We start from the raw sequence: 60,948 nt of genomic DNA on the forward strand, positions 1-60,948 counted from the left end.
TGAGCTAGCCAGGTACCCCTCAGCTTAGCTTTTTTATTGTCTTTAGTAAGTACCAAATCTGTCAAATCTGTATAAATCTATTAGAAAGCTGTTAGGCCTAAGAGGATGTAATATTATCAACTGCTGTCCACATCCCTGCCACTTGGTGGTCCACTATGCAGCAGGAATTGCATAATCTAGTGGTTAAGGTTACAGACTTAGTGGAGCCTTTTGGCACCTCACTGACCAGGTTCAAATTCTGGCTTTGAGGCTTCCAGCTTAGAAAACAAGAGAAATAGAAGACATGCAAAGCTATCAGGAGCAGTCGTGTAAGTTTCTCATTGCATGAAAGTGCTCAGCCGAGTGAGGAGTGGCTGTAATTCTGCTGGTGCAGCTCTCACCAAGCCCTGTGTCCAAGGCAGGGTTATGTTCACCTGAAGGAAGGCTCTCTACTTGCAGAAGTGTGTGCCCAAGACATGCGTCTTTTCAGAGCGAGTGACTTTTTCTAATTTGCACAAAGACGCCAAATGGCCCCACATCAGCCCTGAAACTGAGTTCTCTAGAGGCAACTCTGAAATTGAGCCTCTGCCTTCAATATAATTTGGTCATGAGATCAGTTAGATGCAGAACCCCAATGCTTAGAACACCACCTGGCACATAGCACTCAATAAGTATTTGTCGAGTAAATGAATATAAAGCAATCTGAGATCAAGATATAAATGCTGCATGTTATGGAATATAGCAGTGTTTCTCAAAATGTGGTCTAGGAAGCCCAGGAGCTTTCCAAGGCACTTTCAGGGGACCAGGAGGTCAAAACTGTTTTCATAATACTACTAAAGCCTTACTTGCCTATTTCACACATTCTTTACAAGTGTACAGAGTTCACTGATATGGTTTCAGATTTCACATTGCAACTAACCTTTAAGAAACTATGACATCCATTTTTAGAGGACTACCAAAGGAAAATATCCACAGTTATCTAAAAAGGCTAGTAAAGTACTTCCCTTTATTCTAACCTCATATATGTGTGAGGCTGAATTTTTTGCATACAATGCATCCAAAGTTACACATTGCAAATTGCACCAGACTGAATGCAGAAGCTGATACGAAATCTAGTCAAGTTAGACATTAGAGCCATTTTCAAAATGGTAAAACAATGGTACTCTCCTCATTACAATTTTTTTTTAGGAAAATATAGTGAGTTTTCATTTAAGAATGTGTCGTTTACAAAGTTAACATTTAATGTATATGTTATTTTTACTTTGAATGAATTAATAAATGTTTTGTCATTTATCCATTATAATTTTAATTTGGTTAATATTAATAGCTACCACTCACATCAACAAAAACTCTTTTGGTTTTTCAATGATTTTTAAGAGTGTAAAATGGTCCCAAGGCCAGAAAGTTTGAGAACTGCAGATATGAAGCAAACTAGATTATCAGAATCACTTGAGGAAATTTGTGAAAATACAGATTCTAGGCTCCAGCCTCCTAGATTCTGATTCAGCTAAGTTGGGAAAGAGCTCTGGGAATCTGTATTTTGTAAGAACTTCCCTGGTAATTGTGATCACTGTCACTGGTGGAAATAATACGCAGAATAGAAGATTGGGGAAATACGGCCCCTTGGCTGGGTCTGTGCAACAGTTGTCAGAAAAGGCTCCAGTTATCCATCAAACATTTATCTAGCACACGTCAGATTCCAGACAACATTGGGAACATTGGCCGGACACAGGTCCTGTCCTGAAGAAACTCACGAACCAGTGGGGGAGACAGACAGGGCAGGGAGGAGTCCCGGCACACAATCACGGAGTTTATGATGGAGCGAATGGGGTACTGTGACAGGAACACGGAGACAAAGCACTCCACTTCAGAGAGCTAACCTTCCATGTTGGAAAGGTTCTGGAAAACTGGTGGGAAAGGGTGAAAAGGATCTAGATTATGAGTGATGATCTGGAGGCAGATGGTGATGATGCCAATGTGGTGGGGCAGGAAGTTGACCAGCATGGCTGGCTTGAGGACTAATTAAAGAACAGAGCAAGATGAGGTCAGAGAGTTTGGTTGGGCCAGACAATGGAGAAGGTTAACCCCAATTTGCTGCTTGGAGTTTGGTGAGAGATGACGCAAGACAGGCTTTAGGATTACAACTCCGGTGACATCATGGAGGGTGAGGGACTGGAGAATGGCATGCCTGCTAGTTGACAATTAGAATAATGTGATTCTGGGGTCATCCAAGCCAGGCAGGAAAATAAGCAACAGTGCTCATGACCATGGTCCCAAAGAAATTAGATAATTCGCTGAAAATCAGACAGTGGAATGAAGTTCAATAAACCCTCCCTGAACGTTCTCTGCCCTTTTTGTTTCATGAATCATTTTATAACAGCAGCTCTTGAAATTTTAGGGTCATGGACTCTTTTTCAAATCTGATGAAAGCGTTAGACATTCTCCAGGTAGAAAAAAAAATGAAATAAAGCAAAAAAATGCGTGTGACTAAGCAGGATTTTCTCCACTCTCATGTTTCTTTACCCTCTCATTTTCTCCTTCTTTCTAAAAATAGGTGTCATTTGGTAAGAGGAAAAAAAGAAAAGAATGCTTTCGGCAGAATAAGGCACCAGAGCTTTCCTCAAAGAGGTAGTGAACAGTAGCAGCAGGAGGCTAGGGGTAGAAATTCCACTCTGAAGTCCAGGAAGCCTCCTCCTGGGGAGCCCAAAGGAAGCAATCCAGGGGGAAACAGGGATAGAGTCCAAGCTTGGTGGAAGAGGAGGGGCTGAACAAGGTCATGCAGTGTTTGACCAATGGCTCAATGGAGAAAGTGAAGAGCCATACTCAATGAGTAGGAGTGGTTGCCTAGAAATAAGGCTTTCTTTCTGGAAATGCACTCTACCTTTACACCCACCAGATATTGTAACCATTACCAAGTGCAGGTTTTGGTTTCACTTATCTCAGTTCCTTGTGAGCCCTCACCTTCCACACCACTGGGACTGGTCTTCCCACCATCAGGGCTGCTCGTCACAGTTGTGAAGCCTGTTCACTGAACAAGGCTCTAGGCAAAGGAGATAGGAGAGACAGAAACCAGCCTGTGCTGAGCTTGCCGGGCTCTGTGGGCTGGCACGGGTCCATGTGCACCCAGAGCAAGAGCTGTTTCTAATTCTCACAAGGGTGCCCTGCAGTCTATCAGCACTTTCTATTCTTCTGCTTCCTCCTCTTCCCTTTACTGTAGAGGCCATGGCAGAGAACTGTTAGTTATTGTCTCCACAATATAATGTGAGCTGGGAGCACAGACTCCCTTCTCCCCTCCTCCTTCTCCTTACTCTGCTCCTCCATCCCTCCCTTACCTGTCTCCCAGAGCCTCTTACACATGGATTTCACTTGCTCAAGAAAGTAGATTGAGGTAGAAGGAGAAAAATGACTCACTACTTGACAAGTGTGTTTACACCAAGCACAGAAAGAAGAAAATCGACCCAGACAGAATACAGCAGCCTCCCTCCTCCCCTTGGCCAAAGCCTTGAGCTAAGAGAAGAGTTGTGAAAAAAAGGCAGCCCATAAATGGTACCTGAGTAACAGCCACAGAATTGAAACCACAGAAGAGCTCTGTGTTCTCCCACTGCTGTAGGGTGAACACACTTGGCTGGGTTCCAGATCACACACCTGCTGTGGCCCAGGCTCTGGGGTAAGTTTCTTGGCTGGAATCAGCCCCAAGCTCAGCATAGCTTAATTCCCTCCCCTCTACCTTGGGGAGGGGGGGAGCTTTGAAAGTGTGGGAAATGCAAATGTTACTCCACATGCAAGCCCAGATGACTTGCCCACTTCAGGCAGCCCTTTCCTCCTCCCAGGGGACTAGGCTCCTGCTGCCACAGATGGTCCCTTTCCTGAGGCCCATAGTGGCTCTGCTCCTCCTCCTCTCATTCCTGTGGGAGCAAGCCAAGACCCGGAGCTTGATTTGGAGCCAAGAAGTAACCTGGTCTTACAAAGCTTTTCACTTCAAGCCTTGACCAAGGTCCATAGTCATCATCATAATAACGGTGAGTATTTATGGTGCACATATTACGTACCAAGCCTTTTCCTTTCCATTCCATACCTCACCTAGTTTACAGGAATTATTCTTTCCATTTCATAGATGAGAAAACTGAGACTCAGAAATATTGTAAAGTTTGCAAGGGTCACTAGCTCCCACACACTCTACCAATCCAACCAAAACGGGACCTCCTCCTTCCTCTTTAGATATAGACATCTGTCAAACTGTATTGCAGCCTTTCTCCAAAGGTCGGGGCCATTTCAAAGATCTACACTTGATAAAATGGCCAGATAACCATTATTAGACTAGACACAAAGAAAAGAATGTCTGGTTAAAAGTCAACTAGACTGTTGTCTGACAGTCAACTGGGGATGGAAGGGGAGGGTATACAAGGGTGACTGGTTTCTCAGAACAAGTCAATTCCATTAGAACTCCATCAGAAAATTGCATAAGTGTTTTATCATGAGTACCTATTTTCTTTCCAGGAGGAGGCTTTGAATTACATCACACACAGAAAGTGTCTTGGACATGGTCTGGGACAATTTTTCTTTCAATGCTCTTATGGTGAACATCACATTATATTGATGTGGTACATGACTGCTGCAATCTAATTATGTAGTAATAACACATAAGCATGATGTCACAGTAATCTCAAAAAAGCATCCACCTGTGTGCCTGGCTTATAACTGGCACTTACTGAATGTTTATTCAGAGAATGAATAAGTGAAAGAATGAACTTTTGCAAACAGAATAAATTAGTGAACTAAATCAACCCTGCTCAAAGTGTAATCCAAAGACCAGGCAGGGTAGGTCTACAAACTATTACCAGACCATGGCCAGATAAGCACAGAAATCCAGATGACATATTCATGGGGTATCTGGGTGGCTCAGTCCATTAAGCCTCTGGCTCTTGGTTTCGGCTCAGGCCATGATCTTAAGGTTTGTGGGATTGAGCCCCACATCAAGCCCCACATTGAGCCACATGCTGACAGCATGTAGCCTGCTTGGGATTCTCTCTCTCTCTCTCTCTCTCTCTGTGTCCCCCCCCCCACTCACTTGTGCCCACATTCTCTCTCTCTCTCTCTCTCTGTCTCTCTCAAAATAGATAAATAAACTTAAAAAAAAAGAAAGAGGATATATTTGAAGTTTTTTTAGCAATTGGATAATGTCTATTGAATCTAATAATAAAAAATGGGACTTACATTTTATATGTCCCTTTATGTTTCATTTTTTCCTATTCATTCTTTGTCTTTTCTTCTAGGAATTCAATGTGCTTTTAAACATTATTGGTCTGCAAAGATTGGAAGTTTAAAAAATAGTAATAGAGATCTTTTACTACAGCAGTTTAATCAGACGATCACAGACAGACCCGTTGGAAAAGCCAGATGACTCTATCACATGATAAGTTCCATTCTGAAAAAAATACCCTGGCAGAGAAAGAGACCATGAGTCTGCCTTACACAAACCTTCAGCCAGTGAGGTCTAACATCAGCCTTAACTAAGATGACTAGTCATTTTTTGGAGGGAGAGAAATAGAAGTGTCCATTCTACCTCCTCAACTACAGCTTCTTAGAGCCATGCCATAGCATGGCGACTCAGCAGCGATCACTGTCTCCTCCCTACCCTACCTCCAAACTTCAGACCCAACCAGGGAGAATCAGAGACATTAGCATCAAAGCAGAGCAAAATCTGAGACTCTGTGTTGTGGCAGGATGGGGGTTTTCTTCCTCCACCCCACCTCCCTCTTTTCCTTCCTCTCTAGTCCCCCTCCAGCCCTTCCTGGGCAGAAGTCTGGTAAAATAGAGGAAAGTGACCATGAAAGCCTGACAATGTATACAGGTTCTGTCTGATGGGTGTCAATACTAACAATAGAAATGTGTGTTTGTTTCATAGCTCTTCTGCTCTGAAGGGGTTAAGCCACCTCCAGAGAGCTTCTACATGGATCTCAGCCCTGTGGGAAGGGCAAAGAAGATATAAAAAATTGAGGGACACTGGGAGGAAAATACAGGAGAAAAGACCAGAGAGAGAAGAACTGGATGGATGCCTGTTAATAACAAGACTGTGATGAACTAGACAGGTGACTCTCTAGGAAAGAAATCTCTGGAATTCACATCTGTCATACCAAGACTTTTCTTTTTGGTTCCAGATGTTCCCATAGGCCTTTCCAGTTATGTGACCTAAGAGCTAGAGTGTGGAACCACTGTTGAAAGTGAGGTGGTCGGGAGATGGGCTAGAGCCAGATGCCTGGACTGAAGCTTAACTCAGTGTCTGACCTTGGGTAAGTTTCCTTATCTGTAAAATGGAGATAATAACAGTGACTTTATCTTGGTTATTTACAAGTAAATAAATTAATATATGTAAAGCACATAGGGCTGGATATATCTGTGGTTGTTACTACGGCATTACCCGCCCCCCCAACACACACACATACTCACACTCTCTTACCTTTCCAGTGTAAAGTTCAAAAGACGACCACAGATGCAATGAACAAGCATGTGGTTGTAGGTTCCTCGGAAAAATCTGGGATAGTTACCACACTGCCTTTATATACAATGTAGGAGTATGTATATTCATTAGTATGCTGACACTGAAAGCTGTTTGCAATATAGTAAGTGCAAAAAAGCAGATTGGAAATCCGATTATACCATACAATCCTTGTATGGTAAAAATACACACATATGTGTGTAAGAAAAATTCTGGAAGGATAAATATAAAAGATGATGTAATGCTGATTATCAGAGTGATTTTTATTATTGTCTTTTTGCTTTGCTGGGTTTTTTAAATCTTTTCAACAGTAGGCATACATTTGTGGGGGAATATATATAATATTCATATAGAATATATATAATAATATTTTTTTACGTTTATTTTTATTTGTTTGGAGAGAGATAGAGAGCAAGCAGGGGAGGGGCAGAGAAAGAGAGAAGGGGAGAGAGAATCCCAAGTAGGCTCCATGCTGTCAGCACAGAGTCCAATGCAGGGCTCCAACTCAGAAACCATGACATCATGACCTGAGCTGAAGTCAAGAGATGCTTAACTGACTGAGCCACCCAGATGCCCCTATAATAATCTTTATATATATTCCATTATATCTAAATAGATAGATAGATAAATAGATGTAAAGAATTTGTTTCCTTTATATTCCTTTAACCTGCCCCAGCCAGCAGGCTGGCTTGCAGATTGCCCTTCTGAGCATTTGCGTAGAGTGTTGGGAGAACACCTTCAGGTTTCCCCTGAACCCTTCAAGCCTCAGCCCTGAATTGTGGGCCTGTATTTCTGGCTGTTGATCTTGTTAATAACAAGCAAGACAGTGCTGCTGGCAGGTTGTTGTGTCCTGCGTCTTCCTGCTTCTATTGTTGCTGGTTTCATGGCGGTGGGGAGGCTCTCTGTCTCTGACCTTTTCTTTTTTTTTTTTAATCACCTGCCAATGCCCCTGACATTTAAAATAAAGGGTAAATCTTTAAATGTCCATAATTGCGACCTGAAACAAATAGACACAGAGTCCATAGTTCAAAGGTAGAGGCTGGAAGGTCGGAGGCCTGACAGAAGAGGCACAAGCTCCCAGGACCAAGTACTCAAGTCCCAACTTTGCCTGAAACAAGCTGTATATCCTTGGACAACTAGGAGAGTCAGTCTCCTCATCTGTAAAGTGATGAAGTTGGGCTCACTCCTCCCTGACATCCCTTTCAACTCCAAAAGTGTGAGTCTGATAATATAACAATAGTAATACTATATAACATAATATATTATAAATATTACATAAATAGTATAATATATACTATATAATAACATATATTATATTATATATTATTATATATTATATTATATATTAATATATTATATATTATATGTATTTTATACACACACACACACACACACACACACATGTAAGGCCCGGACACATCCTCACCTTCCTGGGCCTCATCTCTCTCACGTCTACTTTACAGAGTCACCTTGAGCCCCAGATGAAAGCCTGCTAGAGTGGAAAATGGGAAGTTTGTGCCAAGAGATCTAAGCACAATTCCGATTCTGCCAAGCATCAGTTAAGTGTGTGTAGATGAGGCATTAGCTTTCCCAAACCTTAGCTTCTTTGTAAAATGAGCCCAGCAATAACCCACGGCATTGCTGTGAGGTCGTGCGAGACAATGTCCACAAGGTACTTAATAACCTATAAAGTGCTAGGTAAATACTGGTGATTATTACTGTTAAGATACGGGAAAGCAGCCTGGACGCTTTTTAAGCGCTACGTGAATGAATATGTGAGATAATGGCAGTGAGGACTGACCCACTCAAGGAATGGAATTCAGTCTCCTATGGCCATGGCACCGTTCCAGATGCTGGAGCACTCAGGGATGGGAGGCGGGTACCCGGCTGCAGAGAGAAAATGACGAAGGGGAGGAGGAGGAAGAGAAGAGAAAGGGGATGTATTCTAGAAGTACATCTGAACAGTGATTATTGGGACTCTGTGAAACCTTTTTTGAAAAACATGTTCAGTCAAAACCCTCAGTGAATCTCCAGTTCCCTGAGACCACAGCTCTACCATCTGACAACTGTCGTGGGTTAACTCCGGTGAGTCACTGGTAAATTGTACCCTTGCCTGTTTGCATCAGTGTAATAGCTCCACAGGCAGGTTGGGGCACCTGACTCTGTTCTTTCTAAAAGGGCAATCATGTGCGGCTGTATCAGCAGATGGGCTCCAGTGTGCTGGGACCTTGCTGCTTCTCAGGCCCATGCTGCGTGTACATGCAGATTCTTGGAATCGCTCCAAAGGGCCCCGCAGGAAGGCTCTGGGCTCTACTTTGAGTCCTATCTACACCCTGCGGTCTAGTCATTTCCTTCCTTGTTTTCAGGATCTGTGGGAAACTTCTTGCCTGTGTAAGCCCCAACACTACCCTGCTTCTGTAAATCATGTCATTTTCCGTTCCAGCCTATGTGCCAATCCAGCCCTTGGAACAGTCCTAACCCAACAGGCGATGGTCTGGAATCCCCAGCGAAGTCAGTCACTTCTGAAGAAAGCTGGGTAGTGAACACTGATTATTGTGAAAAGCATGTGCGTCCCTTTCTTGGGGACAGCAGAGAAAAAGTGCAGTCTGCTTCCTTTTTCAGAGGAATCGTTTATCGTTAAATGATGTGGTATGTCTACATCATCCTGGCTTATTCTCGATTAAAAACATAGACTACTGAATATTCTTTCTCCCTTTTCCTAATTTATTTTATTTATAGCACCGATCGCCCATCCAATTTATCTGATTTGTTTACATAATAATTATCCACACATACACACCTATCCCTACCCAGCTAGATTCTAAACTCCACAAAAGCAGGAACTTGGGCTGTTTGCAGTCGTGGTGCTAAGAAGGTCATGGTCCAATGGGAGGTTGGAAACATAAACATGTAATTATGAAACATGGTGACTCCAGTGATGGAGGTGTGCTTGGCCGTTACCTCCTTTAGTGACTGAGTCCACCACTTCCTGTGAATCACCCCCAACAGAGAGCCTAAGGAGTTTAGTAAATGCTGAACGAATAAATAAATGAAGAGAGATCTGTTTCCACTTGGGGAACTGAGCTTCTGTTGATCCCTTCTGTAAGACTCGAAAGGCGCCTGCTTTGTGTTGAAAAATAATACTACCAATTATTAAGTACCGGAAACCCGGATTGAAAAGCAAACTTACAAAAAGTAAACAGGAGAAAAAACAAAACAAAACAAAACAAACTCTCTACTCATGAAGCTTAGAAAAAGAGTACCCAAAAGGGTGGTAGGAAGAGTGAGGTGATCTGGTGGTCTGGGTTTGCCACCAATTTGTGGAGCTTTGGCAAGTCACTTAACCGTCCCAAGATCTTAGTGTCTTCATCCGCGAAACAGCAGCGTCGTCCCAGCTCTAAAGTATATAATGTGACAGTTAAATGATACAGCTGTCCTTCGCTGAGCATTTACTATGTGCCACACATTGTACAGCCTTTACCCATATTTTTTTTAGTAATGTTTTGTTTAAGTGATCTCTAGGCCCCATGTGGGGCTCATACTCACAACCCCAAGATAAAGAGTCGGATGCTCTTCTGACTAAGCCAGCCAGGTGCCCTCAGCATTTACCTATATTAATTCCTTTAATCCTCCCTACCTTAAGATACTATTGTCTCCATTTTACAGATGAGGAAACTGATGTCCAGACAGGTTAGTTAACTTGCAGGTGGCTGGGAAGCTGGTGAGTGGCAGAACTGGAATTCAAGTACAAGCAATTTGTAGAATCTGAACTTTTAAAAAAACTTTTTAAAAATTATTTTTGAAGTTTATTTATTTATTTTGAGAGACAGAGATCACAAGCAGGGAGGGGCAGAAAAAGAGGGGGAGAGAAGATCGTAAGCAGGTTCTACACTGTCAGCATGGAGCCCAACATGGGGCTCGAACCCACAAACCGTGAGATCATGACCTGAGCCAAAACCTAGAGTTGGATATTCAACTGACTGAGCCACCCAGGCACCCCTAAAAAACTTTTTAAATTATGAATAATATCAGGCACACAAAACAGTGTGTAAAACACATAAGAATATTTTTGAAGATTAAATAAAAGAAAAAATTTAATGATCACTCATGTACCAACTTCTCAGACTTAAGAAATGGAACATTACTAATGCCTGTGACACTCCTGGTTGATGCTGCTCAACTGTATTTCCTACCCTGCCCAGAAGAGGTAACCACTTATTTAAATGCTGTGTTAATCATTCCCACGCTTTAATTTTTTTTTCACTTTAAAGATTATACTGTTAAGTTTTGCTTGCATTTGAATTTCACTAAATGGAATCATATTGTATATATTATTTTGCTGCTTGCTTTTTTTCAACATTCATCAATATTGATGAATTGATGAATTTCTATATTCATCAATATTGATATATACACCTACAGTTCATTCATTTTTATTGTTGCATAGTATTCTGTGTGTGATATACCAAAATTTTATTTAGCCACTTTCTGTTGATGACATTGGGTTATTTCTAGTTTTTGTTATTACCTACAGTGATGCTAAGAACATTCTCATACATGCTTCCCAGGAAATCTAAGCATGTGTATTTTTAGGGCATGGAATTTCTGGGTCAAGGATACAGGCTATGCATCACTACTGAGTGTTGCCAAATGTTATACCAATTGACACCCCCACGAACATCATATAAGATTTCCAATAGTTTCATATCCCTGCCAGGCTTAATACTGATACTTTTCAGTTATTTGTCAATGTAGTGGTATGAAAATGATATCTCAATGTGGATTTTGTTTTCATTTCCCTGACTACTCATGAAACTTAACACCTTTTCTATTGTTTATTGGTCATATCATGCATGTTTCCTCTTCTGAGAAATGCCCATTTTTACATTAGGCTGTTTTTCTTATTGATTTGTAGTAGTTTTTTATATATTGTGGATAATAGCAGGGCTTCTTAAATGTAAATATGTCATTAGAAGACACACAATCCTTGAACATTGCTATCTCAAAACTATTCTTTTGCTTATTCAGATTAGCCAACATACTTTTTGTTTCTCTTTCAAGCAAATAGATGTTGAGAGTGATATTTCCTGGGCTTTGAGGCTTACAACAGGGCAGTTAGCCAGCTACCAAATCCATACCCTTCAGTAGAGGTTTCAGTACTCTATGTTAGAACATACAGATGACTTAAAATTTAGTGAGTGTATATTAGAATCCCACAGGAAACCAAATTTATCCCAGGTCATTCAGATGAAGAAACTTGAATAGGCATAACTTGCAGGTCTGAGTTAAGAGAACATAACGGACGATGTTGCTGCATCCTCAAACTAGCACCAGCAGGAAGCCATTACTTCCTTTAGGGCTGAGAGGCAAAGTGAGGAAATGTCTTGGAGCCCACTGAAAGCTGGAAATGTGGAGGAGAGGCTGCCCAGAGCTGTAGCCATGAAAGGACTCACAGCTATTGACAGATAAGCATCACCAAAGCTGGAAAGGAGCAGGGGAAAGAAAACATCCAACCACTTTTTCCTCCTGTCCTCTGAGTTCCAACCAGAGTCTCCCGTTGGCCACATCCAAGTGGAAGCCAGTCAGGAAGAGGTCATGGGTTATACAGTCCAAAGGGTTAGCCTTCAGGCTCAGAGGAGGGCAACAAGAATGGAAAATGGAACTGGGGGGAGTAAAGACAGCCAACAGCGACCACCAGGACAGTGGGATATAAACCACCTGAGACTTTGTCACAGGAAAAATGACAAAAGGAAGCTCACACAGAAAGGCAGCAGAGTCCTAATCATCAGTGTGCCCCTACAGTGCGTAACAGGGATCATTCTCACTGTCTTAGCTAAATTAACAAGTGTAATGGACATTAAATACACTTTATCATAACTGGTTGAGTTTAACACACCAAAATTACATGGTAAAACTGAGACATTTTGAAAAGTAACTGTACAAGGGAAATGTCTCCATATATCTGTCTGAACCTCAGGTTCTTGTCAACAGAAAGAGAATAATACCTAATATGAGCATTGGATGAGGATTAAATGAGATGATGCATGTAAAGTGCCTACCTCAGGGCCTGGAACCAGTAGGCATTCAAATGTAGTTTGTTGCTTTTATCATCGTGTGTCATTTACTCATCTTGCTCTAGTTAACATTGCTACAAATGGCTCCTAATTCTGCATAGCTTTCCCATCATGTGACCCACTATTGACAAGTTCTAGAATATTCTAATCTGATCTAGAATATTCAGCCTATGTATCTGCATAGGAATCCACCAAAAACATAATGACACCACCATGTGAACAATAGTTTACAACATAAAGCACTTCCACAATCACTGTTGTGTTAGTTCTTAAAGTAACCCAGGAATAAATATCTTTTTTAAGACAAGGAAACTGAGACTGAAAGACACATGATGCAGACTTTCTAACTCCAAAATAAGTCTGGCTTCTTACTCCCTCCCAATGGCTCTTTATCTACCATTAAGTATTAAGTTCCACGTTAGGATATATTTTAGAATCAACCAAAAAAGTTAATGTGGACTTTAGGTTGAATCAAGTACTTTTAATGAACTTATATCACAGGTAAATTCTAGCGTTCATTTGATCTTTAATGGTGAAAAGCTACTCAACATCTTGATTATGTTTTACTGTAGTAGCAGGAGAGATACAGCCTGAGCAAAAATAAGGCCCTACCCTTGAGTTGTTCTGATGTGACTCAACCAATAGGGTTGTCTTCTTGGCAGTGAGGATGAATACTCACAGATACCCTGTCCCCTAGGTCCTATCATAACCCTACAGATCTCATGCTGGATAGATGCCCTTCCTTGGTACCAAATCCTTAAAAGGAAAGAACCAGGCTTTCCAAATTAACAATGAAATTATCCTTAAAAACCAAGAATTGGAGCAGGGACCTTTTAGTGAATGACGGTGCTCTGTGACTTTGGGGGATCTCGTTCTCATTAGCAGAAAGAAAGATAAAAAGGGAGGAGTAAGATCAGATTGGAATATTTTATTAAAAAGAATTTTTAAAATATAAGCTGCTAGACTGGTGGGGGTGGGGTCTACAAGGCTGCCTGAGATCGGATGTGGCAAAACCATACATACAACTGGGCTGCTCTGAGAGGAAGTGGAGCACAGTGGTTTTGAGCAGAGCTTTGGAGTCATACAGACCTGCTCAAGACTCCTGGTGTTGGCACTCACCTGCGGTCTGACCTAAGATTTGTCACATCAGCAGGCTGAGCCTGGTTACTCGTGCAAGATGTACTTACTAGCGTGCTTACTAGTGTCGACATCTACACACACCATGTGGTAAGATAATGCACACTCAAGTGCTTAGCGCAGTGCCTGGACATCCGGGCACTCCGTGAACGTTAACCATTAGGATGCTTTGGGCTTTCTCATTGCTCAGCCTCAGTTCATCACACTAGATTCTGCTGCCCCATTCAGATAGTCAGTATTAAGTAAGACTGAATGGGATGAATTACTCAAGCACTCAAATCAATTCTTTAATATAAACAAGAGCATACTTAATGTTGCTACTTAGAATAGCTAAGGATCAACATACAATAGTCTACCAAATGGTACCACGAGTTTTGAAATGCAAGAAACATATGCCTGAATCTAGGCAAGCAAAACAAATATACACACACATAGAACATACACTGCATGGACTCCAACAAAATGACCTATTTTCACTTCTTACCCCCTAGGCTAGCAAGGATCTGCTTCCTTCTCATAACCACCTTTTACCATAGCAACCCAATTCTTGTCTCTCTTTCCAAGTCAGCTCAACACAACCTTGTTTAGCGACGGTTCCTCCCCTGTGCTGGGCCCTGGGGATACTAAGATGCAGAGGAGTTCCCTCTGCCTTCAAGAACTCACAGTCTAGCAGGGAAGACAGACACTAATTGGCCTCAAGTTCTGCCAGGTCTCTGGGGAGGGCTTATACATGGATTCCTGTTCTCAAGTGTGAGCATACCCAGAGGGAGCCTTTGAGCTTGGTTCCTGCCAATAGGCAGAGGGCTTATTATCTGTGCATGTGCCCGGGTGAAGGCAAAGCCATTTGAGTGCCGTCTCTGACTTTCCCTTCTTCCTCCCCTTCCACCGTGGAATCACCTCCTCTTCCCTCACTTAGCATCAGGTACCTGGGCCCTCCCATTTTCAGACAACCCTCCCACCTCCCTTCGACAAGAAAAAAATGAAAAGCCTAGGGACAGCCAATCTTAGGGAGTAGAAATTCATTCCTGCTAACATGTTAAATACCCCTTTACCCTAAAGCCTGTCCCTGAAAAAACACCTGAATGAGTGATTTTAAACTGTTTGTATGTTGGAGGTGCCTGGGTGGCTCAGTTGGTTAAGTATCTGACTCTTGATTTCAGCTTAGGTCATGATCAGCTCAGTCATGATCAGGTTGTGAGACGGAACCAGCATCAGGCTCTGCACTGAGCATGGAGCCTGCTTGGGATTCTCTCTCTCCTTCTCTCTCTCTCTAAAAAAAAATAAAAAATAAAAAATACTGTTTGTATGTTGGAGGAAAGGGTCAGAATCAACAGGTAAATCAGAGGTGAGCTGTGCTCGTCTTCCCTGCCTGGTCAGCTTTCAAGCACTCCAACCCTCTGGACATGCAGTGCAGAGAGCTGGATATAGGTGCTCTCAAGCCAGGCACATGGGAGACACAGAGGTGAGGACAACCACAGGAGACTGGATGACTGGGGATGTCTGGGTGAAGGCAGACCAGGGAACTCCGGTCTCCAGAGACTAAGCTCCAGGTCCTGGGCCTTTCCTGGATGTGAATGAGAGAAGAGAAGGAGAAAGGAATCTGGGGACGAGCACAAACCTGATTTTGGTACTGAGCATAGCCACAGAGGACTGAGCACATAAGGAAACCAGAAGGTTAGGTTGGGTATGCCAATATAAGTTAATCATAGTCATTTATGTCAACTCTCTTACCGTTTGTATGCAGTGGCCATGTTGTACTAAAACAATGGTGTACTTTAACAAACGTGGTTAGGTGAGCAAATGATATACCTGGGTGTCTGCAGTCACAAGTTCTCTCTCAAGTTACATAGACCTCTATTCCCAACTTCAACAGCTGAATGAGATCATTGCTTTTAAGCCATTAGATAGAATGGAGAGTGGGGGTGGGGTGGGAAAGTATCCTCCTGTATTCAGTACTTCCCCTGATAACTTATTATCGTAACAATTGCTGTGCAGTTTGTCTGTTCCCTATGCTTGGATTCTGCAAAATTTTTTTTTTCACACGGGTGCTTCATATTCATGAAATGGTAAAAATTATAAGTTCCTCCATTTTTCCCCTTACCCACATGCACATATAGGTCAACACCTTCCCAATTGCTTGGATTGGGTCCTAAAATTAAATACATGATGTTGCCATGCCTCCTCAGGTTAGCACTCAAATAACGAATTTGCAAAATTACCATCACACGGAAATTTGGGCCTGCTCTTCTTCCCAAGACCTACAGCCAGCTAGGAACTGTGGTGTTGGAAGAAGCAGGCACCGGTTCCTGAAACGAAAGTGTGATTTCTTCACTTCTGCTCCATGTGAGCCGTCTGATTCCCTACCTGGAAGGTTTTCCTCCCACCTATTTTGGCAAATGAGGGAGGAATGCTTAGTGCATAACTGGAGTTCTTTGGGTGAAAGGTAGTATCATAAATAAGAAATGCTTTTTTATATAATTACAGAGAAATCAAGTGACAGCTACTTCAAATGTTAATTTTTAATTAGGCAGTATTGAAGAATCTTATGTTATTGAACTGTATTTTATACACAACGCTGAGTAACAGGTGGATGGAAAATTAATCGTAAGGATAAGGCTATGGTCACTTCAAAATTTGATTACCTGGTAATATCCAGCAGGCAAGTGGTGTTAACAAAATTACTACTTCAGGTGAAAACACTACAGACCTTTGGCAGAGCCCCATAGGGTTACAATTGTGTGTGGGAGCACGTAGGGAAAGACTTTCCAAACGTAAAAATTAATTATATACAAGAGATATACATTTTACTATTATTTAAATAGAATGTGTCTTTAAATATGGAATTCTTTGAAAAACTCACTTCATTGTCCAAAATTATGGAGGCTATTTTGGCTTTTTAATCGAAGAGAGAGTCTTCATTATAGGACCTTCTATTTGGACTGGGCAAGCGGTCCATTTCTAGAGTGTATTTCATAAAAACAGCCAGTGGCCAAGTCTCATCAACAACTGTATCCGAAAGGAAGTGCTGTGCAGTATGTATCTAGAAAGAGCATCAGTCCTTGCTGGCTTGTCTGCTCTCCCTGTCCCTTTAGTCTTTGGGGTGAGTAAATGAGTGTGGGCGAAGTCTCCGGGAAGTTAGAAAATCTTGCACTCATTAATGGAGAAGAACCTCCTTCTGTTTCGTCTCCTGGCTTGGTTGACAGCAGTTCGGACGGCACACTCAAATACCTGCTGAACCCCTCGGTTGCTAAGGGCTGAGCACTCTAGATAGCCCTTTGCTCTCACTTCCTGGGCCAGTTTCTTTCCTTCTATGGCATTGACGCAGGAGGCCCTGTGGGGCCCCATCTCACGCTGGTCAGTCTGAGTAGCCACCACCAGCACAGGTGTGCAGGGCAAGTTGCTCCTGATTTCACCAATCCACTTGTTCTTCAGGTTCAGGAAAGAGGTATGGTTGGCTACAGAATAGCACATCAGCACCACGTCTGCCTGCTGGTAGGACAGGGGACGGATGCTTCTGAAGGCATCGTTGCCCGCTGTGTCCCAAAGGCCCAGGCTTATCTGGATGCCATCCATGAAGACGTCCACACCTGTGTTCTCATACACCGTGGGCTTGTAGGCCTCCGGGAAGGTCTCTGAAGTGAAGCGCACCAGCAGAGAAGTTTTCCCCACAGCAGAATCTCCCACCAACACACACTTGATGGAACTCAGCATCTTCCCAGCCTGGATTCTGGGTTACAAGTTCAGAATCCCAAGTAAAAGGGCCCTCAGTGGGCTGCTGAAGCAAATGCCATTCAACACAAGGAATGAAAACCAGATGGGGTTTCTCAGGACCCCTGACAGCAATTCTCCTCGTCCATCCGAGGGAGACACAATCTACGTTGAAAACCTTCAACGGCTAGTCTTCAACTGCAACAGAGAAAACAAGGGGGGGGGGGGGGGGTGAGGGGTGGAGGGAATTGAGTCTTTCTTTTTCCCTTTTCAATGACGGGGAACTTCCTCATTGGCAAACTGATTAAACACGCCCACCTCCGTGTAGCCAGTCCAACCCACTGTCCACTCACTTCCCTTTGGCAAGAAAAGCTGGGCACATACCCCAGCACAGACACCCACAACCCCACCCAGTAAGAAGCAGAAGCTGATTTTATCTCTAAATCAGGCTAATGATAAAAATACCAGCAACTGCTCCGATATCAACACGAAAAAGACCTCAATAGCAACCTGATGTGTGAATGTGGCGTCTTCAAACAGCTCTCTCTTGGCTTCTGCTCCAAGAAGCGGAGAAGGCAGCAGGCAGCAGCTTCAGTTTCTAATGGACCCCAGCCACTTGGGGAACTACAAGAAAGAGAAATGTAATGAGTGACAATGTAGGCACTTCTCTTCATTTATTGATTAATCCGCCAGTCCTTGGTTTATGTGGGAATTCATGCTGAGGTCAGAGAAAAGAAATCCACCAGAACTCTAAAATTTTGCTGTGGTTTTTCTTTTCAGGTTTTGTCAAAAACTGGCTACAGATGTAATAGGGAGAGCACTGTCCTTGGCGTTTTCTGCATCTGAAATCAAGCTCCGTAACCAATACGACGACATAGCTTTGAGCATGTGACTTCATCTCCAAGCCTCTGTGTACACATCTGCAAGAATGCGATAAACTGAGGAACCACTTCTCAGAGATGTGGTGAGGATTAAATTAGTTCTTTCTTTCCAACGTTTCGAAACAGCTACGTATGCACCAGGAACACCACTGGGCCCTAGTCATATAAAATAACTGGCTTAAAAGCAAACATATTCAGTACCTGTCTCTTAAACAGGACTGAACAAATATGACAGCATCTGAATTTCGAGAAAGGGTCAAATAAATTCTCATTCGCTGCAGGTGTAAGAGCTCCAGACAATGAGATCAGCTTTGGAGACGGTGTCCCTTCCGCTCAGGGACATCATCACAGGACAGACCAGCTTCAGACGAAGGAAAAATCTTTCAGACCAAAATTCAGAGTAAAGGTTATTAATGCAATATGGGCTTATAACCTCCCCCACAGGCTGTCTTCCTGACTTGTTATATGTAAAGCAATGTAAAACAGACCCATAGGTCTGCTTCAAAACGTAACTTTTTGTCTTAATTTTTTTTTTACATTTGTTTGTTTTTGAGAAACAGTGAGACAAAGCTTGAGGAGGGGAGGGGCAGAGAGTGAAGGAGACACAGAATCTGAAGCAGGCTCCAGGCTCTGAGCAAGCGGTCAGCACAGAGCCTGATGTAGGGCTCGAACCCACGAACTGAGATCATGAGCGGAGCAAAAGTTGGACGCTCAACAGACTGAGCCACCCAGGCGCCCCAAAACATAATTTTTAAAAAAATCACTCCTCTAAATCCTGACATTCCCTTCCGGGAAATTTTTGTTCTTATCAACCCGTAGTTTCTGTTTGTTTAATTAGACATACCAGCATTTGCGAATAAGTTAATCAAATACATAATTCACATGATTTTCGCATTTTCACTTTTTTAACGATATGTGAGCTGGGTGACCTTGGCCAAATTACTTAAACTCTCAGAGTCCTGGTTTCTTCATAAAAATGAGAATAAGAAAATTGCCTCTTCATGAAATTATTGTGAGTATGCAGCTTGTGGAGAGGCTGTCTTAGCATAGAACCTGGCATGTGGGACCTATAGGGAACCGTCATGTTATGTATTTCCACTACAATTTATGTAAAATGCCAAATATTGAATGTCTGTGGCATGGGGGCTGGGATGTCAAATGTTCAGCTGGACTCTATCTGAAGACTCACACTGGGTCACTCATGCACTATGGTCCTTGACCTCTTTGTCACCAGACCTTTGAGCAAAGTCTCCCCTGGGGGGCTCTGTCAGGTCTCAGACCTTAGCTCTTTAGAACTATAGATGACTTAAATATATGCGTTTGTGATCCTCTCATTACTTGGTCCAGAGCCAAGACCTTTTAAGACATTTTTGAGTTTCATTTTGATGCCAATGAAGCAGAACTGGAGCTAGGAAAAAATGTGCATGTGTCAGGCTTTTGGTTATTAAATAAAATCTTTCTGATAGATTGAGTAAAAGCCAAATTTCCTAAGTAAGTATCTGCAAAAAGAAGTAGATGAGGCGAAATTGTTGAGAGCACCACTTTAAAGTTGGGTGGATCTGGAGTTGAATCTGAGCTCCCAACTGACCACCCATGCAACAACCTTAGCAGCGTTTCTTAATGTCCCTCAGCCTCCATTTCCTCCTCTGAAAATTGTTGTAATAATATCTACATCATGGGGTTGCGGAAAGAATTAAGTGTGCTTAGATGTATACACTCCTTAGCACAGAGCAGGACTCCTGGGTGGAGGTTGAGTGTCTGACTCCAGATTTTGACTCAGGTCATGATATCACAGTTTATGAGATCGAGCCCCACCTTGGGCTTTGTACTAATTGCAAGGAACCTGTTGGGATTCTCTCTTTCCCTCTCTCTCTCTGCTCCTCCCCTACTTGAGCTTTCTCTCTCTCTCTCTCAAAATAAATAAATAAGCATTTGAAAGAATCCTTAGCAAATGTAAACATATTATATGTACATAGTCAACACATAGCAAACATACAATAAGTAGTCCTTACTACTAATAGCATTGTTAAATAATAATTACTAAATGTAATGCTAAACAAATATTAATTATAAGTGAGGAATTTGAAGTGGCACTATAGAGTTTTCTCTGCCAAAGAGTGCCCTGTGTATCTTATACCAAGCCATCGTGACCAAAAAGAGGGGGATTTCTTCTTGTAGCATGAAAACAAAAATATCATGTGAACAAAGAAATTCCTGTCTGAGCTGTTCCACCTAGCAAGAGTCAGTGACCTTCATTCTTAGCCAGTTCTAACACCCCGAGGCACATCAAATCAGTTCTCAGGGCCTCAGTTTCCCAAATTATAAAGTAATTTGACAAAATTAGCTTTCTCTGTGGTTCTATTAGAACGGAGGCCACGAGGAAAAATGTTATTACCTGCCTCGGTGAAAACAAGAACGTAAACCTCTGTATTACTCCATAGCAGTAAAGGCAGATGATAAACTTTGATGACACACGTAGCCTTCAGCAGATGGCTAAATATGGAGCTGGGAGAGGGGAGGGGAGGGGCTCCAGTCCATGTTAGAGCAATACCCTATATAGACATGAGAGATCATCTCCAGTCGGCGTGTCACATGTACCCACAAAAGAGCCGTTGTGGGTCCCATAGTCAGTGTGGAAGGCTGATGGGCTTGGTTTCAGTGGAATTTCTCCCTTTAGGAGAAACTAATGGACCTGTAGGTGAAAAATAGATGTGGGTTTCAGTGGTACTGCACAAGTGGCCAACCGGCAGGGATGACCCACTTATGTGTCCCTCCACACAGAAGAGTAACTGAGAGCAAATTCAGATGGCATCCTGAGTAACGCCACCAAGTGACCCTTTGAGGACTTAAGTCACACTGGAATCCACGACCTTTTAATCTCAGAAGCTCTCAGTTCTCAGTAACTTGATTTTTGCCCCCTTTCTCTTTTTTTTCACCATTTTCACAGAAAGTACACCTTCCACAGGCCCGGATGTTCACACATACAGAGCAAAGAGGGGAGTGAGGCTTCCCCTCGCAAGGGCAAGTGGAAGGATCTTCTGTCTACTGCAGCAAAAGAACAAAAGCAGACAAAAAGGAGGGCATAGGGACGAGGTGTCCTAATTCGCCTCATCTGGAAAGCTGAGGGACATCCAGTAGGAAATCCTGGTTTCACTTGGGCCTCAATTCCCATCCCAACTAACGGGTGCCTGCTCTTCCGTACTGATGTTTCTTCAGACAAACTCAGTGCGTCTCTATTTGCCTGCGAAGACCTGCCCCTCACTCACCCCCCAGCTCCCACCTCTTCTTGAAAACGGTTTCTGATGATCTGACCTACTGCTGGATCAGGCATTCCCCTCTGTCTTCTCATAATCTGTCCCCATGAACCTCTCACGTAACCTTCGTCACACCCCGATAAAGAAGTTGGTCCTCTTACGCTTATCCCTCCTCTATAAAACCAGAATGAGATCTGCCTGACCTTCCCTGCAGGAAGCTGATATGCATCAGGTGGAAATTATAACAACACAGCAACAATTCGAGCTTGTACTTCTACACAACTGTGCATTTAGAAGTCTTCTCTCCTTTATTCTGTGAGACAGCCCCTTAGAACAACAGAGCACTAGATAAAACTAAGGTGAAATCAGGACCATTATTAACTAATGCCAACTTCTAGGTTATCTGGGCTTGGATTGCGGCAGCTTACTTCAAAATGCTGATGGAATCATCAACTATCTTTTTTGCCAAATGTGAACCAGGGCTGCCATCAGCCAAGAATGGCCTGTCGATTACAGAGAATACGTCTAAATGTCATCCTCCTCAAAAGAGCTTTGGGCAAAGGACCTGCTCTAGCGGCAGCCAATTCATTCATTAAGGAAATTGATTCTACCACGAATCTAACACACTTAGGTGATTAAGAAAGCATCATGTTCTTCAGCAACACACCTCCTGCCAGGGCCTTCCATCAGCGGCCCATCTCTGCCTAGCAGGGACACCACAGCAAGAACAGGCCTTGCCCTGTATGGGTGAACCCACGGAGAGCTCCTCATCTGGCAACGGGGCTGCGTGCTTCATTTCCTTTCTTTTCCTTGGCAGGGGTGGGGGATGGGGGGCTCAATTCAAAAAACCTTAAGCAACTTAATAGAAAAAAAAGTGTAATTATCTCTAAGTTTTATCACTCCAAATTCTTACTCATTGTCTAATAAATATACACTCGTATCTATGTCTTCTAAACATTTTCTCAGATTTTTTTAAAATGCTGATTTTCAATATAGTCTACACACTTGCCAGGTTTTAGCTAAATTACTTCCCATTGTTTCAACAATTCATAATTGCACTGCCATTTCTCCGTTGTTAGCAGAGCCTTTGAGTTAGTTCCCCAGTATTTCACTATAACTCACATCTGTGCTTTTTTTTTTTTTTTAATGTTTATTTATTTGAGAGAGAGAGAGAGAGACAGAGTGTAAGCAGGGCAGGGGCAGAGAGAGAGGGAGACACAGAATCTGAAACAGGCTCCAGGCTCCAAGCTGGCAGTACAGAGCCCCATGCGGGGCTCGAACCCACTAGCTGTGGGTCATGACCCGAGCCGAAGTCGGACATTTAACCTACTGAGCCACCCAGGTGCCCCACATCTGTCCTATTTTACATATAAAAAGTATATATGCACATATACATATATATAAGTTACTTTTACATGGGATGATTTCTTAGGAGATATATTCACAAACATGGTATTACTGGGTCATTGGGTCATTTCGTGGCTTTTATTTACATTATTGAACATCTTTCAGGGACCGTACCAAGCAATTTGTATTATTGATTAGTTGTTTTATTCATTTAAAAAATTTTTGTTTGGGGTTTCCTGTGTGGCAGGCACCATAGTACGTCCCAAGAGCACCCCGGTAAACAAGATCGTTGCTGTCTGCACAGAGATTCATGTTTCACAACCGTAGAGACTTGCCCACAGCCACACAGCAAGCACACGGCAGAGGCAAAGTGAGCCCTAGCTAGAGTCTGACTCCACGCCACAGCAGCTCCACGTGTCACCCTTCACCCATAATTCCGACCAGCCTGAGCCAAAGGATCTCAGATAAAACTATGCTTTCTACAAAACCCAGTTTCAAGACACTTTTCTTTAGCCACCTCTTCCAATCAGATCCCTATTCTCATCCTACAAATGAACCAGTTTGGTATTTTACAAGTGTGCTGTGTTTTGATTTGGAAGCTAGTTGCCCAAGTGTGTTCACTTTGTGAAAATTCATCAAGCTGTAGATCTACAATGTGTTCATTTCTCTGTATGTAGGTTAAACTTCAAGAAAAAAGTATATTTTAAAATAAGGTTACTGCCTTTGCAATGAACATCTTTTCAAGTATTATTTTATCTTAAGTCTTATCTTGCGAGAGTTCGTTTCACTCATTCTCAGCCCTGCATTAGTAATTCCCCTTGGCATGTTTCTAATTGCTACAAATAATGATTAAATTCCCCTTAAAAATCACAGAAGAAAATCGGTTTTTTTTTTAAGATTTTATTTTTAAGTAATCTCTACACCCAATGTAAGCTCAAACTTACAACCTCGAGATCAAGAATTGCATGCTCTGCTGTCTCTCTCTGTCCCAAAAATAAATAAACGTTGAGAAAAAAAAAAAAATTTAAAAAAAAAAAAAAAAAAAAAGAATTGCATGCTCTACTGACTGAGCCAGCCAGGCACCCCTCGGTTTATTTTGATACAAAGATCATCTGTCTCAAATGGATTTTGTTCTGAAACTTTGCTTGCAAGATGCTGGTTTGCAAGGGTTTTTTTTTTTAAGCTTATTTATTTATTTTGAGAGAAAGAAAGAGAGAGCAAGGGAGGGGCAGAGAAAGGAGAGAGAGAATCTCAAGCAGACTCTGCACTGTCAACATGGAGCCCAATGTGGGGCTCTATCCCATGAACCACAAGATCATAACCTGAGCCAAAATCAGGAGTCAGACACTTAACTGACTGAGCCGCCACCCAGGCACCTGGTTTGCAACTTTTAACACTTGTTCTCCAAAGTCAAGTTTCTAAGCAGTATTTATGTGTCTAAGCCTAAACCCTATTCCATCTCACCATAACTGAGTTAAAACGGAGCACCACCAAGCACTGAGACTTCCCATTATCTCAGTGCCCTGAGCCTCAAAGCCTCTGAGCCAAGAGCCCTGCTCCTCTGACCCTCAGGCCAAGCAGGGAGCATGGCACCCTTCCTCTCCTCTGTTCCAGCCACCCTGCCCAGACTGGTCTCTTCCATCCCCAGGAGCACAATAATCAGATTGCCACCACTGGTCTAGAGTTCTCAGCTTGATCCAAGTAAAGCACAAGGCCAGCCAGCCAGCCAGCTGCCCGGAGCACCATTAGGGAACACCAGAACCTCATCTCAAAACTACAGTGGTGGGAAAATGTAGTTAATGGCTTTTCTCAAAGTAATAGAAGGCATATTCTGAAAAACTGCTTGGAACTCGGTGTGCAATCCATATGGGGCACACTCAAAGAAGGTCACATGCTCTCCTAATGTCTAAGGAACGTCAATTTCGTTTACCAAAGGACTCATATTTTCTCAATTGGGCATGCATGTTTGGGGCCCAGTTTGAATTGTTTGAGGAAAGAGTGAGCAAAGAGGCAGATACACGCACATGTAACCACCCTATGATGTAATGTTGCCTTCAAACAAGACTGTCAAACTATGGCTCCCCTACAGGTCAAACCCACCATCTGTTTTTGTATGACCCATGAATTAAGAATGGTTTTTACATTTTTTAATGATTAAAAAAAATCAAAAGATTATTTCATGACATGTGAAAATTATATGAAAATCAAACTTAAGTGTCCATAAATAACATTTTATTGGAACACAGCCATGCTCTTTCATTTATGTATGGTCTATGACTGCTCTCTTGCTACAACATAAAGTTGCAACAGAGACCTTATGGCTCACAAGGCCTAAATTATTTACTATTCGGTCCTTTACAGAAAAAGTTTGACAACCTTTGCTATAAAGAGAGGCAGTTCAGAGTAAGAAGAGAGCAAGACAAGTAAGAAGAAGAAGAAGACTCTGGGGTCAGGCAAGCTTGAGTTTGGCTCCAACATCTGACACTTACTGCGTGGCTTAGGGGAAATTACTTAACTTCTCTGAGCTTTAGTTGCTTTCTCAATAGAGGCAGTATAGCATAATGGCTAAGAGTATGGATTTGGGAAACATATTGCCTCCCGGCTCCACTATCTACTGGCTGTGTGATCTCATGAAAGTTACTTAATCCCTCTAAGCCTTAGTTTCTTCAATTGTAAATAGGCAACAATGAGAGTATCTACCTAACAAAGGTTATTGTATGGGATTAAATGGGTTAGTGAAGGCAAAGCACACAACATGGTACCTGGCACAGAGTGAGTATTATAGAAGTATCTACTGTTATAGTTATTGACCTAGGAGGGTTGTTGTAAGATTATTATAACTAGTATACATCATGAGCCTAAAACAGTGCCTGGAACAAAATAAGCACTCACAAATAGTAACTGCTGTGATGATGTTGATATGAACCAGTTCAATAAAACCCAGAAGAAGGAGCAATTAATTCTCTGGAGGTGGGAGAAAAGAGTGGTGAGAATGTTTCAAAGGTGACGTCTGATGTGTAGGATGAATAAGATTTTGACAAAGAAGAAGAAAGGACATGGGAAGGAGGGAGGGAAGCACGTACAAAGGCCCAGCAGCATGAAAGTACATGTCTGGTTTGGGGAAGTGGAAAGTAGTTCCAGGAGGCTGCCCTGTGGGTTGCTAGGTGGGGAGAGAGGAGAGGACAGCAGAGGGAATTATGGGAAATGCTCCTGTATTTGTTTTCATATAATCCAAAATTGTTTCAGGCCTGTCAGCACCAACAGCATGTACTATGAGCTCCACAGCCAACTAAAATCCCTGGGGCTTTTTGCACATATACTCTTACTAATCCATTCTCTTTTGATTTAAATAGTACCTATTCACTAGACTTCGAGTACCCACTATGTGTCGGGCATTGTGCCATACCATGAGGCAGATTCTAAATTGAATAACACACATTCCTTGCCCTCACAAAACTTAGAATCTAAAGGCAGTACAAGCCATAAACCTCAACAGTGCCTAAAGAAGGGCCAGATGCCAACAAAGGAAAAAGTGCTACTTACAATGGGCAGGAATCCAGAAAGGCTTTGTAGAGGCCAGGATATTAGCACATGACCCTTAAAACAATTGAGTTGAGATGCACAAAGATGAAAGAGAAAGAGAAACATGACCAGTGAAAGAAAGAAACTTCTGGCATGTAGAGCTAGGAGGCCAGAAAGGAGGAGAGACACCCCAGCACATCCCTGAGGCAGAACTGACACACCCAGGCCCACAGTGAGAAGACTCTGAAGCCCCAGGCCTGGGGGCCTGGGAGGAAGCCATTGGCAAACAGGTCTCTGAGACCAGGAAGAGTTCGGTATTTCAGATGATGGTGCCTGCTGATAAGCCAGAGAGATTTCCAGAGAACCCAGGGGGCTGTGGCCACATGACAAGGGATGAGAACAACTGGGAAGGGAACAAGTGATGGCAGAAGAATAGTTCTTACACTTCCATGAACTTTGGGGTGAAATATTCAGTTACACACATGTTCTTGTCTACGTAGTTTATAATGGAGGAGAATTACATAGGAACAGGCGGTTCTTGGATGAATAAGCTAATTCATCAATATCCTTTAAAATAGCAGTGCGCAAGTATGTTGACTGGTCAAGGAAAAGTCTTCCTAAGTTGAATGGGCCGGGGGGGGGGGGGGGAAGCAGATTTAAAAACGGTATATACAGCATGATTCCACAGGTATGAAAATTCCAGAACACTATATAACAACATGGTAAGGTGGATTGTCTGCAGTCCTAGGATTGTAGGACTCTCATTTTCTGGTCCTTGTTTATGTGCGCCGTAAAACATTTCCACAATATGCTGGTGTTACTTGAGCAATTTTGAAGTGTTTTGTATGTATGACTTTGGTGTTTGTTTGTTTGTTAAATTTATTTACTTATTCTGAGATAGAGGTAGAGAGAGAGAGAGGGAGAAAATTAATCTCAAACAGGCTCCACACTATCAGCACAGAACCCGACGCAGCACTCTATCTCACAGACTGTGAGATCATGACCTAAACCTAAATCAAGAGTCAGGTGCTTAACTGACTGAGCCACCTAGGCGCCCCTATATGGTTTTGTGTTTTACATTTGGCTTGGAAGGGAAAGAAAAGGCTGATCTGAGTTCCCTTGAGGCTATAGAGAATTTCTCTGAGTCCCCATCAGCGTCCAAAGACAAAACTTTTCTCTATCTAGACAGTTTAAATTGTTTAACATTACTTCTAGGAATGGCTTCTGGTTCCTTTTTAAAGGTCTATCTTGGAGAGAAGACAAGCAAAACTGAGTAATTCAACCTTCTCTCACTGTCTCAAGCCTATCTCTCTTCTTGCTCATGAGAGTTTTTAAGTCCTTTTTTCTGTTTTTTATATGTTCAAAGAAGTTTGAATATGGCCTGGGTATTAGAGGACATTAAGGAACTACTGCTAATTTTGTTAGGCGATAATCATATTGTGGTCATACATATTTTTAAAGTCCTTATCTGACAGGTGAATTGAATATGTTGTCTGGGATTTTAGACTATTCCATAAAAGACAACAACAACAAGAAGTAAGGATGATGGATGAAATAAGAGTGGGAAAATGTTGACAGCTGTTGAATGATGGTTACATGGCAGGTGTGTTAGTCTATTTTCTCTACGTTAACGTATTTTCAAAAATTTTACGATGAAAGTTTTAAACGGTGGAATCTTTTATTTTCTATAGCATTTTGTCCAAGCTGTAGTTTTATTCTCACCTTTAGTTACAGAGAAAATGCAAAAAAAGTATCACCCAAAATTAAAAAGTACAGTTTATGCTGCAATGGCTTTTTCAAGTATTTTAAAGAATGTTGGTGCATCGAATAACAAGTGACCTAAAGGTAGACAGAGCAAAGTCTTGGAGCCCGCCTCCCTTTGGGATGGATCTAGAGGAGGAAAAGCCATGGTCCTGGATTAGGATTCCCAGGCAAGTCTTTAAAAGAAAAATGTTAGCTTCAAGTACAAGCTCTACCTGCATCTCAATATATCATCTCTGTCCCTGAGAAGTAAGGGCAACTTCTGGAAAATACTCTACCCAAAGGATACTCTTGAAGTTACTTTGAGATTACCTGAAGTCTTAACTTTCTAAACAGCATAATTACAGTCTCTGACTTGCTTTGGTCTTCCTTACCCCAATTCTGCAGAATTAGCTCTTTGCAAAAAAGCAAAAAAGTCATAATGAAAATTTGAAAGAAACTCAAGAGTGAAAATGTATTACCCACACAAAACCAGATTCCAAACCAAAGTGACTCTGAGAGTCAGGGAGACCGTCTGCCCTGGGAGTCTTTTTTGTCTGCAAAGGTGAGGGGGCAGGCAATGGGAAGTTTATGCTTTAAGATGTTATGTTCTCCCCTTGGACCTAAAGTAGCTCTCTTTCGGATGTTTACTTACTGTGAAAATATGAATTCTGCGTGACAGCTGGATAGACCTCCACCAAGCCCAAGACCTCCCAGCTCTAAAGCAGCATCTGTGATGAAGAAAACCATCACACCCCAGGGTTTCCCCAGCACCCCAGTGCCGGCACCTCCACTACCGTAACTGAACACACATAGCCACGCCATGGGTGGTGACCAGCAGCTCTCTTTTTCTCTGCTGATCCAATCAGACTGGAGATGGCCTCACTCTAACTTCTCTCCTCATTTTCTCTGGATCGTTTCTGTAGGCTGTTTTTTTGTTTTGTTTTGTTTTCTGAGTAGTACATACACGTTCTAGAACATTTCAAAATACTGAATAATCTAAAAGACCCAAAGGAGAAAAGGAAAAAAACCAACTGCCAATTAGAACCAAAAGCTACACGATATTAGCGTACCTTTTCCTGTTTCTTTTTTTCAGTGCATCTTTTTTTTTCTTCTGAAACTAATGCCATACTTTATATGGAGCTTAGTATCTTGCTTTTTAAGTTTAATATCTACATCATAAATATTTCCTGTATCATTAAGATTCTCCAAACATATTTTAATGACTACATAATGTTTCATTATATGAATGTAGCATTGCTTATTTAATTAATTGCCTGTTGTTAGACGTTTAAACTGCTTCTGATTTTTACTGTAATAACACTGGGTGAACATTCTAAAAATAAATTTGTACAAATACACAATTATTTCTTTAGTATAAATAGATATGAGTGCAACTACTGAAACGAAAGAGAAAAAATCAGCCAATGAAACTCCATAAGCAGGGTATGAGAGTATTCATTTCATCACACTACCAACTGCCACTGGGCATAGCATTGGCCGATTTGATTTGTTCTCATTTGCATTTCATATACGACCAGTGAAAATAAAAATTCGCTCATGTGTTTGTCGACCACTTCTACTTTTTCTTCTAGAAGTCTTCTGTTTTACCAACTTCTCTAGCAAGGTAGCCATTATTTCTTAACAATGTCTTAAAATCTCTTTAGATATTAATCCTTTTGATTAAGTAAGCTTGCAAACTTTTTAAAATATATTTTGTGCCCATGTATTCTGGGAATTCCCCTAAATTCCTGGCACTCCCCCATCATTGGGCAACCACTAAACAAAATGTAAAGTAACATATCCCCTGATGGATAAAGAAACTTAGCATGATTAGATGCTCAAAAGGTCATCTAGTTCAACCCACTCATTTCCCCCATGAGGAAGCCAAGGCCGAGAACAGTGGTTTAGCCCCTGGTGGCTGACTCGAGGCCCGGAAACTTGGATCAGCTGACTCAGCACTGTTTCAGTTCACACATATATATGATGTCTGCATTTTACAGCCCATACTTAATTTCCTTAATATTAAAAAAAATTTTTTAATGTTTATTTTTGAAAGACAGAGACACAGAGCACGAGGGGCAGAGAGAGAGACACACACACAGAATCTTAAACAGGCTCCAGGCTCTGAGCTGTTAGCACAGAGCCCAATGTGGGACTTGAACCCAGGAACTGTGAAATCATGACCTGAGCAGAAGTCGGATGCTTAACGGACAGAGACACTCCTGCACCCCAGTATTTTAAATGCAAAGTGCATATAGATGGCTTATAGATAGATATTCCAAATCAGTGGCTTTTTACTCAACATATAGCTCCCGGTTTTAATATAAACATCCTTTTTAAACAGATGTTCCCCTTCTCATTAACTTCCTTCGAGATAGATCATCTCTCTTTAGGGGCAACCACTAATTCTAATTCTCTAGAATTAGGATAAACCCTTAACTTACAAATTGCTAAAACTATAAAAGAAGTCAAGGTATTTTGTTCTGAGTATTTAGCCAAGAGCATGGAACGAAGTGAAGATGATTTAGTTTCAGGTTCAACAGAAGAAATTGCTGATTTTTAATTGTTTGCAAAGAGGTGAGATTGCAGTCAGGGTCTCAGATTCTCATCCCCATTGCTGATTAGCAGTATCCTTAGGCAAATCGCATAACCAGAACAACAAAATATGGATGTTGATGCATAGTTCCTAGGATTTTTAAGGTGATTAAAAAGAATCTATCTCCCGTGCTTAGTGGGGTGTCTGACTCTTTGTAGAAAAAGATACCAATAAATACTCATGTGGTACTTAACAACAGCCAGACACTATTTGACATGCTTTATGAAAATTAGCCCATCAATCATGAAACAACACTATATGGTTAATACCTTTGTTCTCACATTTTACAGCTGGGGAAACCAAGGCGCAGAGAAATAAAGTAATTTTCCCAAGATGACAAGCTAGTAAGGAGGGCTGCAGGCACTGGAACCTGGTGGTCTGGCCTCTGAGCCCACTCATAGTGCTGTGTACTTCCCCTCCCGCTGCCTCTAATTTGGGGGAAGCCTACCGACCACTGCAATTTTGATGAAACAAAGCAATCTTCTATGGTCTGAATGTTTGTGCCTCCCTATAATTCATATACTGAAACCTAAACCCCAAGGTGATGGTATTAGGAAGTAGAGACTTTGGAGGTGATAGGGCATGAGGTTGGGGCCCTCATGAATGGATTAATGCCCTTATAAAAGAGACCCCAGAGAGTTCCCTCACCCCTTCCACCATGTGAGGACACAGTGAGACGGTGCTCTCTATGAGCCAGGAAGCAGGACCTCACCAGACACCAAACCTGCTACCCCCAGATCTTGGACTTCCAGGCCTCCAAAACTGCAAGAAATAAAATACTGCGGTATTTTGTCACAGCAGCCTAAACAGACTAAGACATAATCCTAAAATAAAGGTAAAAGAGGAGGAGAAATAGCTGGCAAAACACTTTTCAGCTGGTAAATGACTTCTTTCTTACTACAATCCTCATTTCTAACAACATTTGAAAGATTTCTCCCTTAAGCGGGCATTCTCACCATTGGGAGATGTGCCAAAGAGCGATACCTTTGTGGAGGAAGACCTGACAGGATCCAGTGCCTGCTCAAGCTATTGGTCATGTGAGGCTGATCCCTTTTTAACCTCTCTAGTCTATATGACAAAATTGGTGTCAGTAATAATGTGTAAGAGTTAGGAACAATCATTATTTTCTTGATCCATTCTTCAGCTTTAACGCAAGTAACAATTCAAAGAAAAACCTATTTCAATTTTTTAATTATTCAAATGCAGTGAAGTGTTTCATGTAGGAAGTAAAACTTGCATTTATTTTTTTAATGTTTATTTACTTTTGACAGAGAGAGAGAGTGAGCAGGAGAGGGGCAGAGAGAGAGAGAGAGAGAGAGAGAGAAAGAGAGACTCCCAAGCAGGCTCCATGCTGTCAGCACAGAGCCTGGTGCAGGGCTCAGTCCTACAAACCATGAGATCAGCACCGGAGCCGAAATCAAGAGTTGGACGTTCAACTTACTGAGCCACCCAGGTGCCCCTAAAACTTGCACTTCTTGATCAAAAATATTATACTTTGCAGTTTGTGCTCTGCCTCACTGCTTTAAATTTAAACACAAAACTCCAAGAGGTCACATAGAATGACACAACTGAAGTAAGCCGAGTACTATTTCAGAGTCTCTGTAATCATTGTGCAATCATTCTTTATTCCTCATCTACTATGTAAACTCAGGATTACATAGTGCCATAAAAGTGAGAATCGCAATCTGCCTAATGGACTCCATACACACCCCTAAGAACTTACTCTGACTCTATCACTGCCAGCGCATCATGAAAATTAAGTTCAGACCTACACTGGTTTTATTGCTGTTTTTAAATTCTCTACAGGTGATGATCTCCCTTATTACCTGCCCCTGGGGTAGAGCCCTTCCACCACCCTGCCTTTGGTATGCCCTGCCACTAGCTACCAAAATTTTAAACACATATACCTTTGAACCTGGCCATTCCAATTCTTTAAATACATTATCCTGTTGTACCTATACAAGTAGTCAAGACGTATGTGCAAGAACTTGCATTGATGCATTATTCATAACAGCAAGAAAAGAACTGGGAATAACTGAACAGTCAATCAAAAGGCAGTGGTTAAGTTAATTCTGCCATATCCATGCAGCACAATCCAATACAGCATTAAAAAGAATTAGGTCATCCTGTATGTATTGAGAAGGAGGCCTATGATACGTTCGTAACTGAAAAAAGCAAACAGTTGAAAAATTTGGTAATGGGTCCCATTTATGCAGAAAAGTAAATGTACAAGCTTATTCTGGTGCCCCTAAATGCCCAGAATGCTCAGAAGGGCATTGGTCCAGGCAGCGACAAGGTATCTGTGCAACAAGGAGCAAACCCCGGCTCGCCATGAATTCTCAGCTCCTGTCATACATGACCCTCTATAGACAAAGAGCAGCTATTCCTTAATTATCTAAGGGAGAAAAGGAACAAAGAGGAATAACCTAAGAACACACGTTTGTATAGCTTTTCCAAAGTGTTTTAAATCCCCCTTTGTAATACAGATGCATGCACTTTTATATGAATTATATTGCAGACATAATATATAATAGCAGGATTAAATATCTCCCTAGATGCTCAAGTTCTGATCAAGGACTTACAGACAATGGGAGAAACAAGCTTATAATGACCCTGAAACTGTCAGGATACTCCAGAGCAAAATTCTTTTTCACCTGTTCAATTCATCACTTATGCATATATAATGTTCTATTAACATTAAGTTCCAAATTCACAGAAGTCTGAAAAAAATGACAGGATATCTGCCTTTAATTGCCTTTAAACTGGCTACTTTTAAAGAGCCTACTGGGGCCAAAGATAATAATGAAAATGCTAATATCGTTTAGGCCTAGAGGTTTTTTTAAAAAAACTTTTTTCTTACTTAGTTAATAACGTCTCTGACCCTCCCTTTTTTTTCTCTATAGAAGAAATTACTTCATGGAAAAAGGTAATGTGCTAGCCATGCAAAGGCAGAATGCTATGGCTGTGCTTCATCATAATAAGGTCCCATAAAACTGAGACCTTAGAGAATAAAATCCTACATTAGAGAGAAAAGAAGCAACATACTGCATACAAACGACCTCATGCTCAGCTTCATCCCACAGAAAAATTAAAACTTAAGTGGACAAGTGCTATAATAAAGGTAAATTCAAAATGCCAGGAGAGACTGAGGACAGAGCACTTACATCCTCGAGGGTGGTGGGGATGGAGGGAATGGAGAGGAGTGACATTTGAAATGGTCTTGGAGGAGGCAAAGAAAATAGGATGGGAAGACCTGAACCACACAGAGGAAGTAGCTGGTGCCCAGTTATGCATGGGGGAAAGGTCTGTGCATTTGGAGTGTAGACAGTTGACTTTTGTGGCTGAAACACAGGTGGGAGGTGAGGTGAGGAGGGACCCTGGGGCCAATTTACTCCACATTAAGTATAAAATAACCTCCATCCAGCCGTCTCTCTCTCATTACCTTTTTCCTTGTCACTATCACCATGTCCCCTAGCCATTTCTGTAATCTCTCCAGACTATGTAGCATCCCCCAAACTCTTCCTGCCTTCCCTGCCTCAATAACCTTAAGCATCCTGTTCTCATCTCCTAAAATATGATCTCTCCTGTTCTGACTTTTCCTGGTCAAGTTCTACCTGACCCAGAGCCCAGCTCAAATGCCACCTCTCCATAAAGGCTTCCAGAAACTCCCACTAAGCATTAGCTTTTCCCTTATTTGAGCTCACATATCATCTTTAAATGTTTTACTTTTACTTTTACATGTAAAATGTTTTACATTTTACTTTTTTGAACAGTTAATACATGCCTGTAGTAAAATTCAAAGAGTACAAAAGTGAAAAGTATGTCTCCCTCCTATGCCTGCCCTCCGTGGCCCTGGGCCATTTTCCCAGAGGCAACCAGTGTATTACGTTTCTCATGCATTTTTCCAAAACTATTAAATTACGACAGGTATTCACCTGCACACATGCATGAATGCATATGTGTAATTATTCTATAGACACATTCTTTTTTTAATATGCAAACTACAGTCTACTATACTATACTCCCTGCTGCTCTTCTCACCCAATAGTATATCATGAAACTTTGTCCTTATCAGCAGGTTTTGAGTTGCCTGATTCTAAATACCTTTAGTAGAGGACTAAGCAGTTCTTCCTCAGCTATGGATCAATCTGAAGACATACGTGTATACTAAATATAAATGGAGAACCAGTGTGGGGATTTAGACTTTTTCTCACTGTGTTGTATGTAGAGGCTGCTTGCAGCAGACAGAGCCCTGGACTATGAGTCAGGCTCAAATCCTGGCTGTACCACTAACTATGCGACCTTGCTCACACCAGCTAGCGTCTCCAGACTTCAGCTTCTTTCATCTGTAAAATTAGGCATTGGACTTAAAATGGGCCTCACCAGTACTCATATTTCACGTTTCTATGAAAGCACTGATAACATATGGTGCTTGGAGAGCAGATGTTACCAGAGAAGAAGACAAAGGGGCAGATAGCTCAAAGTTCTTGCCATGATGGTCTTTTCCTGTTCCCAGGATTTTCCTTTTATGTTGCTTTGCTCAGCCTTCCTCCTCTACCCTCCAACCTTGACCCAGAGGCATGCATGCTCATAAGGCCTCTCAGCATGGGCACATCGGCCAAGCTAAGCACAAAGAGCCCCAATTATCTGATTTCAGGACTGTGTTCAGCAGCAACTATCTTGGATTTACACAAAATACAAACAGAATTTGAACCTCTTTTCCTGGAAATATGTCCCAGGAAAATTTAGAGTTCACTGGCCTAGTTTGTGACAGAGAGAACTTTCAAACACTGAGTGCCTTAGAGAGTTTTCAGAGACTGGAGAGAGCACCCAGACCATTTACAGACTTCAGCAGCAGAACAACTAGGTCTCCAGGGTGGCCAAAGGCCCAAAGGTGAGGGTCATTTGAGCCCCCCAAAACTCCCTCAGTTCTCTAAGTTATCCTCAGGGTTTTCCTGAACAAAACAAAAACAAAATGTCCCTCCCAAATGTCCATACCAAGGACAAAAATTCTCAAGCCTTATAAAAGCATTCCCTAGAACCTTAAAACAATCAAACACTGAGGACCAGATGTCCATGGAGGAGCAACTAGTACAAGTCCTAGCAGGGAGAGAGATGCTGGAAAATCACCTGCTCTTGGCAAGGGACTTGCAGCTCTTTCTAGATCATCCATGGTTCCTACCTGGAGTTTGATGTTCACCCTTTGTGACAACTCTCGTGTCTGTACACATCTATCATCGACGTCTTTGAAACCAAAAGGCATGATCCTAAATCTGTTTCTAGCAGCAGGGACTTTCAGAAAACACACTGATTTCTTATTTCTGCTCATTTTTGCCCTCATTTGTTTCTACTTGTTAAATATATGACAACTTGTCACATAGAATAACTTATCAAAGGGGGAGGGGAAAGGCATACATTCTTATGATCAAGTTCCTTACTATTTTAGAAAATACTTAATATGGAAAAAGGCATATGACAACATTGTTACATTTTTTTAAAAAGTAAGTTCAAAACACTATGTGCAGCATGACCTTGATTTTTCAATAAAAATAGAATGAAAAGTAATTAACTATATCAAGATGTGAACAATATTCTTATTGGTGCAATTATAGATTTTTTTCCCCTTTTTTTTGTGCTTATCTGTAGTTTCCAAATTTCTTTCACAAACATATATTGCTTCTGTCACAACAACAAGGAGGTATAAAATTAGCTCATGATCCTTTGTAAAAGAAAATATAAATGTGTCCTGCAGTTCCTTCCTGGGTAGAAGTAGCATTTGCTAGTATCACTGGATAGTCACTTTTAAGAAAATGTGACACAGGATCAGGATCAACCTTGGATTAATGAAATGATCAAAATACAGAAAGTCAATTAGCCAAGATTTTCTCTCTCAACAGTGCACATATGGGCACTGCCTAAGTACAATTCTCAAACATGCTTGTTTTCTGTTTCCATGGATGACCAACCATTTTCTTTCTGATTACTATCTCTTCATATAAATCCAGCTTCTTAGGAGATGATCCTCTAGTCACCTTCATGTACTAGGTTACCCTAGTCTTGTCTTAGTAGTACAAACCCACCTGAAATTAGTTTCAGGAGACAATAGTAAGACACCGAAAGGAACCACTCTGGAAATCATCATTCGCCATCCTTTTTAAATCCGTAATCCCAAAGTCAACTGAAATGCACCAGAAGGTAATCCCCTAACCTCATTTCCATCTTCCTCTAACCACCTCTTCTCTTGCACATTATGTGATATCTTGTAACACAAATAGGATGCAGACATCCATCAGAAAGCTTCCTTCTACTTTATCACCCTACAAGTGCTTACCTGGTAAGAATACATTTGAGAACCTCCCAGTGAACTCTTCAGTGTTCCATATCCCATGAAGCTTTACTAGACTGTCCCAAGGGGTGTGTGTGTGTGTGTGTGTGTGTGTGTTATCAGGAAACAAGAAGAAGACTCATACTCGCTATTTTTCTAAAATATGATCCCAAGAAACTTCACTACCATAGAGTCAACCATCAGTGGATAAACCAAGTACCCCTCCTTTTTGTATCACTGGGCATATAATGAGATGAGGGCTCCCCTTATCTATCACATGAAAAGTCTGTATCTCATCTTATCTCTTTAATGATATTCTCCTGCCTGAATTCCAGTGTCACTGTTACCCATGCACAGAACTGAGTATTCTGGATGCTTCATTTTGAAGGACTGTAGTTCAGAAACATCTGATAAGATCCCCAGAGCACAACTTTCAATCTGGGAGACTGAAGACACAGCTCAGGGGAACCTTTCCCACAGGAAGATGGCAAAGGAAGTAGCTCCCCAACCTATAGCAGCAGCTGTCATCCCTGCTGATAAGAATCCCCTGCAAAAATATCAACCCTCAGGATTTCCAGCAAGCTGGCGCAGGAGGCATCCAGCATGTTCTCTTCAAGGAACAGTCTTACCAGAAGGTACTTACCTACTTGGGGTGACATGACATCAGGGTGATGAGAAGTCCCCTCCCTACTGAAACATCTCTCCCACCATTGGAACAGCCCTTTCTTTAGAAGCTTGGTGCTTTGGTAAAATGTGAATATCCTTGGAAGGTAAAGCCCTTTTTACCATTTCCACATTTATATGAATGTGTTTCCAGTCTCATTGTCTCCTCAAAGCCAGTTTTGATTGGAAGAAGAGGAAGTTTTATAAGACACAAAAACTGCATATAAAGAAAGGTAAGACATTGGAAGATACATATTATTGGGCATAAATCCCATTTTCTGGGTCTTACCCATCTAAGTCTGGACACCTCCTAAATCAGAATAACACTGGTGGCTTACTAGTTTTCTATATTGTCGGTGGATGGGTAATCTGAAGGGTCATTGATCTGAATTCTCAATAATATCATTCATGTGTTCATTCCTCTAATATGTACTGTCCTCCAACTGTGTGCTGGGCACCATACTAGATGTTACACAGGGAACAACATGTGCTGAGGAATTCTAATCCATCCCAAAGTCAAGTGTCCAATGTATGGAAGAGGATCACCTGAAATAATACTGATCATGAGTAAGGTGTTAAGGAAGTATTTGGTGTTTATTTGCTGTGTTTGTTATCCACCCACAACACTGTAACATACCATTAGCCCTGGGACGTATCATTCACAATTTGTAGAGAAAGCAATCAAGGTGCAGGGAGGTAAGGTCAGTGATCCCCATATTTGATCATCATCACAATTACCCTGAGAGGTTGTTTTAAGTGTTTCTCTCGGACCTTCATGAGGATATTCTCATTCAGTAGGTCTGGGAAGAACTGGAGAAACTATTTTTAAAACCCTAGGTGACTCAGAAGCACAGTCAGATTTGAGAAATGCTGTACTACAGCTAAACACAGCTTCCTCAGATTGCTAGCTTTTCATCTGACCTTCACAATCTAGGAAGTAAGGATTATTATGTTATTATCTCCAGTTACATATGAATCAGCTTCAACACACAAAACACAATCAACCCAAAAGACAAAATCCCTCTCCATTTTCTTTCTTTTTCATCTATTGTAAACAAAGCAATAGAACTATCATAATTGGCCATCTTATAAACAATCATTTATGACATCCCTATTTACAAAACCTCTTTTGGTTTTTCCATCTACATAAGAGCAATATAACAACTTACTGTCAGCCTAATAGAATTACCCCAATACATCAACCAATGTGTTTCTTCATCAGTTCATTTGTGTGACTAAAAATAATGAATATTAAAGATACTTCAGGGGCGCCTGGGTGACTCGGTCAGTAAAGCGTCCGACTTCGGCTCAGGTCATGATCTCACGGTCCGGGAGTTCAAGCCCCGTGTCGGGCTCTGTGCTGACAGCTCAGAGCCTGGAGCCTGTTTCAGATTCTGTGTCTCCCTCTCTCTCTGCCTCTCCCCTGTTCATGCTCTGTCTCTCTCTGTCTCAAAAACAAATAAACGTTAAAAAAAATTTAAAAAAAAAGATACTTCAGAGACATAATACCTGTATAATGGATGAACTCTGTTTGCATACTGAATTATATAAACCAATTGTTAAAGGGTATTTTTTAGACATTTAGGGAAATATGATTATAAATTGGGTTTTAGAAAATTCCAAAGGATTACTACTAATTTTGTTAGGTGGGATAATGACAGCATTGTAGTGTAAGAAAATACTCTTGATTTTAGAGATGCATACCATAGGTGGGGAAAGTGACATGATGTCTGAGATTTACTTTAAACTACATCAGCAAAGAGGGGAAAGAGGATGAAACAAATATGGCAGTATCTTAACAATTGTTGAATTTGGGTGATTGGCATAGGGACTCTTAGATGTATTTAAATTTTTATAATAAAATAGTATAACTTAAAAAAAAAAAACATTTTCATTCCCCTAATGTGCCATTCTTCCCTCCAAAAGGTAAAGTCTCAATGCCTATTAAAACATCTTCTCAGGGGCGCCTGGGTGGTTCAGTCAGTTGGATGCTTAACTCCAACTGACTGAGATCATGACCTCATAATTTAAGGGTTCAAGCCCCAAGTCAGGCTCTGTGCTGATAGTGTGGAACCTGCTTGGGATTCTTTCTCTCCCCCACCCCACCGCTGCCCCTCCCCTGCTTGCACATGCCTGCATACACATATGGGCTCTCTCTCAAAAATAAATAAACTTTAAAAAATAACATTTAAAAAAATCTTTTTTAAAAATTTATTTATTTTGAGAGAGAGAAAGCGTGAGCAGGGGAGAAGCAGAGAGAGAGGAAGAGAGGGAAAGAATCCCAAGAGAGGGGGAATCCCAAGAATCCCTCTGCCAGCACAGAGCCCGCTGGGCAGCTTGAACTCACAAACTGTGAGATCACGACCTGAACAGAAATCAAGAGTCGGTGGCCCAACCGACAGTTACCCAAGTGCCCCCCAAAATAACATTATTAAGAAAAAAAATCTTGCCAATAAGCATAATTATGTATCAGATATCCCCTGCACATCCATTTTTTTCTCATTTGTTCTCTAAACAGGTATGGTTTTTATTTGGTTTAAGTGATGGGGTCATGGAGCTTCTAGCTCCTAAGTAAGGCCTTTAGATTTTCCCCTTATGAATGGATCCCAATGATGCTGGGTATACTTACGTTAAAACACAAATACAGTGGGTTTTAGAACAGGAGGAAACAGAATTGCCAACTGCTTATTGGCTCTCATTTTATTTATTGATATTTATCGATTATATCTATTATTCAACCAAGTTTTATTTATTGTTTCCTGGATGCACAGCACTACACCAGACACTGTAGGAGTTTCCATGATGTCTTGGAATTTAACCTATCGTGGAGACAGGATTCAGGTGCTTGAGTCAGGCAACAAGTAAAGACATCACGTACACCAAATTATTTAATTAGGCACACCCCAGAAAGACACAGGCCAGAAACACATTAGGATTTAAATGCATGTGGGCTGGGGGCACTGTCAAGAACCAGGGTGGGGGGTGCCGAACTTAAATGAGGCTGTGAAGGGAAGGGTTTGAAAAAGTTGGAGAGGGAGGGAAAGGCCTTCCACGCAAGTCGAACCCCCTCAGGACTCCCAGAGGAAGGGACTTCGAATAGAGTCTTGAGGGAAAAGGAGTTTGATGGGTAACAAGAGAGGGAACCACATGTGCAAAAACACAAATGAGTGAGGGGCCCTGGGTGGCTCAGTCAGTTAAGCATCCAACTTCGGTTCAGGTCATGATCTTGTGGTTTGTGGGCTCCAGCCCCGTGTAGGGCTCTGTGCTGACAGCTAAGAGCCTAGAGCCTGCTTTGGATTCTGTGTCTCCCTCTCTCTCTGCCCCTCCCCCACTTGCACTCTGTGTGTTTCTCTCTCAAGAATGAATATACATTTAAGAAAAAAATTTTTTTTTAAAACACAGATGAGTGAGACCAAAGATGTGTTTAGGGACCAAGCAGATCAATGTGCAGGGAAGTTGAGATAATAGTTGAGAAAGTGGCAGGAAATGAGAATGAGAAGGCGGACCCCATTCCTATAAGGAATTAGAAGCTGCTGAAGGCTGCTGGGTAAGGAGATATGTTCAAATTAATGTTTGGGGGTAACTGGTCCAGCTGTAAAACATATGTTAGGTTTCATTCAATCTACAAAATACATGTATTGAGGGCCCGGTGTATTAATATACAAAGATAATAAGACAGTTCCTACTCTTAAGAAATTCACAGTTCAGGGGTGTCTGGGTGGCTCAGTTGGTTAAGTGCCCAATTCTTGATTTCAGCTCAGGTCATGGTCTCACAGTTCATCTGTTCGAGCCCCATGTTGGACCCTGTGCTGACAGTGCAGAGCCTGCTTGGGGTTTTCTCTCTTCTTCTCTGCCCTACACTCTCAAAATAAATATTTTTTTAAAAAAGGAATTCGCAGTTTAATTACAAGATGGTGTAAGTTGTTCATTAATTTAATTTATGACATTGTCTGTGGCAGGCATTGTTAGTTTTCTATTCGATATCTATGCCTTTCTTTTTCATTAGTAATAGAATCCAATTTTGTCTGTAAGACTATGTGCAAAGCCTCAGGAATGGATCATTTTTGGTCTAGGCCAGTATTTCTCAACCTTTTTTTCATGATCATTCCCCAGAGCATTTTTAGACACTTTTTTCCTAATCACCTCACCCATGAAATTTTAATACCATGTATATGTCTGTTTATGTATTATATGTATATTGGTGTATATCTGTATATCTTTATACATAAAAAGAGTAAGAATTTTCTCTTCCTCTTCTTTCCACCAAAAAGTCTTATCTTCCACTTTAGGGATGATATCATTAGCACCACCCTATCCCACCCTTACCCTTTCCCCCACCCCCCAACCTGTCCCTCCTTCCCCATTATGAATGCATGGTCTAAGGCAATGATAACAATTCTATTTCCTGTTTCTCCACCTGCCTTGAAGTTGGGCTGGCCATGTAACCCAGCAATATCACAGAAGGATACCTATTTGAGAGGTCTCTGAACTACTTTTTACTCTCTTAGAACAAGAGATAGCCACTGCCAAGTTAGCTTCCTTTCATCTCCACCCAGCCCTACACCTCTGGATGGATGACGAATACACAGGGCTCAAAGCGGCAGCAAGGATCTGCATCCATGATGGAAGAGAAGAGAACTGCAGAGACAGTGACACTATGCCACTGAGCCATTGAGCCCGTGACAGAGAGAGAGACATCTAGACTTCTTGTTATATGGGAGAAATTAATCAGGATTGTTTTTAAGTCACTGTTAGTCAGGTATTGTATAACTTGCAGCTGAAATCATTACTAAGGACAATAGCTGTCCTCACAAGACCATGACTTATTGTTAAACCAAAGCCACAGACAATCACAGACAAAAACAAATGAAAAATGTAATTAAGAATATTACACAAATCAAACACAAAACCTGGCTCATGTTTAAAAGGAAAACTCTCTTTCTTTGCTAAATTAATCAACTTTGAAATAATGTAAAAATATTTCAAGTAATATTTGGCATTTAAAACAAATAAACTTTTATTAGATATATTATTGTGTAGAAAATGGCCATGGAAGGCAACAAGGTAATTTTCTTATACCAGAATGAATACATCTATGATTTGCCTAGTAAGGTATGCCTTTCGAGATATTTAAAAGTCAATTATTTCTAAATATTTAGATGCATTAGGAAAATGTGCTTCTTAAAGGATACCTTTGGGAATCTTCTCACACAAAAATTTTTAAATAGTCATCTGTATTCATCAATTAAATGTTTTATACTTTGCTTAAATTATTCTAGCTAAAGTTCATTCTCTTATTTTAAAACATAAACCACTCACAAACCCATTTAATAACTCCAACATCTCTCTTTAAAAGTGATTTTCTATAGCTTATCAAGTTTCAAGATATAAGAGACTTGCGATCCCTCTAAGTCTAAAGATCCTCTAAATCTTAAAAGATAAAATGTAATTATAGGCTTAGGGCTCTCAAAGCATTGAGTTGCCTTCAAAATGTCAAAATAATTTTCACATCAAAATCATTTTACTAGTTTCATTATTAATATAACACCACAAATTGACTTTATTTTAATAAGGAATTTGGGCCTTTTATTATAAAAATAATACGTACTAATTATAGAAACTACAAGAAAAATGAAAAACATTTTAAAATTATATGTAATCTTACCATACACTAGATGACAATTTTTAACATATTGGCTTATTTTCACATTCTGAATTCATGTATAAAAACTATATATAGGCCTTTTTAAACAAAAATATATGCTATATCCTCTAATTTTTTACTTGTCATTATTCTTCAAAAAATATTTTAGGGGTGCCTGGGTACTCAGTCAATTAAGTGTCCAACTCTTGATTTTGGCTCAGGTAATGATCTCACAGTTTGTGGGATCAAGCCCTTCATCAGGCTTTGCAGTGACAGCAGAGATCCTGCTTGGGATTATCTCTCTCCTTCTCTTTCTATCCCTCCCCTACCCACATCCATACTCTCTTTCTCAAAATAAATAAACTTTAAAAAAATTTTAATAAATATTTAATAGGCTTAAATATAATTCATTTCTGTTGGACATTTACATTGATTTTTAGGTTCCTCTATTGTAAAAAAAAAACTTTGCGTTGAAAAGCTTTTATTTTATAATAAAATACTTACTGTTTTCTTAGGGATAATTCTTAGAAGGGGTAAAAGGCTATAGACATTTTGAAGCTATTCATTCCTACTGCCCAGTTACTTGCCATTTTTCTGAAAAAAGACCTTTCTATAGCCGTCTAAAATAACTGAAAATAATAATTTAGAACAGAGCCTACTAAATGGTGAGAAGAAAGGATCATTCTACTCTTTTCCCTGACCAGCTGGTGATATTGTTTCTAAATTGTATTTTGGCCAATATTTTATAGGAAAAGAGAAAACTTGATAATAATTTAGAAGTTCCTGATCGAACTCAAAAAGAGTTTGTAAAGGCAACTAAGTTTGTTTCGGTTATTTATCCTGCATTTTACCTTAGTAATTTATTTGTTAAACATCAAGTATTTAAGAATTGTTAAACATTCTCAAAACCGGCAAAAGAAATAAAAGTAATCACAGTTAGCAGATAAAATAATGAGTTACGTACCTGTTGAGAAATAAAACCAGTCATGACCAAATATATAAAGGAAGGAGCACTAACATTTAAATTCCAAGTAGCATGAATAAATGTAGGAAAAAATTTAAAATATGATCGTTTCAGCACTCCAAAGAAAGGACTAGCTAACCAGGGAAGCTTTAAAATAATGTAACTTCAAAAAAATTAAAATAAAATAACTTCGTAAGTTTGGCTGGTCACAGTTCAAAAACAAAATTTAGCATAAACTAAAGCTGAAAGTGCTGGTGATTTTTTTCTTATGAATACAATTGCACAATCTAGTTTCTAAACTGAAAACCACAGGAGCCTAGCCCCTGTTGGAAGAGAAACTTTTATTTTTCCTTCCATATATATGTGTGTTGCGTCTTTCCTGGATGGCATACATGTCAAACGGGTAGCCCTTGGGGAAATCCAAAACTACTGGTTTGGGTTTTGAACTTTTGATCCAAGTTTTACATAGAACTCCCCTGCTGTCTTGCAAAAACTATCCATGTGTTCTTATGGCTCTAAAATTTAATAGAAACATTGCCACAATTCACATTTAGAAATTGCCTTTCCTGAGACAGAGAGGATGGAAACAAAGAAAAGACAGCTATAGGACTCAGCAAAGATACCCTAGTTACTCGCCCTTCATTAATTCAAATGATCCATTTAAGCATCAGCTGTATTCTTATTACACTAGGTATACAATGTTTACACTAGGTAAATGCTTCCTATACACTAGGAAGCGATGTTCACTTTTGAGCTTCTTTCTACATATTGTGCACATTTTGGAGGGAAAGCACTAGCATGATGGCATTTTTAAAATGTAAAAACTAAACTAAATGCTTACAAGTAAAGTACATACACATATATTTAAAGTAAAAGTTATATGCCACATTTGCTATAATGAACATTATTACCATTATATTTTTTAAAGCCCACATTACTACAGATACTTCTCTGATATTACCAGACATTCTGTGTGTAGGGATAGAGTGACAATATTATTCTAGAAGATGTAGGAAATTGTGGTACTGTCAACATGTAAGATTTTTCTGCCTTTTCCCCTCCTATTTCCTGTATGTACATCCAACACCCTCTTCTACTCCCTTATCACAAGCAGAAGAAGAGGGAGAGACTACTGATATAAATTTCGGCAAGTTGCTGACCAAAGATATTGGAGCTTAAAGAAAAATCAGGTTTTATCCGAAATAAGTATGCCAAAGGGGATTTCTAAATCCTTTAAAGGTTTTTGTAGTTGATGGCAATGGTTTTACATCATTTAAATTTGAATTCAAATATATGGCTTTCTTTTTCCTTGTTACAAGGAACAATCACAGACATTCTTATACTTCTCGATCATGGTTGAGATCATTTTCAGTTGGAACAAAGACAGAAAAAAATTTCTGTGGCAGCTGAGAAGAAGGTTCACATTCGGATTTATGTGTTCAGGAGGGCTTAAGGAGACGACAGCTGGAATACCAATGGGGAAAGCAAGGGAAGAGTAGGGGTCCTGCTGCAAAGAATGGATCCTCTGAAAGAAAGCAAAAGCATCAAGGAAGACATGTGTGCCAGTCAGTTCCCTGCATCAGCAACTAGGTTGCTAGGCATGTGGACATAGCAGTGAGAGCAGTCTCCAGGAGACGGGAGAGGTAGAGCGTTTGCTATAAGCCTTTGGCGTACATAACTATTTCTGTTTTGAGGGCTGTAACTGAGTATTCCATGATGCAGTATTATTATTAAAATGCATTAAATGTACTAAATTACAGTAAATTGACTACATTGACTACATTGAATTGAAATTGGCAGGAGACCCAGTCATGGGTGTACAATACTTAAACTGGTTGTAGACGTTGAATTGCACTAATTACTTGAATATATTTGTCATAGATTTTCTTTTTCTACCTGGAAAAAGATGAATAATCCTTACATTATGCTAGACCAAGAGAAGTCTGACTCTGTTTCACAATTAATCTACCCAATTGCACATACTTTTCCTCTGGACGGTTGAAGATGGTGTGCGTTTTCGCTCCCCGTCCTGTATCTGCCCACTCTACGAACATGACACAATAACATGGTCTTATCGCTTTCAGCAGAATTGGCTAATTTAAACAGTTGGGTTTCGGGTAAATCTCCAGACCCTGCCTGAGCCTCTATCACAGTCCAAGCGGACAAGAGATTAACAAAGGCACGACCTTTCCTCCGAAAACACCCAGTTCCCCAAATTGCAAGTGAGGTACCCACTAACAAAAGACAGCCAACTGGGCTTCTGTGGTTTAAGGCTGTACAGGAAAAGGACTTATCTCCAAAGTCATCAGGGCCCAGATGTTCAGCTTCAGATAGGAAAACCTACATTTTACACTCGGAACCAAGCATATTACACACTCGCTACTGTCTTTCACCCCAAAAAACAGCCTGACTGGGCATCCAGTATTCACTGAGGGGCATCAGTTGGCCCCACACCAGTAACCATACTCTGGAGTTGGCCATATCAGTATTTACAACCGGCCTGCATTTCTTGTACCGTGAAAGGAAACACGTGACTATAAACAAGTATTAAAGTAGAATTTTGAGAGACTGCTTTCCCAAATGGGAACTAACTCTGGCTTCACTTAAGAGAATGCAGCATTAAGGACTTAGAACAGGAGTCATATATACTCTCCAGCCGCACACGTTTACTCAAGCTGAGGATTCAGTACTATAAAAGTACACGCATCTCTGCCATCTTGCCCTCATTTTATCGATCAACTGGAGAGTCAGCATTTCTCTTTGGCAGCTAAATCCAGCATCAGCAATAATCAGAACTTTCTCAACCTCTGCAGGGCCTCCTCTACTGTACTGACAACCTCAGAGGCAAGAGTTCTTAATATGAGGACTCTGGACTACTAGGAGGCCATGGGTGGGTTTTAGAGGGCCCCCAAATCCTCTAAAATTATATGGCAAATGTACACGTTCCTGTATTTCTGTGCTTTTTCTCAAGAAGGCTTTTGGTTCTCAACAGATTCTCAAAGGAATTTGTGAGCAAAAAAATGATTCGGAAACACTGCTCTGAAGTGTAAGCCAATCAGTCCATGAAAAAACCCTGTTAAGTGGGGAATAGGATAGTTGGCAGGTGCACCCTTACACATCCAATAGACCCTGAGTTGTGCCTCCAGTGCTAAGAAGAGTTGTGATTTATTCTTGGTTTATCCTGCTATGTCCCAAGAGACTAGTGACCCTGGTGATAGGGAATGTGAAACACTTTTAAAGTAAAAGAATCACCTTCAGTATAAAGAGGGGGCACCTGGCTCACTCAATAGGTTAAGCGTCTGACTTTGGCTCAGGTCATGACCTTGCTGTTCTGGAGTTCGAGTCCCGGGTCGGGCTCTGTGCTGACAGCTCAGAGCCTGTAGCCTATTTCAGATTCTGTGTCTCGCTCTCTCTGCCCCTCTCCAACTCACTCTCTCTCTCTCTCTCTCTTTCAAAAATGAATAAACATTTAAAAAATTTTTAAGTTGGAAGAACTCAAGATATTAAAGGCTATTTGAGAGCTTCCTACAATCACTAAAGTCCTTCTAAAGCCAGGTGAAACAGATAATCTCAGTACCATAGCTCCTGTCCCTGTAATATCATTTACTTTTAATATGTTTATTTTGTGATATGTTGTTGTTAATGGTACATGTCTAAGTGTTATTACTATTTTGAGTGATAAAGTCCTATATATAGAGTACTACATTGCATCAAAAATCAGACTTTCTTTCTTTCTGTAATGTAATGTTATCATACACTGGGGCCCAAAATATTTTCTGGACACAGCCCCACTTATTCTACTCACATTTATTCTTAGTTACCACCTTCCAGTGGTCTGAAATCGAATGTTTATGGGTCCTAGACTCTCCCTATGACCATTCCTCTCTGTACCACCTGCTTGTAGTTCTCTTGTTCACAGCTGCTTCCAGTTGGTCCAAATGCCTGACAAAAGTCGTTTCACAGTGGAAGGGAATTCGGTTGTACAACCTGTATTTCTGTAAGGAGTAGCATAAGTACACCTCCTGTTTTTAGTTTGTTTCTACAGATTCAGTAAATAACTTGTCTCTTCTGGGCTTTCTCTGTTGTCATACCCCTTTATGTCATAAGCCCTTAGATCCTAAGCCTCAAGGTAATAGCCTCACCGCCCCCACAACACACACACACACACACACACACATTGGTATACATTCCCTCGGCCAATCCAAACTATTACCTTTAATCTGGCAGTGTTGTTCAAAGTATGATCTGCAAACCATTTGTGTCAGAAGCTTTATGGCATGGTAAGACTTGTTAAAAATGCATATTCCTGCCAACCCCAGACCAACTGAATCAGAATCCATGGAGGTGGAACCTAGGAAGTTGCATTTGTTAACATGACCTCCACATCCATCCAAGTGACCCTTAAATGAACTACAATTTGAGAACCCACGATTTAGAAGAATCATTTCCTCTCTGACTGGAGCACTCTTGTTTTCAGATCTAAACAGAACTGTTTTCACATCCATCATGTTCATCTCTGAAATCAGCATCTCCCTGTCTTTTCCTAAGAAATGCCCTCTCCTCTCTCTCTGGCCTTTGCCAGTTGGGTTTTTTTCCTCTGGGTTATTTGTCAGCTTCTGCAGTCTATGTTAGCAAGTCTTTAGTACCCATCCAGTCATTCCTTCCTCCTTCATGAGCTGCCCCAAAGAAACACCCTTAGGGGCGCCTGGGTGGCTCAGTCTGTTAAGCATCTGACTTCAGCTCAGGTCATGATCTCATGGTTCGTGGGTTCAAGTCCTGTGCTGGGCTCTGTGCTGACAGCTCAGAGGCTGGAGCCTGCTTTGGATTCTGTGTCTCCCTCTCTCTCTGCCCCTTCCCTACTTGCATGCTCTCTCCCTCTCTCTCCCTCTCTCTCTCTCTCTCTCCCTCTCAAAAATAAATAAACATTAAAAAAATTGTAAATAAAAAAAAGAAAGCCCTTTAGCATCTACCACTCCAGACTGCCTCATCCAAACTCCCTTTACAATACCCTGCCCAGAGAATCATAGTACACATCTGCATGTCAAAGCCAAACCTCATCTGGTCCACACAACTGCTCAATCTTCCGGTTAAATGTTAAAACTACTTAAGATCACTTATTTACAGGCTTTCTCCACATTTTTAAAATGCACACACACCACTACTCCAATAAACAAAATAAAAACAAAATTCTATCATTTCACCATACTAACACACCAAATGCTTGCACTGTTTTACACTCACATTTAATCTTCATTCGTAACAAAATCAGAATGTAAGTGAGATTTTTCATCCTGTTTTTTTTAGTCCTGTTTTTCTAATTTAACACTATACCAAATATATTTTCATATAACTACCATAGGTATTACCTTTAATGACTACAAAGTATTCCATGGGGTTAACGCTACCAGAACCATTATTGCTTAGTTAGGTTATTTTCCGATTCTGCTGTTATAAATGGTAATACAGTGAATGTGTTCCTGCATGTTATTTTTTCCTTCTTTGAATTATTTATTTAGAATAAATTCCCAGGGATAGAATTAAAAGATCAAAGTGTATGTGCGTTTTAATGGCTCTTGACACATTGCCAAGTTGCCATATTTGTATTTTACACAGTTCCTTGATGCCATGCTGATAAAATGTTTAACAGCCTCTCTTCAAAAAAAAAAAAAAAGTATGAGGAGCCTGATTTATGGTGTTCGCCAATTTTCATGGTGTAAATATTCCTACCATGGCCAGTTTCAAGCTACGAATTTGAATGCAGAGTTGGAAAGAGATCCTCAGTGGCACACTATTATTGAAATAAGTTCAAGGACATAAATAATAGTAAAATGTAGTAAATAAAAAGGAAGTAATGAGTTTTGAGTATTTATTGCCTTTATTTTTAACATAACTTGTTTAACTGTGAGTTACAGAATTTAATTTTTCCTGGTGTCTGTGTTCAACAACTGGCTTGCAAAATTTCTGGAAATATTACAGGCAGCTCTTGCAAACAAATGCAGGCAGGCTCCCGCACACAGCTACAAATATCTCACTTGATATTTTGTAAGAGCACGGCTTTTTCTTTTCATTGAAGCCATTGAAAATTCACCCTATTCCCATCTGTTGTCACAAACAATAACCATGCTTTTAGGTTAGCAAGTTATGCAAATATATGATGAATAAAGCATAATGCAAAAAAAAAAATAGAGCAGGAGGTCTATCTGAGTCAATTAATTCCACCCACCCTCCCCCAATTGGGACAATACTCTCTTTGTGGACTCATTTACTAGTGTTTTTTCACGGGGTCACCTATAGCAACTACTCAATTATTTATTAACTCGAACAATGACTGAGTAGATGACTATACTCAGTTCTCATGGCAAATGTGATGAGAACCATACTGCATGTTACTTAACCACTCTCTTCCTTGGTTTTCTTTTCTACGAAATGGGGAAGAGGTCATTGCTGACTACAGTTTTACAAGAAACTAAATGTAGAGATAAGAAGACTCCAATTTATGCTCTAAGAAGCAATTGAGCGTTCTGTAATACTTTGAAATTTTCTTCCAAACGTAATTCATTAGTGTTGTCTTACTGGAAAAGAGAAATGGAAGAATGATTTGGCACTTTCTCCCTTGAAAGCAAATTCCTTTCTTTGGGCTTTCCCTGAGTAATAATGAACAGCCTCCATGTGTATTTAACACTATAGAATTTTGAAAGTGGCACCCTACCACTTGAGCGTTAAAAATGTAAATATGGTTGATGAAAACTCTAAACATGCTCACACCTTTAACTCTGTCAACCCATCCCCAGGAATTCTCCTAAGAAATAAATTCAAAACAACATAAATTACTTGTGTCGAGATTAATCACAACAGTGGGAGGATCATTTTGCACCATTTCAGCACTTACGTAACTTACCATCTTGGTACCTGGTGCCCTAGTAGAAGAGTTCTGGATTAATGACTCTCAGATGCTCACCTATAGAGCAACTGCCTCCAGGCCACCTGGGGGAAAGGGTTTGTATTGATTATCACACAGATTCCTGGACTAAATCTCAGGGCTTCTATGTGATACCTGGGAAGTGCTAGTTTTTTAAAAACTCCCCAAGTGGTTTTGATGTCCAGCAGCTTTAGGAACTATAATTCCAGACCAGAACGAAACAAATCACATTATCTCCGAACAACTGTCCACATCCAGGGAACAGTACATCTTCTTAAGCAACACACCAAGAGGTTGCTTGGGACTTCAAGCAGCTGTTTGAGTCAAATGATTTAAAAGCCACATAGGAGGAACCTTTGTTTCTGGCATGAACCTGCCTCTATTCACCCTTTCCATCTCAGATGCCCTCCTTTGCACTCCCCATCCCAGCACCCACCACTGTCATGCTCCCCTTTCGCACCCTATCTTGACTTGGGCCCACCCCTTTGCATACACAAAACCCCAAATCTTCCTCCCTTTTGTTATTAGTGGGGCTCTAGAAGGGAAACAATATTACTATTTGACCAAGGTAATCTGCACATATAATTGAGAAATCCCTCGCATAATGAACATATTGGCCATATTTGCATTTTTTAAAAGGGGGCTTACTAACCTCCCCCCCCCCCTCAAAAAAACTCTCTAGTTTGGAGAGTGGAACGAGCAAGCAAGACGTTTTTCAATCTTAGCTTTCCCCCAGACCCAAGAATCTAGAATCCAGATAAGTACTTTGGGTACTCCTTGTCAAAATGGTCACAACTTTTGAATAGAAATGGTTTTTGGCTATGTCTTGCTAGCACTAAAATTAGAATACAATAAAATTAAAAATAATTTAAGTTGGCCAAGGAAGGAGAGTCACTCTCTGCCTCTAATGCCAAACACCTCTAAAATTCCACCCAAAGCATTCAGGAAGCAATATCAGCCACAGATGCCCACAAATAACACAGCAGTCACTCAGATAGTTGTCCTATAAGTCTGACAATCAGATATGGAACGGCTTAAAAGATCAGTTTCTGGGGCGCCTGGGTGGCTCAGTCGGTTGAGCATCCGACCTAGGCTCAGGTTCATGATCTCACGGTCTGCGGGTTCAAGCCCCGCATCAGGCTCTGTGCTGACAGCTCAGAGCCTGGAGTCTGCTTCAGATTCTGTGTCTCCCTCTCTCTCTGCCCCTCCCCAGTGCTCACACTCTGTCTCTCTCTGTCTCTCAAAAATAAATGAAAACATCAAAAATTTTTTTTAAAAAATCAGTTTCAAATCTTGTTTTCCTTTTTTCATATATATTATTGCTATAAAACAGACTATCCCATGCCTATTCCATACTTGGTGCTCAAAAGATATTAATTTCCAGCCTTCACCCATCAGCCCCATTTTCCTTTGAAAGGAGCACCGGCATTAAAAGAGTTACTTTACAGTTATCTCGTTCCCAGCCAGACACCATATCATCTTCACTCTCATGTCCCCAGCCAAGTCTTAGTAACAATCATAATAGCTACATTTCTTCAGAGTTTATTTTATGCCAGGCACTAAGCTAAATGCTGCACACATTTATATTTCATGTTTATCCTTACAACAACTCTGACATAAGTATTTTCAGTTATTGGAGCTACTTTACAGATTTTTGTTTTTAATCTGAGGATTGGAGAAGTGAAGTAATGTGTCCTAGGTTCCCACAGCTCAGAAGCAATAGCACCAGGTTCAGCACAAGATAATCTGGCTCCAAAAGTCTGGATTCTTATTCACCATACTGTAGTTTTGTTATTATATGGATGCAAATATTTCACACTTCAGAAGAAAAAAAAAGTGCTCCAAATCATTAGGAAAAAAACACCAGCAGATCCATAGCATCTCAGTCAGACATGTGAAGGAAGTAACACATATTTCATGGAGTTTTTGGGTTGGCTTTTGAAGACTACAGGCTTGCTTGGTCAACCAAATCATTCTCCTAAGAGGAAGGCCACTTTAATACTTGATGATTGACCTGTAGTAACCAGAAATGGAGATCTTACAGGATCCCTGAGCCACACAAACCTTTCCTAGCATAAATGGTATGGTAAAGGAAGACAGTAAAGGGAAGGCAAATAGAAGATAAAAAGTAGTCCCAAAATGAAAAGACTCAGGGATCTCTGGGCTCCCACTCACCTGGAATTCTGTGAGTGCTATGAAAGCTCAGAAAAGGAGCCTAATGGCATAAGAAGACTAGAAAACTATTGAATGGAGTCAGTTCTGTTCAGCAGCCTCTCAAGGTCCTCTATAACTTGTCTACACCTGAGTTTTCCAAGCTTATTTCCTGCCAATATGTAAACAAATTTTCCTCTTTTGAGGGCCAGTCTCCTCAACTGGACTGCTCATCTCGTCAGTCTCACCTCTGTGCCTTTGCCCACACAATCCTCCCATGTGAATTAACCTCCACATTCTCCATCTACTCAAATCTCATGTTTTTCCAAAGCCATGTCTTCCAGACCATTCTTGCTTACCCTCAAACCCCCTTTCTTGGAACTCTTATAACTTACCATCCATGTAACCCCAGTAATCACTCAATTCCCCTCTGAATTTTACCTCTTCCTGAATTTTACCTCTTGCCATAACTACTAGATTATATGTTCCTTTGGATAGAGACTTCCTTATATTTTTCTTATATCCTCCACAGCACCAGCTAGGAACCAATAAATGATTATTGACTAGTTGTTGCTTGCTTGAATATTTCAATGGCAACTTTCATTTAGTGAAGTACCTTAAACCAGTGATTTCTCTACCTTCATTTAGCTATAACCCAGGCTATTGATGGTACCTCATAGCATGTCCCCAAATCAAACCACCTCAAAAACTAAATTTAATTTAATTCAATTTAATTTAAAAATAAATACTTATGCTTCATATACCACTTGTAGGAAGAGGACTCAAGCATTGGCAATAGGTGAAACAGACAAGCTAGAAATTCCAGCTCCAAATCCACATCATCTGGATTTGGGTTGGTTTCTTTTTTGATTTAGAACATTTTAAAGCTCTTATTTATACAACTGAGAGGATCTTTAAGTTTACTTATCAAACATAGGGTGATATTTCAACTACCCAAATATTTGAACTCAGTCATAGTCAATAACAAACATATGAATTCTCTAAGAGAATATCTGAATAACCAAAAACCAACTATTATAACTTGTAAAGTTTCAAAAATGATATGCATCTTTTTAGGATGGTGCGTGGCGGGGTGGGGGGATTGGATACCAGGGCAAGTCCCCGTTCCCCCATAATATGGTACCATACTTTACAACTATAGAAAAAGATAATTACTGTGTTTAGCCTAGAGTAAAGCTAAATACATTGGAGAGATTTCTTTTGACACTGAGGAACTATTTTTAAAGAAGCAAAAGTCTTACCTGTTGTAGAATGCCAAAGAAATTTCTTGACACCAAAATGACTGACTCCGGAAGTTAATTTGTTCAGTGCAGGTAAGTAAAAGCAAAAGCTGCCCAAGCGCTGTTATAAATTCCTCCAGGATCAACTTTTCCTTCCTCCCCAAGGATATAGCTGATTCACACTGGAAGAACCAAAACTATAGGAGTTGAGCTGGTAGAGAATCCAACCCAAGATGGTTGGGTTTAGTGTGCGTGGTGACTGAGGTGGCAGGAACAATCCGAATGTGACAATAGAGATTAGCAAGTTCCTGTGCATAAGTCAATTTCCTGTAGCTGGCTCCTCTGAAGAGGGGATTTCATTTGTGTGGGTTTATGAGCGTGTGTGTGTGTGTACGCGTGAGCGCGTGCGCACACATGCATTTTTCTCCATGACAATATAAAAACTTTCCCAGAATAAGAGGCTTTTCCATTTCCCACCAACACAACACCTACGTAAAACTGAGGAAAGGAAGAGTGAAAAACCAAGATGATTCCTTAAGGAAATGAAATAAAGCAGAAGAAAGGAGAAAAAAAATGTCCACTCCTCTAACCGGTCTTAGTTAATTTAAGCTTAGGAAAAAAGTACCTTAGAACATAAACATCAACTTGGTGAACATACTAACTGTGGAGGGAAAACAGTAGGTGGATGGTTTGCTTTGATTTATTAATAACTATCAAATAATAATTTAGAAAGAACTGACTCAGCCATATCGAAAGCTCAAGCAGCCCCACAATGAATTTATCCTTTTTTGGACCAGCACCTGTGTTATGAGGTAGGTGACTGAGTTGTTTTCAGACTCCTCACAGTTTCATTATCTGCCTCCAAACACAAATTTACTTGTTTTGTCCTTCTGTGCAATCCAGGTGTAGAGACCATCTGCATTTAGATTATGGTGAAGTTGCCTAGACCAACAAATTTAACTTTCATGATGTGCTCACGATCCCCCATGCCTCAAATATCTGGATAGTCATAAATGCTACTGCCCAGGGTGAAATCTTGGTCAGAATATCTACATGCCATAAAGATAAAGTCAACTCCATTCAAACCAACAAATAGCTATGGAGCCCCGCTATGTGTAAGATTCAGTGCCGGGTGCTGGAGTAGGGTGGGAACACAAAGATGAACAAGTTGGAATCTCTCACTCACAATGGTCAAAATCAAATAAAGGAGGACACAGACATAAAAGAGATGCTCCAAATGAGGATTTATTTATAGATCTCACTTGAAAAAATCCTGGCACACAGGGGTCAGGGAAGAGGAAAGTGTGTGGAACCATTTTGGCAGTAAAATAGCCACTGAGCATTGATATGGATTCTCTCATAATATTCCAGGGAGCCTCACTGGCTTCCAGGAGGCCCCACAGAACAGAAGTATTATTTGAGGGTCATCCTCATCATTGTAGACTCAGAATCCTGTTATGCACCTGACACTGTACAAAGACCAAGAAGAAAAGCACAAAGACCAAGACAGATATATTTTCTGTCCTCACAGCACCTATGTCTTAATTGAGGGGTGGAGGATGAGGGACAAAAACATTCAAATATATGCAACCGTTACAAATTGTAGTGATTATTACAAAGGAATCAGGGAAGAAGGTGAGCTGGAGAGCGTGACAATATCTGTGTCCTAGAGGTGGCCAAGGAGGGCCTCTGTAAGAAGCTAACATTTAAGCTGAGACCTACAGCCGTGATTCTCCGTCCTGGCTAAAAATTAGAATCATCTGAGAAGCTTTTAAAAAATACCAGTACCTAGGCTCCACCCCTGGAGATTTCAGTTTAATTTGTCTCATTTGGAGCCTGGGTATTAATAAGACACACACACACACACACACACACACACACCCTCAATCATTCTAATGTGCCGCTACTGCTCTAATGATGAGAAAGAGGGGTGTGGAGATAAAAGGAGGAAGGACATTCCGAGCAGAGATAATTTATATGTGCAAAGTCCCTGATGAAGGAAAGAGTTTGCTGTGTTCAAGGGAGTGGAAGAGGATTAATATGTCTAGTGTTCAGCAGTGGCAGGAATAAACAGTGCAAGACGGGCATTCTCAGAGAGGGACACACCATCACTAAGCCCATAAGAGACCCTTACATGAACGCAAGTGTCCATTTATTAATGTGCACTAAGAACTCAATCTGCTGGGTGAGATCCTTGAGCTCTCTGATGAGTATATTATCTCCTTCTAGAAAATTCTCCGTGGAAAGCCAGATCACCGCCATGATATTATTAGATAAGTAGAACATATAACTTGTGGATACCTTAGTTATTTACCTCTGGTTTTGTTCATCGAAAGATTTAGGGCAGCTTGTAAGGATACATATACCTTAGCAAGATAAAACCAATTGAAAACAAGAAATGAAAAGATGAGGCCAAGAGAAATGAAGACAAAGATTCTAAAACCAGAGGTGAGGTTGATACAGAAAAGATATGCCATGTGGTGCTAAGCTTTTAAGCAACCATATGAAATAACAAATTTCTTCCACATAAAAAATTGAGTGCCCCTCAATAAAAATGACTATTTCTGAGACTACAGAGAAACGCAGCCCCTGAATTCTCATAGAGAGGACATAATGGCTGAAATGAAACACCGTCTTTACGCTAAACACAGCCAGTGACAAGTTTTGCAAGGTGGTTCCTTACATTGCTTCTCAGTGCAGGCTGATTTCATCTCCTGAAACACTTGACTAAAAGCAATCCCAGGGTGCAAGTAGGGGAGGGTGTGCCGGAAGGGGGTGGTTAATACAGGGTGCGCTATCCCCGGGCACTGCTATGAGGTGCCAAATTAGTGCAGAGATGAAGATCAATTTCAGATTTCCTTCAGAAAATTGGGGGTAGAAGAGTTTTCTCATCCAAGCTTCTAAAAGAATCGGGGCAGCAGTGACTTCAAAATTGGTCATACTTGCAGCAAGAGACCTAGGGGTTTTCTGTGTCCCCATTTCCTTTGAGAAAGTGGAGGAGTCGGGCAGGGACAGTGGCCTGCATGGACAACCCCCCTCCACCTGCAGGAGAAGGTGAGGCAAGACTCTGCCTTTGAGACCCAAAGCAAGAGGTGCCATAAGCATGAGGCCTCAGGCCTTGTGCATTTTTCCACAAAAGGGGACGCATACTCCCAGGGTCAGGCCACGTGGGGTGTGTCTGAGGGTCCAAGCACTCCCGTCACATCCTGGACGGTGCTGGGAAGGGCATTGCTGGGTCTGGCTGCAAGACTGCCCTTTCCCGCTTGGCTCCCTGGCTGACCCCTCTTCTTCTGATGGACTGGCTCACTCTGTGTGTGTAATTTGTCGTTTCCGGTGTTCTCATATAGGTGTTGTGCTTCCTCCTGTTCTTGACGTGAGAAACAGTTTCTCCTAATGTCCCTCCCACACCTCTAATCTTCACATAGAGTTTAATCCCAGACGGTATTTTCATGGTAAGGGTGGGAGGGGGTTGGGGAGAGCTATCTAACTTTCTTCCTTTCCTGGAAATCTCTCTTTTTGGTTCTGTCCCAATCTCTCTTTTTCTCTCTTTCTCCCCCTCATTCTGTTAATAGACAGGGATACTGTTGGGGATGGAAGCAAATGACTTAAAATACACATATATACCACACATCCACAGACACACACACACATCCAGACCTCTCAGGGTGTCAGTTCTGATGCCTTGGGCCCAAGGTGGGGGAAATCCTGGGGAATTCAGCTATGGGTATGGGCCTCCTAGCAGGGAACAGACCCTATTATAAGCCGTATTCCAGGAACCCACCTGCCATGAGCTCCCATACCACCCATGTTGACATTGCCAGAGCCCTCACCAACAGTCTTATAAAGTCTAGTACTGAGGCCCTTGAGCCCTATGGCCTGGCCTTGCGCACTGGTGTATCTTAGGCACTGAAAAGTCATGCGAGAACCATTTGCTGAACGATAGACTGATTCTCTCATCTAATCCTCATGATGACTCTGTGTGGTAAACATTCTAAAATATGTTTTACAGACAAGGAGACCTCAGCTGGCTAAATGAAACTCTATGGCCTATGAAAGGGTGACAAAAGTTTTACCCCATCCAGCTGTCCTGGCTCTTTACACCACCGTGTCCCAATAGAGAGAGCTGGGCCGCTGAGGGGAGGGAGATTCAGCCAGAGCCCCCAGGCCACGGGTCCATTTTTCCTCTCTTGGGTACCCCTCCTCTGAGATTCCCAGGCAAACACAATCTGCTTAAGGTCAAGACTTGCTTTCTCAAAACACCTTCATTTGAAATGCCCTCTGATATGGCAGAAGAACAGTTTATTTTCTCTTTAACAGTCTCCTAAGAACAAGGGCCTCTTTTATTGAGGATTTTTAAATAATAAGACAAATGTCTGTATACCCTGAACTCAGGCATAAGTGGTATTCTTGCCCATTGCAAACACGTTTTGCCATTTATTCCCAAGAGGACTCTTAATGACAATGGTAATCGTAATGTATAGTAAAATCTTGGAGACCTTGCGATATCAATCATTTACTAAATTATTTCTGCCCTTGGTTAGTAAGATGCCTCTCCTTCTTCTTACTATTAGCTTATTAACTGAAATGATTTAGATTTAGTGGGTAGCTTTTAATGTTTACACAGACCCTCATCGGTGATATGCCACCTAATAAGATAAAATATTTCAGTGGGTTCTGAAGATGGATATAGGTACTAAAACCTTGTCTGAATGCTTTGAAACCCAGGGCATTGGTCATACTATAATTATTTTTACCCAGCTCCCCACTGCGTGATAACTGTATTAAACCAAAACACGTATCCTTCTGATTGAGAGATTTCATGATGGGGATTGCAAAATGTTAGCCCTTCATAAAATAAAGAGGTTAATTCTGATGTATAATACATCAGTGTAAAATACATTCATAGAAAATACCCTTTAAAATTCTACATATTAAAATATCTTAGGAACGCCACAGGCTAGAAATCACATGGACAATTTCTTCCTTGCACATTTTAACTCGTTATAAACAACAGCCACATTAACCAGATAAGAATATCGTTTCAAACATCTTCTAGCTTCTCTCTTATTGCCATAACCATAAAGACTATCACTTCCCCCGCCGTTCTTCCCATCATCTATCTTCTCTTTAACTGTTTTAATGCAACATGCTGCTTTTTGTGTTAGTGAATATTAGGTTCTCCGGATTCTCAACTGCCATTTTTATCCTGGTCTGTTTGCCCTGTGTAACTGTGTTTATCTAGCAAACATTTACATCCTGGTTCTTTTTATTGCAAAGCCATAATTCATAACAATGCAGGGTCTTGTTGAAGAAGATGATAGCACCCAAAGTAATCATTCAAACTGTGGCTCTAAAGTTATGGTACTTTTTTTTTTTTTTAACTGTTGGAACAGAGCTAATGTAGTCAAATGACCATTATCCTGCAAAGCAGTCACTTGGTAGTTGATGCACTTTTCCGACATTGCAGACATTAGTCAAAGCGCTTTTAGAAACGTTTACAATATCCTCCTGACACGGTTTAACAAACTACAAAAGAAAACCAAAATCACTACCCTCTGTTCACAACGTGTTTTTAACTCCAAATATAATCTGGCTTGGTCACCCACCTTATCCACTGGCTGAAGCTCCAAAGGCTGTCTCCCAAAATCAAATCCACCTGAAAAGGACAAAGATTTGCTATCATTGAAGAAACTTAAAAGAATGTGCCTCGGGTTCAGAGCAAATCCATAAGAGGAGCTTGAGACATGATGTAAGAGCAGTGTCTTTGGGTCAAGTGCATAAACTCCCATGGGACCCCTGCAAAGGGCGCAACATTCACTCTGATGCAGAAATTCTGGTTTGTTTAAAAAAGAGGAAGAAGGCCATCACTGCTTCTTCTCACATTCATATTTTACTCGTTGCCTTGATAGGGATCTTCAGTTTGGGCACAAACATCACAGGGTAACTGCAACTCAGCACACCTGCTCGGAGCGGGGGTTGCAAACGTTTCAGTTATAAAGCAGAGACCAGTGAGTGCTAACTTGCCATCTCTTCAAAATAACAGATCTCCTGCACAGTTCTGGAGGGAACAGGTTGAAGTCTGTACCCAAAGGTAATCTGACATTTTGGAGAAAGTATAAATTTGAATTAAGACCAGGCAAGATTCAAATTCCATCTCCATTTAATTGCAAGGATACAGCCCTAGTTGTCCCATCTGGAAAATAGGTATAATAAGAACTATCTTGGAAGGTTTTTTGTAAAAAAGCTGTAAAGTCCTTGAAATGTAGGAGACACAAGTTAACATGGTGGCTATTATTTTTTTTTT

General features: G+C 40.9%; 1 protein-coding gene and 1 long non-coding RNA gene across 5 annotated transcripts; one reads left to right on the forward strand and one right to left on the reverse strand.

Annotated features, from left to right (window-relative positions):
- Nucleotides 1-16,190: 16,190 nt before the first annotated feature.
- RHOH (ras homolog family member H) lies at nt 16,191-60,566 on the reverse strand. 4 transcript variants are annotated; one of them, XM_047855959.1, is made up of 4 exons: nt 60,251-60,566; nt 54,666-54,826; nt 17,905-18,018; nt 16,191-17,592 (listed from the first exon to the last, which is right to left on the reverse strand). In XM_047855959.1, exon 4 carries the CDS (start codon nt 17,395-17,397, stop codon nt 16,822-16,824), a length of 576 nt encoding a protein of 191 aa, XP_047711915.1. In that variant the 5' UTR covers nt 17,398-17,592; nt 17,905-18,018; nt 54,666-54,826; nt 60,251-60,566; the 3' UTR covers nt 16,191-16,821. The 4 variants fall into 4 exon arrangements, with proteins under 4 accessions (XP_047711915.1, XP_047711916.1, XP_047711914.1 ...); XM_047855960.1 differs by lacking the exon at nt 54,666-54,826; XM_047855958.1 differs by lacking the exon at nt 60,251-60,566 and having other exon boundaries at nt 54,666-55,048.
- On the forward strand, nt 17,600-22,686 carry LOC125163783 (uncharacterized). Its single transcript, XR_007151559.1, has 3 exons — nt 17,600-18,050; nt 18,175-18,358; nt 21,223-22,686. It is a non-coding gene; the product is annotated as an uncharacterized LOC125163783 (long non-coding RNA).
- Nucleotides 60,567-60,948: the final 382 nt, after the last annotated feature.

The sequence above is a fragment of the Prionailurus viverrinus genome, chromosome B1, assembly GCF_022837055.1.
Source record: "Prionailurus viverrinus isolate Anna chromosome B1, UM_Priviv_1.0, whole genome shotgun sequence".
NCBI lineage: Eukaryota > Metazoa > Chordata > Mammalia > Carnivora > Felidae > Prionailurus > Prionailurus viverrinus.

Bases quoted from the DNA above. Each gene is read 5' to 3' on its own strand.
- RHOH (XM_047855960.1), bottom strand. From the start codon at position 17,397: ATGCTGAGTTCCATCAAGTGTGTGTTGGTGGGAGATTCTGCTGTGGGG.